General features: G+C 46.8%; 1 long non-coding RNA gene across 3 annotated transcripts; it reads left to right on the plus strand.

Moving 5' to 3' along the window:
• The first annotated feature begins 21,792 nt into the window (after nt 1-21,792).
• Nucleotides 21,793-37,195, plus strand: LOC127493092 (uncharacterized). Of its 3 annotated transcripts, none has more exons than XR_016234797.1 (3): nt 21,793-21,909; nt 35,174-35,284; nt 36,596-37,195. It is a non-coding gene; the product is annotated as an uncharacterized LOC127493092 (long non-coding RNA). The 3 variants fall into 3 exon arrangements; XR_016234799.1 differs by lacking the exon at nt 21,793-21,909 and adding an exon at nt 24,234-24,343; XR_016234798.1 differs by lacking the exon at nt 21,793-21,909 and adding an exon at nt 28,565-28,838.
• The last annotated feature ends 34,371 nt before the right edge of the window (nt 37,196-71,566 follow it).

A 71,566-nucleotide genomic window follows, 5' to 3' on the forward strand; every position in this document is an offset into this window, starting at 1 on the left:
GCGGCTTTATGACTAGTGGGAGGTGCTGACTCAGGCCTTGTGCAGGCACAGGAGGGGACTTCTCAATGCATCATTTGCCCTTCAGGTGACAGTCCGTGCAGACACGAAACAAGCAATTTTCCTGCCAAGACCCCTTCCTGCTCTCACGCTCTCACCAACTTTCAAGTTTGAGTAACTGTTACTAGTGCAAGGGTGGAACCTTGTAACTAGAATAATTTGTCTGCACATAGAAATCCAGTTCATATTTGACTTCCTCAGTCTTGAAGTAAGCTCTATCTTCCAAACTTCTGTACCCATTGTCTCATACTTGTTTTTGAGACTTATTATTCCTGATTGTTTTTGATGATTTGTTTAGCCATTGTGTCGGTTGTTCTTGCTATCTGCATTTTATCTCAAATTCCAAAGATGGTAAGTTTATTGAGTTTAAGTTTAGGTCTGTGTATTATCCTGCCCTGTGTATTTCCCTACCCTCTGTGAGTCTAGCATAGAATAGCATTGGAGAGTGTGGAAATAGATGAAGACCAAGCAGAAAAGAATGAGAAAAAGCTGTTGATTCCGTGCAAGGTGTTAGCTACCATCATCTGTGTCTGGCAGTGACTCCAGGACAGGTAGAGCAGTGGGGAAGCCCACAGTGGAACAAAGGGAGGGCTCAGGCATGCCCTGTCCAGATGCTGTTGGCTGAGGGAAGCTGGCAACAGCTAACTAGAGCTGGGACATCCAATATGATCGGTTAGGGTACATGTCTGGCTTTCTCTGGTTGGTGCTAAGTTGGAAGAAAAAAATGACAAAAGTTAAGGAAGCTTTCAGTTATTGATAAAGTTCTGGCCATTTGGGGACAATCGTTATAGGAGTTGTTACTTGGCTTCCTGGATTGTTGATGAGAGATGGAGGTCTGATTTCCTGCAAGTCTGACTTACAATGACATTATGGCTGTCGACAGTGGTTGATTTCCAGTCCGATTGAAGGTCAGAGTTGAATTTGTTCAGTTTTTATGTGTGGCCTGGTCATTGTCCTTGTGTAGTCTGTCACTACGCATCAATACATATTGATTGATTAATTAATGAATTGCTCTGACTATAGTTTGAAGCATGTACTTTGAATTGGTGCCATTTCTCTTTCCTATTGCTACTTCCTATTTATCCAAAAATATTTCCCACTTCATTGTTTTAAGGTTTACTCATTTTATTTGCAAGGTGATTTAGAGAGAGAACATACGCTTGAATCCACTGGTTCACTCCCCAGATGGCTGTTATGGCTATGGCTGGGCCAGGTGGAAGCCAGGAGCTTCATCCAGGTCTCCCACATGGGAGCAAGGGCCCAAGCACTTGGTCCATCTTCTGCTGCTTTTCCCAGGCACATCAGCAGGGAGCTGGATTAGAAGTGGAGCAGTTGGGACTCAAACTGGTGCCCATGTGGGATACTGGTGCTGCAGGCAGCAGTTTGACCCACTGTGCCGCAGTGCCAGCCCCATTCTCATTTCATTTTATAACAGGAAATTAGGAATAGCATAAGGGAGAAGGAAGCTGATTACATGTTTGCTCTCTTCCTTAATCATCATCTGAAAACATCGGTGATACTGGAGTCCTGGTTACCAAGTTCTAGACTAAGACTAATTTTATAGCTGAAAAGCTGGCACCCTGGAGACTTGCCCAAAGTTCTCTTGGCCAGGGGTAGGCTAGGACTCCAGAGGAAGTCAGCAAGGAAAACAGGCAGTTGGTCTGTCCCCAGCTCTGATCTGTGCAGTCTTTATGCGACATGTCAGAGATGAGAGGGTGGAAGACCAGTGAAGGGCATGTGTGGTTTTTCAAAACTGGTAAAAGGTCAAGTTCCTGTGAGCGGAGGCCTTTGAAGAGCATTATGCTAGAAATCTTGGTGCTAGAGAAGGTATAGGGCATAGCTCTTTGGGTTTACCGCAATGTATGACGTGTGCATTCATTCACTAGAACTGCCTTTACAAAGAACCACAAATGAGGTGGCTTAACGTGACAGATGTTTATTTTCTCATGCTTTTGGAGGCTTGAGGTCTGACACCATGGCATTGGCAGGGCTGTGTGCCTTTTGGAACCTGGAGAAGAGAATGCTTCCTTGTAGCCTCTAGCTTCTAGGGTTTGCTGGTAGTCTTTGGATTATAGATGCATCATTCCAATCTCTCACTCTGTTGTTAGATGTTCGTTGTGCGTTCCTTCTTCTTAGGAGGACACCAGGTGTATTAGACTGAGGGGCCACTCTACTGGGAGGTGACCTCATCCCGACCAATAAGGTCTCATCCTAAGATATTGGGGCTTAAGGCTTCAACTTATCTTTTTGGGAGACGTGGTTCTATAACTCATGCCATGATGCAGAGCTGCATCCTCTCTGTGAACCTCTGCCGCCATGAGCTGTCAGCCTTCCGTCACTGTCTATTCACTGCCAGCACATGACACATGACTAAATAGCACTTCTCCGCCAGAGAGCCCTGGTGACTTGCCTTGCTACAAAAGGCAGTACAGAGGGGGTGATTAGTAAGAGATTGTCATTTAAAAGAAAGCCTCCAAGTTCCTTTGTAAACATGTGTCACAGGGTGTTTAGAGTCATCATACCCAACCCACTGGCGCATGTTGGTGAAACTGTCAGGAAAATTGCATACTCATGTCTTTTTTGGGAAGCCTCTTATTCACGATTCTCCCTGCGCCTTGTTTCCCTGCAGGGGTGTGCTCGCCCACCTTCACTGTGACATTTAACCTTGACTGTTCTACAGTTCGTGCTGTCCTGAAGTTCTCAGCATTAGCTCAGTCACCTCTGTTAGTCATTTCTCTACCAACTTTTTCTCTTGCAGGAAGTAACATTTTTGTTCAGGTGAAAGAACCGTGAAGCGGTCTGCTTGGTGATGATTCATTCCTTTGCTTTTTGCTATTTCTCAGTGCTAGATTGGAAAAAAGCCTTTCGTTAAGGGCTTTCGTGAGTGGCCGTGGTCCTTGGGTGCACAGTAATAAGCCACTTTCGACTCAGAATGGAAGGAATCTGTTTATCCATCTTTCTCATTCTTTAGGAGAGTGATATCATGGTTCTCCCACTTCCTGGAATCAGAAGACTGACTCCCCCAAGGAGAGACCGCTTCCCAGAGACTTGGCTGTCCATTTCACTCTCTTCCTGTTTTGTTGGGAGTGACCCGTTCCCAGATGCATACCATATGAGCATTCCCCACACCACGTCTGTGGATCCAGGCCTCAGGTTTGGAGTGTGTGTGAGCTGAGGTAGATCTGAGCTGACTCAGTTGAATAGTGAGCCCCTCAAGGGTGCGGTGGGCTGAGTTTTGTCCCCACCCCCACCATGAATTTGTATGTTGAAGTCCTAACCCCTAATACTTCAGAATGTGGCCATATTTGGAGATCTGTGAAGAAGAACTGAAGCCTAAATGAGGTCATGAGAGCAGTCCCCAGCCCAGTCTGACCGGTGTCCTTATAAGAGGACGTAAGGACACAGATGCTTGGAGAGGGACGGCCGTGTGTGGACAAGGGGAGAAGGCAGCATCTAAAGCCAAGGAGAGAGTCCTGAAGGGTTGCCAATACCCTGATGCAGGACTTCCGGCCTCCAGAATTGTACTGCTGATGTTCCCCCTCTATGTGGTATCTATTAGGCCAGCCCTAGACACTGAACAAATAGGGAGATAGGTTGAGACATGTAAAGAGAGACTCACAAAGGAATCACAGCGGAGCCCCGGGTCCTGACTCCCAGTTCACGCCTTACTCTGTCTCATTATTGACATTGCCTTTGTTATGGCAAATTCTGTTTCACTTATGAATGCAATGTATTTGGTGTCTCAATGGTGGTATCAACTCTTTTTATGATTTTCTACAACACCAAAGGAGAATCTTCTAAGCCAGTTTTTTTTTAGCAGCAAAGATGACAAATGTTATCAGCGATACCCAACCAGAGTATATTTTCATCCTTTTCCTCCCATCATGATCAGCCAGAAGTATTTGTTGCCAGAAATGGAAAACAGCTTGCTCATCAGCCAGATGATCACAGTGTTCAAAGTTCTACTCGTTTGCCATGTGTGAAAAGTTGAGAATTGAAAACAGGCTTACTCTGCTGAAATTGTGAGCTCTGGAAGGCAAGAGAAAGCGATATTTAGATACCAGGAGAAGAGTTATAGAGCTGGTTTTAATGGCAAAGAGAACAGTGGCTATCCTCAGGTGTGACCCTAGGTTGCTTTGCTAGTAGACGTAGCTACTACTCATCAATGGATGAAAGATGAGCCCAGAGCTACTAACCACTGGAAGCTACCAGTGCACTCTGGTGCCCTACACGAGCTTAGGTCTCGGGACTTCTCTGTTACCTGACACAAAATTAGATTCCCTATTCTTGGTCATCTTAAATGGGCTTTCTGGCCAAATTCTTGGTAGAGGTAGAAGTGCATATTGCATCTGGGCCTTCACTGGAAACTATGAGACTTCAGAAGACAGCTTGAATTATTCCACTGGTTTTCTGCTTCTGTGAGAAAATAAGAGATACTTGTTGCATTTTTGTGGGATTAAGTTACCCACTTGTCATCCCATCATGATGTTAGAGGGTTTGTGTTGGCAGAGTGATCTGCAATCATTTTTCCGAGTCTCTCTTTGTAACTATTTAAGGGACTTTTTGATAATAGGGAGAGCAACTTGAAGAAACAGAAATGCCGGTTTACCAAGGTTAACCCGAGATTGTCCCAAAACAAAACAACATTAAAAAACAGGACAAATGAAGATCCACATTGTGGGCTCTAACTGCCATTCCATAGAATTTTGGAAGCTCACTTAATCACAGTACATTTTATTCCTGTTGTTAGAAATCATTTGCTGTTCAATGCTTGGCTTCCTTTCTGTATCAGGTTGTCAAGGTTCTTAGAAGTTAACTTGAATTCAAGGTTAAGAGAAACAAAAACAAAAACAACAACAAAAATAAAACAAACAAAAACAAAGAAACCAACCTGACCGATTCTTCTTTGTTAATTCCAGCTTTAAACAGAATGAGGTAAGCAAGTTCATGGAGTTCTACTTCCTATTTGTCGTTTCGTCTCATGGGTGGATGCTTTTAGCAGCAGGGAATTCAAGCAGGTTGGAGACAGGTCTATGAAAAGGAAGAGGAGAGAGGAGAGACTAACACGAGGTGCATGCGAAAGGCCCCACTGTCTGTCCACACGCACGTTCCTGAGTTGAGTGGGCGCCATCTTGCCCCACCCACTGCTGGTCTTGGGTGTCAGGTTGTGAGTCAAGGGTGTGCTCAGCGGTTGGCCCGACTCTTCCTCAGATGAAAGAACAAATCAGAAGGTACCTATTACATGTCTGTGAGCAGAGAGACAAAGGCCGGCTGCTGACACACTCCCAGGAACTCGGCTTTTAATGGTAGGTTTAGTTTCCTCCCATTAGCTGAAAGAAAGAGGAGAAGCTCCACACGGGGAGCCAGGGTGTGGGTAGCGGGGGCGGCGGGGCCCCGACAGCTGTTGTATTCATGGTTAATCAGGTGTGTCTGTCTTTGTGTGGCATCTGTCTGCTACTGTTGCCGGGCACATGCGAAAGGGAGCAGAGGGGAAGGGCCATTCATGTTCAAAGCCACTGGCACTGACCTCTGCTTCCTTCTCCTCGGGGTAGGAGAGCTTGTCTGTTTAACTTTCCCTATTATAGGAAGCTGTAATTCTACCCTATTAGCCCACCCTAGCCATTTGGGTCTGACAACCGCAAGCTGCATCCAGAAGGCCATAAATCTGCCCAGAGGAAAAGGCCCTCCTCCCTCCTCCCCAGGCTTTGATTTGTCCAACAAGAAGACTCCCAAGACACACAGAAGAGAGAGACAGACAAAAGAGAGACAGAGAAAGGCAAGCACAGGGCATCTCGCTCTATCTTCTCTCTGAAGCTGACCTGGCCATTGAATGTGGGTTTTCCCAGTTGGAGCTTTGAGGGTGTGTGGCCTCCGCACGCCAAGCCCAGAACACATGCTGTCCCCCAGGATCATTTGTCTTGTGCGTCCCACACACGTGTGGTGTTTGCGTCAGACCTTAGTCATCTGCCTGGCACCAAGTCCTTCTCTCCCCGTCATGCGCTGCCTCTCTCCGCCCATGTACACAGGGAGCGAGGGCGAGGAGGAGGAGGCTTCCGGCCCCTCGGAGAGCCGTGCTGTGCTCGGATGTTGCTGCCCAGGCTTCCGGGACGTTGATGCTCCTCTCTAGCTTGTGTGGACACAGCTGAAATGCAAGCAGCCCCATTCCCCAGGGCACTGGGTTGCATCCAGTTTACGTCTGTCAGTGCCAGGGTCTGCTCCGGCTAGCAGCCCCGCTAGTGGTGGCTTCAAGGGGCTCTGTCTCCCTGCTTTGCTTCCAGCTGTTTCCACAGTGCTGTTCGTCCTTGTGTTCCTTGGAGCAAATGGTGGTCGTTGGTGTTTTCAGGTCCACAGGGCTCTGGCTTCAACTTTGGCTTTCTTAGAGGGAATTAATTAAAATTAACTGTCGACTTGACATGGGGTTCACAAGGCCTTGCCGCCTGCCTATCTACTTTGGTGTGTGCCACCTCTAAAAATAAGCACTAGCCTTCACCCTGTGATATGTGTTCTTCTCAGCGGGAGACTGGTGTTGGGCTTTGGGGTGTGTGCCTGTTTTGAAGGTGTATTTGCTTTTGGAGGATAAGCATGATTTTGGGTGTGCGTGTGTGCAGGTTTTGGGGTGTGTGTGTGCATGTGTGTGCACAGGTACAAAGGTATTTCAAAAAGTTCATTGCAACATCCTCATTTTCCACAAACTTTTTGAAGTGGCCTTATGCATACATATCATTTAAAAATGAAAATGGCTGGGCCGGTGCTGTGGCTCACTTGGTTAATCCTCTGCCTGTGGCACCAACATCCCATATGGGCGCCAGGTTCTAGTCCTGGTTGCTCGTCTTCCAGTCCAGCTCTTTGCTGTGGCCTGGGAGGGCAGTGGAGGATGGCCCAAGTGCTTGGGCCCTGCACCCACATGGGAGACCAGGAGAAGCACCTGGCTCCTGGCTTCGGATCGGTGCAGCGCACCGGCCGCAGCAGCCATTTGGGGAGTGAACCAATGGAAGGAAGACCTTTCTCTCTGTCTCTCTCTCTCTTTCATTGTCTATAACTCTACCTGTCAAATAAAAAAAATGAAAATGGCTATTTGTGCAGGGCACAGGTCATTGCCATCACAGCTGGGCTTGCTCTGCCTGTGAGCCTGGGCCATGGCAGCACCACGGGCCTGAAGCTGGGAGGTCAAGGAGATTTTGTTTCCCTGACATAGAAGGATGTTGGAGAAAAAAAAAACCTACTGTCCAGTGCTCTGCCCTCTTCCTTCTGAGATCCCTGAATCTCCAAATTTCATTGACACTAGACATAGAAGACTAGCTCTGTGAGACATCTGGGTATTTATTCTCTTGGGAGAAGCCAAGGACAGTATGAATAAAGCAACAACAAAGAAGCTGAAAGTGAAGTCTAACTTACAACCAGAAAAGTGTGCAGATCCAAGGGTGCAGCTCAGCGAGTTATTACCAGATGAACACATTTTTGCAGCCATCGTCTGGGTTAAGAAAGAGAACAGGACTGCAGGGGGGAGCTTCTCAACACACCACCTGTGTGGGTACCTGTTTCATCTACAACCATCATTCTGCGGTATGATGGGATGGGGATTTCGTTATTAGGTTTTTCGCTATGGAAGGTCAGGGATGCAGAGGTTCCCATTGCCTGGGAGGAATTTATCCAGGGCAGGATGGGAGTGCAACCTGGGCTGGTGTCCTAAATCGGAATGTAGGGGACCCAGGTGGGTGCTCTTGGTTTCAGAGAAGGACATAGAAGGTTCTGGTGTCCTTTATCTATGTTTTACAGATTGTAGTAAGATGCTCATAGCATGCAATTTACTATCTTAACCCTTTTAATTGTATAGCTCAGTAAGAATATTTAGATTGACCTGCCATCAGTTTCCAGAACTCTTTTCATCTTGTAAACCTGAAACTCTGGACCCATTAAGCAGTACTGCCTACCTTTCCCCCACCCCCAGGCCTCTACCCTTCCACTTTATGTCTCTGTGAATTCGACTACTTCTTGTAGCTCATCTAAGTAAAACCATGCAGCATTTGTCTCTTTGTGACTGGCTTATTTCACTTAGCACAGTGTCCTAGGTTTCGTCCATGTTGTAACACATTCAGAATTTCACTCCTTTTTTAAGCTGGGTAGTATTTCAGTGTGTATGGACCACATTTACTTATTCATTCTCCCAGTGACGGACACTTGGGTTGCTTCCACCTTTTGGTTCCTGTGGGCAATGCCACTATCAGCATGGATGCACAAATATCTCTTTAAGACTGCTTTTAATTCTTTTGGCCATCCACCCAGAAGCAGGGGCATTCATCCGGTAATTCTAGTATTTCTCGAGGAACTGCTGCATCAGTTGCTATGGCAGCTGCACCCTCTCGGCATCCTCTTTACCTGGACGGTTCCATCCTGGCTGGCCTCTTCTGTGGCATTAGAGGGAGCCCAACATGAGGAAGGGGTGGTGGTGATTGTTCAGATCACGCTACCTGCTCTCTGTCTATCTGTCTCAGGCAGGCAAGAGTCAACGAGGGAGGTAAGGTGGAGGCAAGGCAGTCTAAGGTGGATATTTGGGGAGTCCAGCGAATCAGTGGGAGTCATTTATTTTGCACAGGGATAAATGGTTTTCTCCTTAATTTCTGGGAGAATGGAGAGCCAGGGCTTTCTTGATTACTGGGTATTCAGAGGTGTACAGAGAATCACCTCCAGATTTTCTTTGGGGCTTTAGGTGTAAATGTGCCAGACTTAAGAACTGATAATATCAAAAAGAGAGGAAGAAGAGGAGGAGGAAGGGGGGGAGGAAGGTGGAGAGAAAAGGAGAAGGAAAGAGCAGCCAGTGAAACAGTTGTGGCAGGCAGCCTCCTGCCTCTTGCCTGACAAGGTTGCTGAGGATGGGAGTGCTATTTGCATGCGAAGTGGTGGTCCGGGTCTCCTGCTGCTTCTAATGCCACAGCACCATGGTATGGTGTGGTGTGATCAGGGCCTTCATTAAGCATGTGGAAGTGTCTCTGACTTGTAAATCTTGCTGCTTTATTGCTAGGATTGAGCTTGCACCACACCCTTTTGAAGTGAGAATTATGTGGGTCACCAAGGTGAGGACCTATAGGTCTGTAGATTTGGGAGACACATTATTATTGCCCAGAGTGTTCCCTACTTCTTCCAAATCCTGTAGCTTTGGTTGCCTTCCATTTCATCATGGACAACAACCCCAGTGAAATTACCTCCCTTTCATTCATTTTAAAAGAAATGTGCTGGCCAGCATCCCATATGGGATCCAGTTCAAGTCTCAGCTGTTCTACTTCTGATCCAGCTCCCTGCTAACACACCTGGGAATACAGTGGAAAATGGCTCAAGTGATTGGGTCCTTGCACCCATGTGGGAGACCGGAAAGAAGCTCCTGGCTCCTGGCTTTGGATCAGCACAGCTCCAGCCATTGCAGACATTTGGGGAGTGAACCAGTGGATGGAAGACCTCTCTTTCTGACTCCGTCTCTCTCTCTCTCTCTCTCTCTAACTCTGCCTTTCAAATAAATAAATAAATCTTTTTTTAAAAAAGTAATGTGTGGCTACCATCTAAAGTGTATGAAGGAAAAAAAACCCTACCCCAAAGGGTAACCATTATTTAACTGTTTTAGTGTCTAAATCATTCTATGTACACAAAGCCCAGCCACTTATGTACACATACAAATGTTTATATATATATATATATGACTTTATTATATATAAGAGAGAAAGAGAGAGAGAGAGAGAGAGAGAGCGGTCTCCCATTTGCTTTTTCAATTCCCAAATGTCTGCAATAGCCAAAGACTGGGCCAGGCTGAACAAGGAGCAAGACGCTCCATCCAGGTCTCCCATGTGGCTGGCAGGGACCAAAGCACTTGAGCCACCACCTGCCTTCCGGGGTATGTATTACAGGGACCTGGACTCAGAACTGGAACCTGAACTTGAACCCAGGCACTCTAATATGGGACGCAGGCATTCCAGCATCGTCTTAACTGCTGTGCCAAATACAAAGGTGGCAAAATTAGTTTCTATTAATTCCAGGCCAAATATTACTAAATGCACAGATAATTCTTGTGTGTGACCCTTTACCATTATAAACAACTGTTAGTGCTGTTGAACTTCGTAAACATTACGGTAGCTCCTTTTGATGCACAGTTTCACGTTTCAGCGTCAGTTACTCACAGCCACCAGTTGTTTGAAAATATTAAATGGAAAAGTCTAGAAAACAAAATCCTAAAGCTTAAGTGGTGTGCCGTTCTGAGCGTCATGGAGACAGCTCTGCCTGCATCATTCCATCTCGCCCAGGACATGAGTCATCCCTTTGCTCAGCACATCCGCTGTGCACCGTGTGTGTGTGGAGGAAGGAACATGGATGCATACGTAAGGTTCTGTGCTTTCTGTGGTTTCGGGCATCCACTGGGGACCTTAGAACATGTTCCCTGCGGACAAGGGAGGACGACACTATTTCATGTTGGTGTTAGTCTCACTTAACAGAAAATAAAAGGTTGGAGAGACTAAGGTGCTTGTCCAAATTTATATCACAGGTTGGAAGCAGAATTGGGACAAGAATCCAGGTCTTTGAGATAACTTTCAGGCCCTGCAATCTTTCTCTTACACTACAGCATCTACAGTAGACATTGGGGGCCACATATGACCTTGAGGAAAGATTCAAACTCACCGCCTGCATAAAAACCTTCCGTTTTTGATCCATTGTGCCACTCTTTTTTTTAAAAAAATTATTTATTTATTTGAAGTCAGAATTACAGAGAGGAAAGGAGGAAGGGGGAGACAGCATTTTTTAAAAAATATTTTATTTATTTATTTGAGAGAGAGTGAGAGGGAGAGACAAAGATAAAGATCTTCTATCTGCTGGTTCGCTCTCCAAATGGCTACAGTGGCCGGGGCTGAGCTGATCTGAAGCCAGAAGCAAAGCATCTGGGCCATCTTCTACTGTTTTCCCAGGCCACAGCAGAGAGCTGGATCAGAAACAGAGCAGCTGGGACTAGAACTGGTGCCCATATGGGATGCCAGTGCCACAGATGGAGAATTAACCTACTGAGCCACAGCACTGGGCCCAAGAGTTAGTTCTTACTTCTGCTGGTTCACTCCCCAAATGGCTACAAAGGCTAGGGCTGAGCCAGGCAGAAGCCAGGGGTCAGAGCATCTTTGGGGTCTCCCACATGGCTGCAGGAGCCCAAGCACTTAGGCCATCTGCCACTGCTTCCCCAGGCCATCAGCAGGGAGCTGGACGGGTAGTGGAGCAGCCAGGACATGAAACTGGCACCCATATGGTGCTGGCATTGAAGGCAGGTGACAGCTTTACCAGCTAGGCCTCAACACTGGCCCCATCAATTTATCTTATATTTGGATGCACACTCTACTCATTTATGAATAGAGTAAGAATTGGGCTTATTAGAATAAGCATGAATTCAATAGAATCAGAGAGAAGACAGCTGTTAGCCTGGAAAATATTCTTAGTATTCATGGGTGTGTTGGCCCCCATAAAGTTTACTCATGAAATTATCTTGCTAATGGATGTGCCTTGAACTTCTATTCCTGGGGTTTTATAAGAAGTAAACTGGAGTAATCTTTTTGCCCACCCAAGTTGCCAATTCTGTTTTATAGCAATTGGCAATGAAGTGTTTTTTCTTAATTGTTTTTATTTATTTACTTGAAAAACAGAGAGGGAGGGAAGTGGGGGGAGAGGAGAGAGAGAGAGCACCTTAATGTGTAGATTTATGACCCAAATGCCCACAACAGGCAGGGCTGGGCCGATTGAAGCCAGGAGTCAGGAACTCAATCTGAGTTTCCTTTGTGAGTGGCAGGGACCCAAGTACTTGAGTCATCACCTGCTGCCTCCCAGGGTGCACATTAGCAGGAAGCTGGAGTTGGAGTGGAGCTGGGCCTTGAACCCAGACTCTGGTATGGAATGCAGGCGTCCCAAGCGGTGCCTCAACTGCTGTGCTCAGTGCCTGCCCCAGGAAAAGAAGTTTTCATCTTCTTCTTTGAAATAGAGCAATGATTATTTTTCCTTGCTGACTTCATTTTTTCAAGTACCTGAACTAATTAGGAGCAGTTTACCTAAAGACACATTCCTGGGGTGGGCTTCACCCTCACCCCAGATCACCACCCTGCATGTCTGTATCCCATCTCAGAGTGTCAGGGCCAGTCCCAGCTTCTCTATTTCTGTTTTAGCTTCCTGTTGCTGTGCCTGGGAGGCAGCAGGTGATGGTTCCAGTACCCGGGTCCCTGCCACCCACATGGGAGACTTGGGCTGAGTGCTGGGCTCCTGACTTTGGCCTGAACCACTCCTGGCTGTTGCAGGCATTTGGGGAGTGAATCAGTAGATAGAAGGGCATTCTCTCTGTTCTGTTTCTCTGCATAAAATAAAATAAAATAAAATGTTTCCCTTCCTTCTTGAGAACATAGCTTTAGATTTTTGTATAGTGACAGAAATGCTTATGTGATTTTGGAGTTAAATTCTTTTAATCTTTTTCACCTCACAGGAACTGTGAGGGGAGTTGTTCATGATTTGTGCTTTATTGCCTTTTGCTATGAAATTTTCCTTGCCTGCAAAAATGAGCGTGATGAGCCTCATGTCCTTTATTTACCACTCCCTGTGAGAAAGGGTAAAACAGAAGATTCTGTGACGGCCTCACTGGTGGAGGACAATGCTGCTGGTGACTGGTAGATGGGAAGGGGAGGAAAACTTACTGTGGTTCTGTACTGAATAGGATTGCATCCAGCTTTACAGGAGACAGAAATACCTTACAATCATAACATAAAAGAGACAACAATTAATTTCAGAAGAAGTTCAGAGTTGGAACTGGTATGGTTCCTCCATGCTGTTTTTGGCTACTCAGTTTCCCGAGATCATAAGACTATCATTCTAAGGTTGTAGCTTTTGTTTATCATCTTTATGCCCCAGGATGGCTGCTAGAGCTCCAGCCATTTTAACTGTGTTTCTTTTAAAGAGGAGGAACTTCCTAGAAATTCTATATAACTTCTGCTTATGTCTTATTGTTCAGAACTTTGCCCTATGACCACAGTTAGCTGCAAGGTAGGTTGGAATATATCGTATTTATTATTTATGGAAAGAAGCTGGAATAAAAAGTGAATTTATGTTTTTGCAAAGGGGAAAAATGGATATTGAGGGGGAAATAGCATTCTTTGAGAAGGCCCATCCATTTTGCTACCCAAGTACTCGTGTAAACACTTCTTGTACCTTCCTGCTCCGTAAAGTATGATGTTAAGGACTGGAGATTCAGAGCCATCCTGGAGCAAGATGAGAACATAAAAAAAGACACAACAGAACAAGACGAGGCAAATCCCTTGAGCCCCTGGTACCATGGGCAGACCACTCCTGGACCGCTTGTGGGAGAGAAACACACCTCTGTTCATTTGTTCCCATGGTTGCAGCTGAAACTCACATTAATTGACACAAATATAACCTAAACCTAAAGAGGAGCTTTCTTTTTAAGGCTGTATCTTACTGTGCTTCCAGGGCAGGTGGACCGACCACTCACCCATCCATCCGGGTCTTTCAGGGATGCTGGCATTCAAAGGTGACCAAGGTGTAGGTCTTACCCACAGGAGCTCACACTCTAACAAGGAACAGAAAGCCAGTCAAATCAGGGGCCTGCAGGGAGAGCACAGAAACATTTGCAACCTCCTCTACTGCCATTTTTAGACTGGTGCAAAAACAAAGTTTATAAGTAAATTTCAGATATTGATCATAGCATCTTTTTCTTCATCATTAACATTGTCATGTTCATCATCTACAGTTATTGCTTGGGTAAATAAAATTCAGGTGCTATTACTTTTTATATTAGAAGGATGATTGTATTGGATTAAGCGTTTATAATCCCTTGAGAATATTTCACTATAATTGGAGTAGAACATTTTTGCATAAAACAAAAGATAGACTGGCTAGCTGTAATCATAGTCAGGAGGTGGTGAACATTTTAGGTGAAAAATATACTTTTTATGTGAATCCCCAGGTAGGCTGAATCCTTATTTACAATTCTTGTTGGCATGACAACATCCACAGCACTTCTGTGTTCTAAACAGTTCTTATATTGTTTAATTTTTCATAGCAACTTCTCTGTTGCAGATGAGGAACCCAGAGTTCGTAGAGTCAAGGTAACCCACCAAGGTCACATCCGTCAGTGGCCAGTAGTGGAGCCAGGATTTGAACGCATGTCTAAGCCGACTCTTGGATTCCGTTCAAGTGTGAACAGTACCTTTGCCAGGAAGACTTAGCCGTGGAAGCAGAAGCGGGAGGGTGATGGAAGCTGAGGAGGAAGAGGTTCAGCTTTCGTGAGGTTTCCCTGCTCAGAGAGGAGGCCGTGGCTGCAGTTATCAGGTAACTGAAGTGTCACCGCGATGCTGTCAGAAAGGCGGGATGGATTGGTTCCTGTTGGTTCCGGCGTGGCAGCTAAGCAAGTTCGCAAGGTAAGAAGCTCTCCCGCAGTCGTGGGAGTTCCTCTTCAGAAGCGACTCTGCTAACATGCAAAATCAATGTCACTGAAGTTTTGCTTATGTTGCTGCCTCCGATGCTGTTTGATCCTTACATAAAAGAGACATTTGTCATTTGTCGGGGCTGAGACAGGGAAAGGCGCGGGAGGCTTCCCCAGCTGGGTTGCTTTGTGCCTGCAAACTCTGCCTGCCTAGGTTGCCTTGGTAGGCCCCCCTTGCCCTTTGCCATTGATGGATTACTGCCTGCACTCCCGATGACCTTGAAGGACAGCCCTCCATCATCATGCCAATTTTGGCAGTGACAGAAAATGCTAGAGCTCCTTGACTTTGCCTTAATAACTTCCTGCTCCTTTTTTTTCCTTCCAGTCTCTGGATTCCTACCCTTCTTCCTTCAAGTGACTTTTGGCTTCCAGAGAACTCTCCTCCCCCTTTTCTACTCCCCTGCCCCAACCTTGGAGCTCACCCCATCCAGAACCAGAAAGGAGTGACTTACATGGGAGAGCTGCCCAGTGGTCTTGGATAGTCAGCACTTTAACCCTTGATCTCGATTCAGCTGCTGCCTGGATCAATCCCAGAAGTGTTATCAATGACCGAATAGGTTTGGCTGTTGTTTAAGTGGCTGTCTATTTCTGATTCATGTCTTTTGCTTACAGGCACTTAGCTGATAGAAGCCCTGTACAGATCCTAGTGATTATCTCTTGCAGGCCCTCAGGAAAGGGGTATTTTAATTGTTGGTTAAAATGGCTAGGTGTTTTATTATGATACCTACTATAAGTTTCGGTATGAGAGCAATAGTAGTTGATCATTTTTTCCTCTCTGGAAAATTTTTTAAGAATGGCTTCTTTCATTGCCATAGAAATATTCTTGCATAAGTCTTCGAGTGAGTCAATGTGTTCTAGAAAGTCTTCCACTCCTGGCATTGGAAGTTACATTTCCTTACTACTATTTTAAGCAAGATGTCATTAAAAAGACAATGAATGCTCAATTGTAGGGAGCGAGCAGGTATATAAAAGTAACAAGAATAAAAATAGAAGGAATCCATAATAATGATAAAGTCGTCATGCTTCTCCTACTTCCTTTGCTTAGAGAGTGACAGAACCTCATGTAGGTAAGCACACTCTTGTTGTCACGGGACTCTGGGGTTTGAGTAAGTGTGACCTGACAGTGGGGCGACTTGATTCCCTCTAATGTGCTCAGATCCTTTGTGAGTGTTAATGTCAGCAGAGTTCTTCGACTGAGAGGGATCGGAGACAGTAGATCACAGATCCCTCCTGTGCGTGATGTGAGTCTCTCCCCTTGCTCCCCTCTCTAGTGTTTGCTCATTTAGTGGGAGTGGTGTCGAACGCAGGAGAGGGTTAATATGACCCAACCCAGGCGTAGTCCGGTAGGGTGTGGGAAACAGAGGCAGGCTGTATCATGGGAGACAGTAAGTATCCCAAGCTGACCTAAATTGGGTGTCTGTGCTGAGGTCACCTAAATTTCCAAGGCATGGACATCTGTCCTTAACCTGTACATCTCCAGTTAAAGGCAGTGTCTGGGTGTACAGAGGAGGTCAGACCCCCGCAGGCGTAATGCAAATGGGTGTTTGGCCCACACAGCCAGCTGTTGGGGAAAGCCCAGGAGAGCAGAGTGGAAGAGGGTAGGGTGGAACCCCCACAGTGGACAGACAGAGGCAGGAGGCCCCCAGAGCTGCAGGTCTGCAAGGCGGGCATGTGTGGCTGCTGTTGGCCTTGCCAGGGGGGTGACAGGCCTCCTTTAGGGACACTGAGAGGACTGGGGAGGGGCCGACTGGTGGAGGCGATCAGACATCTTAGAAGAATGCTCCCCAAGCTATTTCTCTGCTTTTTTTTCTTTTAGCTCAGCACCTGCACTTGCCTGCTCCCCAGGACCCCTCTGTGAAAGGGAGAGCAGCCCTTGGGAAGCCCTCCGAGACCCCAGCCTTGCTCACGCCGTGGAGGAGTGAGTGACACTGAGCAAGGAGGGGCTGCAGGAAGGTTCGGACCTGGCTTGGTGTGGGTCACCTGCCTCCTCTTGGCAGGAGAAGAATCCCTGGCTGCGGATTGACCTCAGGCGGCGGTTGGTAACAGATGCTTTCAGAGATGAGCCTTAGAAAGAAGGGGGAGAGGGTGGGGAAGGAGTGCAAGGGGACCCTCTGTGGATAACCGTTCAGATGCTGCAGACGAAGTTGATGTAAACTCACAGAATTCCTCTTCATCCAAGGAAACTTCAGATGTCAGAATTTGCCATGTCTGTGTTACAGGTAGGGCAATGGAGGCCCGAGGAAGCAAAGCAGGCTTGCAAGCTCCCAAGTTTATCTTGGCTTCATTTTCTTTCTTTTCTTTTCTTTTCTTTTCTTTTCTTTTCTTTTCTTTTCTTTTCTTTTCTTTTCTTTTCTTTTCTTTTTTTTTTTTTTGACAGGCAGAGTGGACAGTGAGAGAGAGAGAGAGAGAGAGAAAGGTCTTCCTTTGCCATTGGTTCACCCTCCAATGGCCGCCACGGCCGGTGCGCTGCGGCAGGTGCACCGCGCTGATCCGAAGCCAGGAGCCAGGTGCTTCTCCTGGTCTCCCATGGGGTGCAGGGCCCAAGCACTTGGGCCATCCTCCACTGCACTCCCAGGCCACAGCAGAGAGCTGGACTAGAAGAGGAGCAACCGGGACAGAATCCAGTGCCCCGACCAGGACTAGAAACCGGTGTGCCGGCGCCGCAAGGCGGAGGATTATCCTGTTGAACCGTGGCACCGGCGGCTTCATTTTCTAAAGGGCGACAGTTACCAGGTCACCTCAGGAGACTTACTGCGAGCCAACCATCGGCAGAGAAGGCAAGCCCGGTCATTCCCGCAAGATCCATCTGCCCCTTTGGCAGTGGCCATTTGCCCATTCCCAGGACGACGTTGTCGTGGGCAGTGGGGCCATCTGAAGGGCTGAAGGAGGTAGCAGAAGTGACAAACCAAAACTTGCCAAGAGATTCTGAGAGGGGAGCTCTAGGAAGAAGCAAGGCGTTTCTTTGTCTTTTCCTAACGGGCCTTTCGGGGGATTTTCATGTCACACAGTCTCGCATCAGCAGAGTCCTCTTACAGATCCTTGGCTTCAAGGTCATGGGGTGGTGCAGGTTTGGATGGGAATTTGTGGGATGGGCTCTGGGTTCGCCCACGCTGAGCTCTGGGTTGAGGTGACAGATGTTCCCTGTCCTAGTCATCGGTGTCACACAGGGATGGAAGGGGGGAGGGAAGGAGGGAGGAACTTATAGCTTGAAAATGCTCGGGGCCAGCGCTGTGGCGAAGTGGGTTAATGCCCTGGCCTGAAGCGCCGGCATCCCACATGGGCACCGGTTTGAGACCCCGATGCTCCATTTTGGATCCAGCTCTCTGCTATTGCCTAGGAAAGCAGTAAAAGATGGCCCAAGTCCTTGGGCCCCTGCACCCATGTGGGAGACCCGGAAGAAGCTCCTGGCTCCTGGCTTCAGATAGGCACAGCCCTGGCCGTTGTGGCCAATTGGGAAGTGAACCATCAGATGGAAGACCTCTTTTCCTCTCTGCCTCTCCTCTCTCTGTGTAACTCTGACTTTCAAATAAATAAATAAATCTTTTTAAAAAATGCTCATGGAAAATGGCATTAAAAGATAAGTTGGATGCAAACAATTTTTTGAACCTGTATTTTTTTATAGTATGCATTTTTCATGAAACGTTCAGAAGACTACTCCAATGGATGGATTTCAAAATTTTTTTTTGCATCCAAAGAAATTTGTCATTTTTTCAAAAACAAATTATCTGAAAGGCAGAGTGATGGGGTGCAGGGGGTGGGGAGAGATGGAGCGACACAGAGAGATCTACCTGCTGGTTCACTCCCCAAATGGCTGCAAAAGCCAGGGCTGGACTAAGCCCAAGCCAGGTGCCAGAAACTCCATCTAGGTCCCCAGTGTGGGTGGCAGGGATACAAGCACTTGGGCCATTGTCCACTGCCTTCCCAGACACAGTATCAGGAAGCCGAATAGGAAGTGGAGAAACCGAGACTCGAAGCTGCACTCTTGCATGGGACGCTGGCTTTGCAAGCAGCAGCTTAGCGTGCTACACCACACCACAGTCCTGAGACTTGCCTTTTAATGTTGTTTTCTCCATGAACTTTTTGAAGTCCCCCATATGATATATTCTTAGAAAAACAACCTGAAGGGCAAGCAGTGGCTTTAGCTTCCTGGAGGGAATTTATAGTTTAGACCACTGAGTTCCAAAGTGCAGCTGTACAGTCAAAACACTTGAAGAACTTTACAAAAACACTGTGCCTGGGCTCCGTTCCCAGTGGGCCTGGGGTGGAGCCCGAGCAACCACACTTGGAGAATCTCCCCTGGAGACTGCAATGTGCAGCCAGGGTTTGCAGTCATTGTTCTAGGAGGATCCCTGCTAGCATCCAGGAACAGCTGTTCGGAATAGGGGCTTTGGCCAGCGAGGGCTTTTCTCTGTGCGAGTGTTGGGGACTGGTGTGAGAAGCAGAAGGGCAGAGGGCAAACAGGATGACCATGAAAAGGCCCTGCCCACTGACATGGGAGAGGGAGCTTTCATTCCACAATTGGGGTTCAGGCAGTAGAGCCCCAGCTGGGAGCACGCCCGGCTCTTGACTCTCCTGATGTAGTTTCTGAGCTGTGTGATCTGAGGCTTAGTCTCCTGGATTGACCTACCCCGAGGAAGGGAGTGCCTTGTGCAGGCAGCTGGGCTCAGCTCTTGGGCCAGGAATACAGTAGAACCTTACATAACCCTGCCGCTGAGCTGTTGCAGGGGAACGCCTGCCTGCCTGCCTGCCTGCCTGAGCGAAAATGCTTAATGAGAGATGAACAATTAATGGGCTGAGAGTGGAGTCTGGTGCGTAGGGGCCCAGGGGCGTCACAGCAGTGTTCATCCTGACTCATCCACGGCTCATGCAGGACAGGCACACACGGGTGTCCCAATAGTTTATCCGGAGGCGGGGATTCAGCTTCTATCTTGGGCTCGCCCTGTAAACTCGGTTTTAGTGTTTTAAGTGATTTGCTAATATTGTTCTTTGGGAATCCTTTTGTGGATCCGCCTCATCATTTCCTGTTTTCGTTTGGCATCTCTGACCCCCTGGCAGGTGTTCACAGGCCAGAGGGCCTCTGTCTCATCCTGGGCCTCTGTCTCATCACAGAAGGTTCTCCGGCGCCAGTCCCACTTCCTTTGTTCTCAGTTTTCTCATGGAGGAGAACAACCTTGTTACCCCATACCCCAGGCATAAGTCCAGAGAAGTAGCCTAGGCAAAAGCCACTTAGAATTTCAAGTAAACGTGTGAATAGAAGGAAAGCTATGTAGATGCAGAGGCAAGGTTTATAAGTTTATCTCATATATGGTGTCCCTATATTTTCTCTTGCAATGAGTAAGGTATCATTTTAGTACAGCTCCATTCTCTTTGCTTTTGGTCATAGGACTCTGATTTTCTGGGCTTCGTTCTCTTTCACTACTAATAATACAATAATAGCATAGGAATGATCACAGCTTCCATTTAAGAGTTCATACCAGGCCTTGCATTTAATGTGCACCCGAGGTCAATGCCCCTGGGTGATTGTCATCATTCCCAAGCTACAGGTAAGGGATTAAGGCTTAGAGTTGGAGGAGCTGCCCCGGGGAAATCTAGCAGTGGTAGAACCAGGTTTCAAACCTACAACATTCCTTTTTTTTTTTTTTTTTTTTTTTTTGACGGAGTTAGACAGTGAGAGAGAGAGACAGAGAGAAAGGTCTTCCGTTGGTTCACCCCCCAAATGGCCGCTAGGGCCGGTGCTGCGCCGATCCGAAGCCAGGAGCCAGGTGCTTCCTCCTGGTCTCCCATGCGGGTGCAGGGCCCAAGCACTTGGGCCATCCTCCACTGCACTCCCGGGCCACAGCAGAGAGCTGGACTGGAAGAGGAGCAACCGGGACTAGAACCCAGCACCCAAGGTCAACTTCACCATCCCCTTGCTCTACATTCTTTGTCTCATCTCATCAAGAGGGTGCCAGTTATTAAATTAGTACCTCTCAGCTCCTAATCCACTTTTCAAGCCTTGGTTCTATGTGGCTGCCATTGGGTCCCTGGAGACCACATCTCTCCTTGGTCAGCAGGCACCCCTGTTGGGCACAGCCAGTTGGGGGTGCTGGAGAGAGAAGGGTCTTGCTGTCTCCTGTTTGGTTTTCTGTGGGTGCCCCACCTGCCTGTGGCTCTCCAGGCCACTGCTTCACAGTGGCAGTTCCTGTCTGTGGCAGCAGTTAAATCCACTTTGCAGTTTTTGCCACACTCTAGAACCAGCCCGATGCTGGCTCTTGAGGGATTCCAGCACCAGCTGTCATCCCACCTCCAGGTCTGGGCTCCAGCCCCGTGGGACCTCTTCTGAGCTTCTAACTCTTAGTAATCCTGCATTTTCCTCCTATCCCAGAGCTAGAGGGAGGGAGCTTTCCACAGCTGCTGTCTCCAAGACACCTTGGTGTTTGCTTGTTACCCCTTCAGTTACCTGCTTGGCAAACTTAATCCTAGTTAACAATTCTTTTTTTTTTTTTTTTTTTTTTTTTTTTGCCAGGCAGGGTTAGACAGTGAGAGAGAGAGAGACAGACAGAGATAGATAGATAGATAGAGAGTTAATAGACAGTGAGAGATGGACAGAAAGGTCTTCCTTCTGTTGGTTCACTCCCCCAATGGCCACCATGGCCGGTGCTGTGCCAATCCAAAGCCAGGAGCTAGGTGCTTCCTCCTGGTCTCCCACGTGGGTGCAGGGCCCAAGGACTTGGGCCATCTCCATTGCCCTCGCAGGCCACAGCAGAGAGCTGGACTGGAAGAGGAGCAACCAGGACCAGCGCCTGGCACCCCAACCGGGACCAGGACCCGGGGTGCCGGCACTGCAGGCGGAGGACTAGCCAAGTAAGCCACAGCGCCGGCCAATAGTTCTTTATATTAAATGAGCTCTGTTGAAATAGTTGGTGTGGCTTCTGTCTATTGACAGTGCCCTGATGGATATGCTGAGTCAATGCCAAAGACCTTAGAACGGCTTGCCGTGTGGTACGTGATCTGACTTCCCGCTCCTCTCCTGTCCCAGCTCCTTCCACTCCCCACCTTGCCTTTCGCTGTGACTCTTCTGGCCCCTTGCCATCCTACAACCACGCCAACCCTCCCACCAATCCTACTGTTAGAAAAACCCCTGCCCTACTCTCGTGTGTGCCTCCTTCCACCTGTTTCAAGTCTCCCAGAAATGTTAGCTCTTGGGTGGGACCTTCCCTGACCGCCCTACATAACCCCAACACCTGCCCTGGGTAATTCCTACATTGCTTCATCTGCCTTATTTTTCCCATGGTCCTGTTGGCCACCTGAGAGTCTGTTGGTGTATTTGTTAATTGCCCGTTTCCTCCTGAATAGAATGTGAGCTCCAGCGAGTAAGTCTTTCCTGCTTTAATGACTGCTACTTCCCAGACCTCACAACATGTCTGGCACATAGTAAATGCTTGCGGAATAAAGACGTTGAATTTCTGGATTCTCTGGTGCTGTAGGATGCTGGCCACACAGGGAGAGGCAGACGCTGCTCCCTCCACCACCAAGTGAGGGAGAGCAGGATTGGAGGCTCAACACGCCATGACTTTGAACGTGGGGTGCACTTTGGAAGAATGAGTAGTGTTTCCGCTCAGTTGTTATTGCTTTTTTTCTGAAATAACTTGTGATAAAATTTAGAAGCTGGGGCCAGCATTGTGGCGTAGCAGGTTAAGCCTCCACCTGCAATGCCGGCATCCCGTATGGGCACTGGCTGCTTCCACTTCACACCCAGCTCCCTGCTAATGTCTAGGAAAGCAGCAGAAGATGGCCCAAGTGTTTGGGCTCCTGCAGCCCTTTGGGAGTCCTGGAAGAAACTCTGGCTCATGGCTGCAGCCTGGCCCAGCCCCAGCTTTTGTGGCCATTTGGGCATTTGGGGAGTGAAACAGGATGGAAGTTCTCTCTCTCTCCATCTCTCTCCCTCCCTCCCTCCCTCTCTGTGTGTGTGTGTGTGTGTGTGTCTGTCTGTCTGTCTGTCTGTCTATCCTCCTCTCTCTGTAACTCTGTCTTTTGGGGAAAAAATGTAGAAGCTGCCGAGTCTGTGGAATCTCACCCTTACCTTCCGTTTCCACGCTGAATGGCCTTTGGGCTGACAGAGATGGGGTGCTGCCTTGTTCGAGTGAGATCCTGAGAACTTTATGGACCACCCTAAGTGGTTGCCAGCTCCCGTGAGCTTCATTCATAATGAAAGAGCTGGGAGATGTGGGTTGTTGGCCTTTTGTTGCCGTCTAGAGAAAGACTGGGCCTTTGAGAACAGCTCTGTGTGCAGATTGCCACACCTCACTTCTAAGATGGGGCCTAGTGGCTTAATTGGGGAGGAGCGAAGCCTTGGGAGGCCAGGAAGAAGGCAGAGGGGCCTATCTTAACATTAGCAATGACTGGAGACCCAGCTTCAGGGGGTTGAAGGGGGATCAACCCTGATCCAGTGCACTCCAGGTCACTCCCTGCCCTGCAGGGTTGTGGGTGAGCTCCCTGGATGACAGTGGCAGCTGCCGGGTTCTCACTGCTGTGATTCATCTGTTCGGTCTTGTTTGCCTTGGAGTTCAGCCACCTGGGGTTTCAGAAGGTGCTGAGCTGGCCAGTGAGCTTGGCTCCAGAACACAGGTGTGATCGGTGCCAGGTTAAATGCTAGTGGCAATTACGGCTGTTGATTTGAAAGCAAGCTGACTACACTGGCTTTCATCAGGTCGGCTTTGCTTGGCCACGTGCAACTCTCCACTTAGGAAAATGAGGCCTGAAATCTGCACCCAGGCGGGCTCTTTTTAGGTGTTGTGTTTCTGCTCTCAGATAACGAGACAAGACAACCCCGGGAAGCTGGGTGCCGCCTGTGCTGTCACTGAACTGGGTGCCCTCTGAAAGGAGATTGTTAACACAAAACCTTTGCTCTCAGGGTTTAGATGTGCTCCGTTTTGACTCCAGGCTTTGCTTCCTTTAGAGTTAAGATAGTCTTATTTTCTGTGATACGTTTAAAACTAGAAGTCCAAATTCCGTTTTACCTTCTAAAATATAGGCTGCATATAGGTAGCAGGGACTCGAAGAGCTAGCACTGTGCCAGAGAAGCTGTAGACTTGGCAACTGTCCTGGGGAAGCCCCCGCTGTATTTGAGAAAACAGGAAGTACACACACTCACAGACACCTCAGGACAAGAGTGTATTTTAATGCTTGTATAGAGGAGTGTTGCAGAAACTCAGAACGTATCATTGTGGATCTGTGCCTGCAGCAGAAGGTGTCACTGGAATGTAGATGGCTCTGGGACTTATAATGAGGAGGGGGGAGGTCTGTAGGGCCAGGGGCGCCTGAGTGGGGTTTGGTGGCAAGAACAGCATAGCAGACTCGGTGTTACACAAGTGCATGGGCTCTCTCCAAGGGAGTCATCAGAACGCGAGATGAGCAGATGGGAGAGGACAGAGCCTTGGAGGACACCCAATCCGGTTGAGTAGACAGGACATGTGCATATAAAGATAAGCCAGACTGTGGCTTGTGCAATTTATTAAAAGAAGACTCAGAGGAAAAAAAAAAAAGATAAAGGACTACTTGGCAACGGACCTGATCAGCCGAGTGAATGATACCAACAAGAAGTGCTTCACGACCTCAGAGAGGGAGGGAAACATCTAGGACAGTCTTTGGAGAGGAGCAGTGCAGGGGGATAGAACTCAGGGCAGGGAAGAGGTTGGGAGAGGCAGGAGGAAGGGGTGTGTGGTAGGAGAGGAGCCTCAAATGTGAAGGGCTCTGGCTTCGTGGGAGAGCAGGGGCTGGGCACTGGTTCAGGCTTGGGGTCTTCAGGTAAGACCTGCCACTGTATCCTGGGAAAGGAGTCAGGGAGTGGATGAGGCACAAATACCGGGTTGCTAAGCACCTGCCGGGACCAAGCGATGGATGCTTGTGGTGGGCCAGGTCTCCTCGTGTGTTGGGATTCAGGAGGTCGGGACTGGGAGGCAGGTGGGGCTGATTGGAAGGGAGGCCCTGGTTGCTGATGAAGGCAGCATTTACACAGCTGAAAACGAGGTCTGTGGGGCTTAGCGAGGAAGCTGGGGGAATGGAAGGAAGGCCCGCGGGTCAGGCCCAGGTGCAGCCGCGTGCTGATGAGGTGCAGGGGAGACCTTCCTGGCCCACACGGCTAGAGCTGCTGCAAATTAAAGAGAAGGGAGGCTGGAGGGAGATTATTTAAGAAGAAAGCAGAGTGTTCAGGGCTCCCCTTGCTACGTCTCTGCTAAGGGGAGGTGTGGATAGTACAGGAGTGTGCTAGGGAGGGTGACAAACCTAGAGCATATTGGAAGAAACTTCCCCAAGTTTCTTCAGATTTTTTGTTGTTTTCTGTCCAAACTCATTAGGCATCCCTTGGCTAATGCTCTGATTTTTTTTGTAGAGATTGAAAGAGCAAGCGTTAGACCATTTGGAAACCTTGCTCTAGCATTTCCTGGTTGTGAGATCCTGAGATCCTAGACAGTTTACCTACCCTTTGGCCCTTGGTTTGCTCATCTGTAAAATGGAAACTATAGCACGTTTCCTCTGAGGCTGTTGTGAGAAAAGGATGGGGGGAATGAGAATTTCGGAGGAGTCTGAGTTTCGGTGTCCCCCTCCCTCTGTCCTTTCTTCTTCACATCCCTCACTCCCTTAGTAAACAGATCCGTGTCGCTTTGCGATTGGCAGGATGCAGGGCTGAGCCCTCGCAACAGGAACTGGACTGGTATTTTCAACAAGCCGTTAAGTGTGCCACCCTCACGCACAAGAGAAAAAGGAATTAACCCCATGAGCCGGGGCCCCTTCGCAAGTGCCCGCAGCCTTCCGAAGCCAGTTGGGACCTTTTGCTCCCAGGTTCTCACTGGCTCTGACGACAGCAGACTGTTCCCCCACCTCTGAGCCCGGGGGGCTGAGTGCTGAGTTAACGGGGCACTTGGCTGGGTGGGAAGTGGGGAGCACTTGTCAGGGTTGTTAACCATGGGAGACAGCGGTGCAGGGTGAAACCACAGGGGTGCTCCTGAGCTCATCGTGTGGGCCAAGACCATGTGGCCCTTGAGTGGTGTGGCCAGACACTACGCACATCTGTGAGATGGATCAAGGAATGTGGGTCCAAGTAGGAAACGCATGCACGTGTATTCAGAAGAGATTTTTTTTTCTAAAAAGAAAACAAATTTTCTCCACAAGTCTCCATCTCACCTTGTATTTTTTTATGTTCAACATTTTGCTTCTCTGGTTACATCCTGTCTTGAGGTATAGCAGCAACACTGCTCATTTGACAGCTGTGGTATTTCCTCTTCAGTATTGCAAGTAGGGTGAAGTTCAAGTTGCTAGGTCCTTGACAAGTTCCTTGGCATAGGGATTTGGCCAGCATTTTGTTTCCTTGGATTTAATTTGTCTAAAACGTAAGTGAAGAGTTCGTGGGCTGAGGCCAAGAAGTCATGCTTCATGTTTGCCTCACACGTTTTGTCGACAGATCTCAGAGCCTTACCTCACTGACTGAGAGAATGCAGGTTTACATAAAGATGTATCCCAGGTTAAGCATTTCTGCTGAGTACATTTGACAAAGCAGCCTGCCGAATCTGTGTTGTCCCCAGTTTCTTTGCTTGTCTCAAAAACACGGAGTCTTCTTTGCTTTCTTTTCTGGTTAATTTTTGTTTGCTCGTTTTATTTGAAAAAGATGTAGGGAGAGAGGGAGCGAGATCTCCCATTTGCTGGTTCACTCCCTAAATGTCTACACTCAGGAACTCATTCTGGGTCTCCCACATGGGTGGCAGGGATCCAACTACTTGAGCCAGTACTTGCTGCCTCCCAAGGTGTGCGGTAGCAGGAAGCTGGAATGGAGGGTGGAGCTGAGACTCCAACCCGCGCACTGCAATATGGGATGCACACATCCCACCCTGTGGCTTGACTGCTGTACCAAACACCCACCTGCAGACCTCCTCACTTTAAGAAACAAATAGGGAACATTGTCTTCTAAAAACAGAGTAATACAAAACTGACCCAGATGCAGACCCTGTGAAACTGCCCATCGGTGTATACTCTGGCTACTTCCACATGAGCAGGGCAGGGAAACATTGGTTATCAGTGGTTCATCATGGTGTCTCTCTCTTTTTTTTTAAATTTTATTATTTGTCAGATAGAGTTAGACAGTGAGAGAGAGCGACAGAAAGGTCTTCCTTCTGTTGGTTCACCGCCAAAATGGCCGCTACAGCTGGCGCTGCGAAGCCAGGAGCCAGGTGCTTCCTCCTGGTCTCCCATGCGGATGCAGGTGCCCAAGCACTTGGGCCATCCTCCACTGCACTCCTGAGTCACAGCAGAGAGCTGGACTGGAAGAGGACTAGAACCCGGCGCCCATAGGGGATGCCGGTGCCACAGGCGGAGGACCAACCAAGTGAGCCATGGCGCCAGCCCACCATGGTGTCTCTTGCTATTTGATGTCTCAGAATTTTCTCCTCAGAACTCAGGAGCCAAATTGGTTCATATAAATCCATCACTCTGTACAATCTCCTTTGGTTTTTGAAACTCAGGAGCCAAATAGATTTCTTCTCCTCCAAACCCCTGTCCAAACATTATTAGAACTTAGGAATCAAATGCATTTAGATATTGAGGGATACTTTCCCCTTCTTGCTGCTTATTAGAAACTACTTATTATAGAAAGTTAGGACCGGCGCTGCGGCTCAATAGGCTAATCCTCTGCCTTGTGGCGCTGGCACACTGGGTTCTAGTCCTGGTCGGGGCACCGGATTCTGTCCTGCTTACCCCTCTTCCAGTCCAGCTCTCTGCTGTGGCCAGGGAGTGCAGTGGAGGATGGCCCAAGTCCTTGGGTCCTGCACCCCATGGGAGACCAGGATCAGCACCTGGCTCCGGGCTTCAGATCAGTGCGGTGCACCGGCTGCAGCAGCCATTGGAGGGTGAACCAACGGCAAAGGAAGACCTTTCTCTTTGTCTCTCTCTCTCACTGTCCACTCTGCCTGTCAAAAAAAAAAGTTAGGAAAGGACAGAAGAGAATGGAGATGACAAAAATGACTCATTGTCAGAGGTGTCCTCTTGAATGCTCATTCGCTAGTCATGGTTTATATCAGAATTCAAGGAATATTCTTCCTTTGTCTCCTCCTTTTCAACTCTTTGTCCTCCTCCACTCAGAAGCATTCAAATCCATGGAATTAAAAAAAAAAAAAAAGAACAGTTGGTTACCAGTTCTGAATGTTGGCTTGGAAGCCTGTGTGTGTCTGGCCAGTGCACGCTGTGTGCCCTGAGGTTTTCTCGCTGCCAGCCTTCTCACTTGGATCTGGAGTAGGTCACTGAGCCTCGTCTTGGTGGCCAGCTTCCTGTTGATCTTCCCGGGCACTGGAGGACACTGTGCAAGCGTGGTTTTTCAGGGTGACATTTGTAGCCACAGGATCCAGGAAAGCGTGTGATCAATCATTGAGAGTAACTCGTCTCCCTACTGATAGATAAGGATGCAAGTGCCTCGTTGAAATTCAGCCTGAAATCCAAGCATAAAGACAGTCAGCAATGAAAATGATGCAGAACTGATGGCACACATTGACTTAAAAAATACATTTTTCCCCAAGTGCTCAAAAAATAACCACCACTGCTGTCTGCTATCCAACTGAGTGTGTGAGCAAAACAAAGCCAGATGCAGGCGATTAACTCCAGGGCTTCCTTCTGCAACATTGCCATGGCCAGTTTTCCTACTGCACTTATTTTCTGTAAATGAGCTTCCTCGGTTTCATCTATGCTGCTTCTTGGGGATGCAGCCACAAGTGATGGAACAGGAAATGGAGAATCTGGTCAAATATTAGGTAATGTAATTGTGGGGCAGAGGCACAGCTCAATCCAATACGTCTGTCGGTTCCCAGTCTTCTGACCACAAATGTTCATCCAGCCGATGGCTCCCTCCAAACCAACTCCATTTGCAAATGCTTCCCTCATCTGGTTTTCTGCAAAATGGCATCAACTCTCATCATTGCTCCGTGGCTGGCTGGGGCTCGGATCACGATTGGGTATCTAAAGGGAATCAGAATAAGGCTTCCTGTCTGAGGCAAGAAGGCAGATAGCACCCACGTGTGAGGCAGCAGCTTCCTCCAACTGGATACACCCTTCTCACTGCAGAAGCAGGGCTTGCATTTAGCTCTGACTCGTGCCTGTTTGCACTAAACACGTGGTAGCCCAGTTAGGGTAGCTCAGCACTTGTCTAACTAATTTCTCATTGCGCGTAAGTAGGTACCTGTCTTGCCTGGAGCACTGTTCCTATGTGCTCCAGGTAGAGTGTTGCCTTCATTGACAGGCAAACAGAAACCCATTGAAGGAGCAGGTAAGGATGCAGCCCTACTGAGCCCAGAACCCTGATCTTTTAACCGGTTCCATAAATCCTCCAGTAGGAATCAGTGAAGATTTAATTTTGTTCTTAAGTCTTGGCAGACTGGACGCTGAGTGTTTGTGTAGACTTGCACCATTTAAAAGGTTCTTGGAGTTTAGATCTTGCATGTAATTTGCTACATTAGCTTTGGGCAAAAATATTTGCTTTTTGGTTCTTTGTGGTTTAGGTTGCTTCTCAGCACTGGCCTCGCATGTTAGAGAGAGCGGTGCTGTGGAGGGCAGCAGGGAGTGGAGGAATCGGGGGGGGAGCGCTTGCAGAAAGTGCGTTACTGATGGCAGCTTTGCAGACTGCAGGAGCTGGGATGAGATCTCCCTGGGTGGTTTATGTATTTTGGATATTACACGGCTGAGATTAGCAAGTTGAGGCAGATCAGATGAAGCCTTTTAGATCTGGATTGAAGTTGGGAAAAATTTTCTCCTGGGCCAGTGGATTAAGTAAGAGTATTTCTATAGTGTTTGATGATGATGTTGTTCAAAGTGGCATTCGCATTATTGTAATTGTCCTTAGTCTGAGGAGAGCAAACCCAAGATGAGTTCTGCTAACCAAGAATTTGCTACCTTCTTGGATTCTGTAGGAGGTTAAACACTTAAGCTTTGGAGAATGGATTGCCTAATAATTGGATATAGTGCCCATATATTCTTTCTTAACAATAAGCAAGAAGCAGATATTATGTGCTAATTAATTAATTTTTTGAATTAGTCATACATTTATTAACAGCAGATAATGTGAGATGGTGGAAACAGTGCCATCCCTGTTTTAAGAGGGGGATAGCTAAGACACGGACAGGAAGTCCAACAGCCCCCTCCTTTCCCACGACTTTACTTCCTGCAGTCTCTGTTACCCACAAATATTAAATGGAAAATACCAGGAATAAGCAATCCATGTGTTTAAATTTATGTTTTGAGCAGCACGGTTAAATGGCACAACGTCCTACTCTGTCCTGCCCAGGGCAGGTCCATGTCCACCCTGTGTGCACCACCCACCTGTTAGTGACTTAGTAGCTTTTGTGGTTAGCAGAGTGACTGTTGCAATACCACAGGGTCTGTGTGCAATTAACCCTTACTTCCCTCAGTCACGGCCCCGAGTTCAAGGGTAGGGATGCTGGCAACACGGAGATGCCCAAGAGAAGCTGTAAGTGCTTCCTTTATGTGAAGAGGTGAAAGTACTAGATATTTGAGAGACAGAGAGAGAGAGAGAGAGAGAGAGGCAGGCTACGGAAGAGATAGATCATATTCATATTACTATTGGTAAAGTATACTGTTATGTCCTGTTTCTTTTTTAAAGATTTATTTATTTATTTATTTATTTGAAATGCAGAGTTACAGAGAGACAGAATGAGAGTGAGAGAGAGAGAGAGAGAGAGGTCTTCTATCCACTTGTTCACTCCCCAGATGGCTGCAAAGGCCAGAGCTGCACTGATCTGAAGCCAGGAGCCAGGAGCCAGGAACTTCTTCCAGGTCTTCCATGCAGGTGCGGAGGCCCAAGCACTTGGGCCATCCTCTACTGCCTTCCCAGGCGACAGCAGAGAGCTGAATCAGAAGTGGAGTAGCCGGGTCCCGAACTGGCAACCATTTGGGATGCAGGCACTGTAAGCAACAGCTTTACCCTCTATGCCATAGCACTGGGCCCTGTCCTGTTTCATTATCGGTTACTCAGTTATTGTTGTTAAGCCCTGCCTGTGCCTAACTGATAAATTAACTTTATCAAAGGGATGTGTGTATAGGAAAAACACACAGTAGATATAGGGTTCAATGCTATCTGCAAATTCAGGCATCCATTGAGGGGCTTGGCATGTATCTCTTGGGGATGAGAGAGACTGTTATTACTGGGTGAGTTGTGTGGTGAATCTTAGAGCCGTAGCTAGTCATTTTGGGGCTAACCCATGAGGACAAATCCTGAAGCTGTACTGCTTTTTAGCACCTCTCCCCTACCCCTCATTTTGGTAGAGTGTAAAACTTTTTATTTCTCTGATAATGTGCCATTGCCAACCTCTCAGTTGAATTGTCACTCTCATTGTGTATACACCAGAATGACGCTATGCAAGAAGAATAGGTTCTGAAGTAGCATTAAAGGTGAGAATCTATTACAGATTGTCTTTAAAAATTTACTCTGAAGTCTTAATTTGCCCATTTCATACAGCATACATAGTTTACAGCATTGGCATATAAGAATGTGTATATAGCTAAGACTGAGTGAGCAGCATTTAAGTTTCCAATGCTGTATCTTTAAATATTAGCATCTCAGAAACAGGATTTAGGAGATAAGAGGGAATGAAGATGGATTCAGGGCAGAGTAGATCACATCTCCTGTCTCCTACTTACTCTGAGCAACACTTGTTTGTTGAGTGAAATGATTGGCAGAATTGCCACATAACTGGAAAACTTCCTCTCTCTCCTCCTCTCTCTTTACCCCTACCCTTCATCTTTCTCTCCTACTCTTCTCCTCTCGGTGGGTATCACTGAATTTGTATGAGTTACATTCACGTGTGCTATCATTTTACCAATGTTTCCTAAAATGCCAGCTTAAATCAATGACTGTCATTGTGAAATACAGTCACGTGTTACCAAGAGGAACTGTCCTGAGAGATGCCTCATTAGGCAATCGGCAGCAATTGCAAACACAAGCTCACTTACACACCTAGATGATACCAGTCCACTTCTCGACCTGGCTGATAGAGACCCAGTAAGCAGGAACGGTATGTGGTTGCAGCCAGCATCCCATGCACACTGCTTTTAGAGTGAACTTTGTGTTAAAGAACTCAAAACCAGTACACTCTAAAATAATGGTAAAATGTATAATACAGTAATACCTAAGTGTGAGGTGCTGTACACCATGGTGTATGCTATCCTGCTATATAATGGACTGCAGTAGGTATGTTTACACCAGTATCACACACACATGTGAGCACACAGTGTACTGTGCTAGGACATCATGATGGCCAAGACATCACTAGATGATAGGAAGTTTTCAGATTCACCAGAATCTTATGGGATGACCCTTGTCTATTCAGTCCATGGTTGACCAAGATGTTGTTAATTGGCCGGCGTCGCAGCTCAATAGGCTAATCCTCCACCTGTGGCGCTGGCACCCCGGGTTCTAGTCCCGGTCGGGGTGCTGGATTCTGTTCTGGTTGCCCCTCTTCCAGTCCAGCTCTCTGCTGTGGCCCAGGAGTGCAGTGGAGGATGGCCCAAGTGCTTGGGCCATGCACCTGCATGGGAGACCAGGAGAAGCACCTGGCTCCTGGCTTCGGATCAGTGCGCCTGCCGTAGCGCGCTGGCCGCAGTGGCCATTGGAGGGTGAACCAACGGCAAAGGAAGACTTTTCTCTCTGTCTCTCTCTCTCACTTCCACTCTGCCTGTCAAAAAAAAAAAAAAAAAAAAAAGAAAGAAAAAAGAAAAGAAAAAAAGATGTTAATTGGTAGATTACTGTATGAGAGGACTTCAAAAAGTTCACAGAAATTGGAATTAAAAGATAAGCAAAATATTTTGAAATCTGTACATACTTTTTTTTAAAGATTTGTTTACATACTTTTTTTTAAAGATTTGTTTTATTTATTTGAAAGAGTTACAGAGAGAGGTAGAGCCAGAAAGAAAGACAGGTCTTCCATTCACTGGTTCACTCCCCAGATGGGCGCAACAGCCAGAGCTGAGCGGATCTGAAGCCAGGAGCCAGGAGCCAGGAGCTTCTTCCAGTCTCCCATGTGGGTGCAGGGCCCACGGACTTGGGCCATCTTCCACTGCTATCCCAGGCCACAGCAGAGAGCTGGATGGGAAGTGGATCAGCCGGGACTTGAAACAGCACCTGTATCACCTATATGGGATGCTGGCACTGCAGGCTGGGGCTTTAGCACACTGTGCCCCAGTGCTGGCCCCCTACATACATTTTTACAACAGAGTTTCTCATGAACTTTTCTTTTTTTTTTTTTTGACAGGCAGAGTTAGCAGTGAGAGAGATACAGAGAGAAAGGTCTTTTTCCGTTGGTTCACCCCACAATGGCCGCTGCAGCTGACGCACCACGCTGATCCGAAGCCAGGAGCCAGGTGCTTCCTCCTGGTCTCCCATGGGGTGCAGGGCCCAGGGACTTGGGCCATCCTCCACTGCCCTCCTGGGCCAGAGCAGAGAGCTGGCCTGGAAGAGGAGCAACCGGGACAGAATCCGGTGCCCCAACTGGGACTAGAACCAGGACTAGAACCTGGGGTGCCAGCGCCACAGGCGGAGGATTAGCCTAGTGAGCCACAGCGCCGGCCCTCTCATGAGCTTTTTGAAGACTCCTTACATAAGAAAAGGAAAAGGGAAGATGACCACTTTTTTGGTGCTCATTATCAGGAAACACATGGATGGACTTCACGTTTCTGTTGGAAGAACCAACCTGTCATAGAAGATGGGTTGATTATTAACGCCAAATTAGTAATTGACATGGGGATACCAATTTGTTTTGCCAATGTTTTACCTATTTACCTTTTGGGGAAAAGGGCAGGTGTTCTAGTCAGGGAGGCACTGCTCAAGAAAAGCTCTAACTATGAGCAGGTGGAACACTTGTTAACAAACATCTAGTGGGGGCCACTGCTGTGGCATGGCCAATTAAGCCACATGCAGCCTGCAACACTGGCATCCCATACTGAGTGCCAGTTTGAGTTGTGGATGCCCCACTTCCAACCCAGCTCCCTGCTAGTGCACCTGGGAAGGCAGCACAAGATGGCCCAGTGCTTGGGCCCCTGCCACCCAGGTAGGAGACCAGGATAGGATTCCAAGCTTCTGGTTTTGGCCTGGCCTGGATGCTGCTGTGGCCATTTGGAGAGTGAAGCAGCGGGTGGAAGATCTCTTTCTTTTCTGTCTCTCCCTCTCTTTCTGTCATTCTGCCTTTCAAATAAATAAATAAAAAAGTCTTCAAAAGAAAAAGCTTCTAGGGAAGGTTCTGGAACTTATACAATTGAGTATTATGTAATGGGGTCTGTTTCACCAGATCACCTGTCAGCGGCTGCCTCCTAGTTACCCCAAAGCCTCAGTCCTGTATGGCAAGGTGTGATGGCAGCAGCCAGGGCAGGGAACTTCAAGTAAGTCAAGGACCAGGAGAAATCCCGTTCTGGAAAAATCGTCTCTGAAGCTAACTAACGTCCATGGGGGCTGAGTAGCTATTTAGTTGCTCCCAGATCCATTTCTCATGTTCTGCTGCCCTGAATTTTATTGCATGGAGCTGACCTCATAGGCTGTATTCCCAGTGTGTCTTGCCAAGTGTTTTACAGCCCGGATTAGCCACGGAGAGTGATCAGAAGGCAGAAGAAAGAGAGAAACCAACCAGAGTGTTTCTCTCCCTCATTTGCTGCTTAGGATAACAGATCTGAGGGTAGCTGAGTCTCCTCTGTGGTTCGAGCTCTTGCTGGGCAGTCCCTCCTGCTAGACCACCCCAGCCCTGGGCGCTGGAGATACCACCTCACCCATAGCAGGGCAAGTGGCTGCCTGCCAATGCTAACCTTTGTGTCACATTTAAAACACATTCATGTATGTGTTTCTTAAATTTTTATAATTAAAAAAAAAAACTTAAGACACAAAATTTGTATGTATTGATAGTATACAGCATGCATGATATTTTGATACATTTATAAATCATGGAATGACTATATCAAGCTAATTAACATGTACTACCTCAAATACTTAACATTTTTTAGCTCTTCTAACATCTTTACAGCAAGATTCCATATTCTTTCTATTAAAAGTGCATTTTATTTTAAAAGGCAGAGAGAGAGAAAGAGAAAGGGAGAGGGAGCTCTTTCATCCTCTGGTTCACTCCCAACCACCTACAACAGTCAAAGCTGGGCCAGGCCTAAGTCAGGAACCTGGAACTCCATCTGGGTCTTCCACATGAGGTATAAGGCCTCAAGTACTTGAGCTACTGCCTACTGCTTCCCAGGCACACCAACCAGAAGTCATATTGGAAGTGAAGTAGCTGGAACTTGAACCAGGCACTCAGGTATGGGATGTGAGCCACCCAAAGTGGTCGGCTTAACCAGCTGCACCACAATGCCTGCCCCAAATTTTCTCTGCTACCTGATGAGAATTGTGTTTTGCGGTTGTTAGTTGCTTTAAATAGATTTTGACTAATGCCTGCGCAAGTTCCAGCTTCCATTGTGAATCTCGTCCTCTGGGTTTAAGCAAACCTGTGCTCTTCGTGTACATCTTTCTGTTGTTTTCTGGTCCCCGTTGGGTCCCAATGTCCCAATCATTCTGCAGTGGCTTCGATGCGCCCTCCCCTCACATCTTCATCTTTGCAGGTGCAGGACATCGTTTGGAGTGTGAGATACTGGATCATACAACCAGAAGAGTTCTTTAATGCTTGACCCAACTTCCTGCGTTCACCAGTGAGGACCCTGACTCCTGGAATGGTAAAGACTTCTACAAGGTCACTAAGTTAATGGCAGGGAGTGGGGAAGGAAGGGAGTTTCCATATTCATGTGGTGGTATCACTTTATTTGCTCTAACATGTGACAGGGACTGGAGATGTAAAGACTGAAATATTGATTAACTGGTGACCTTCCTCAATGCCTGGCCTTTGCCATCATGGAGATACACTGAGTGGACAGAAATATTAATTTATCAATTCAACTCATATTTATTGATTGTCATGAAGGACAAGGCTTAATGCTGAAGTCTTTGGGAAGGACACATATAAATAGGAAATGACCCGTGTTCTTGAGAGGCTCTCTAGGAGGGAGTATGGCATGTTTAGCAACGATCCACATGTATACCGTCTGTTACATACAAGAGAGAAAAATATAACTTCACAAGAAAGGTGCAAATAAAGTGTTATTTGCATATGCAGGAGAAAGTTGCTTCCTGCAGTATTACATAATTCCAGGACCCAGTGAAGCAAAAAGCACACACAATATTTGACCACAAAGAGGTATTGGGAAAGGCATTCATGAGGCAAGATCAAAAGAAGGTCAAGAGTGGGCAGTTCCAAAGCGGACTGCCTGAGGGTGGATAGCAGTAACAGTGGTAACCGTCAGAGCTCACGTCTCCCGGACTCCTACTACACACCCAGTGCTGTGCTGAGAGTGTTACGTGCGTTGTCGTTTCTTTCTGGTAGGTGGAGAAGGTTCAGAGAGATTATACGACTTTCCAAAGACACCCAAATAGCAAATGGTGGAGAGAGGATCCCCTGTGAGTCTGGTGATTCCAGGTAGAGTTCTTAGTCACTGAGCCAAAGGGAAGCTCCCAAGAGAGGCAAGGGAGCCACATTTAGGTGTCAGGGTGTGAATAACACCTGCGGGACTGAGATCTCAGAGAAGTCGTTGGGAAAAATGAAAAAGACCTAGAAAAAATAAATTAGGCCCTGAAAGAATAAATTAGTGTCACCTCACTAGAACAGAGATCCTAAGATGTTTTTGATCCAATATCTCTGTAGTTTTAAAAAAGTCATATTCTTTCAATACACTAGATAAAGATAAAATAAAAATAATTTAGAAGTGTAAGGTTTGTTTATTAACAACCCAAAAGGTCATTTTTTACTTTCACTGAAAAAGAGCTTTTGAATATTTATCATTAAGCTTAATATAGATTTTTAAATTCTGACTTGGTCACCAGATGAGTTTAAGCACAGAAACTTTGGAGATGTTTGCTTTCAAGTTCTGTATGTTTTTCTTATTTTTAGGATTACTAATTGATATATATATATGTATATTTATTTTTTGCAGCTCAAAAACGGAACCACTGCAGAGCATAACCTGCTTCCACGTCTTCCTTGCTGTAGGACCACGTCCCTAACAGGCCTGTGTGTGTGGTGGCTCCCAGATCTTCAGGAAGCCGCTCCAGCACTCACGTAGGCCCACACCCTGTGCACGGCTGCAAACTCTCTTGCTCTTCTTTTATCTTGATGTCTTATTAATCATGATTTCATTCCATCACTAACTATTATCTCAAGTCAGAGTAGATACATTTTTTAAATATTTATTTGAAAGAGAGAGAGAAATCTTCCATCTGCTGGTTCACTCCCCAAATGGCTACAACAGCTAGGGCTGGGCTAGGAGAAGCCAGGAGCCCGGAACCCCATCTGGGTCTCCCCCATTGGTGACAGGTGCCCAAGCACTTAGGCCGTCTTCCACTGCTTTCCCAGGGAGCACTAGCAGCATTAGCAGGGAGCTGGACAGGAAGTGGAGCAGCCGGGATTCCAGCTTAACTCGCTGTGCCATAGTGCCAGCCCCCAGTGTTTGTCACTAGTGACATGCATAGAAGTCCTTTTTTTTTTTTAAAGGAAATAACCTTGAGAGCTTTTATTAAAATTGGCTTTTTGAAAGTGAAATCTTCAGTTTTTTTTTTTTTTTTCCCACTTTGTAGGGTGAGTGATGAGGAGCTTGTCCATGGAGAGAGCAGTTTCAGTCCTGCCACATTCCTACTGTGTCCTCGGGTTGCAGTATTTCCAGCCTGTGGTTTCTTTCTGTGAATCTTTTATCATTTTTTCAATGATTGGAGAGCCAATTTAGTTAAGGTTACATATTGTAGTGCCCCAGTCCACTTAACTAGGCACAAGCAAACAAAATCCTCTAAAATGCTGGAAGCAAACTGTGGGGAGCAACTCGGACTAGACTAAGTTACTGGAATTAAGACTTATTCTATGCATCTGCTCTCCCACAATATGGCGCTGAGAAGGGAGAAACAGCTTCTACACAGCTGCCTCCAGTTCAACCAATAAACTGTAGGACCTGCTCCTGATTGGAGGAGAGCAGCGTACTCGGCGTGTGGGTAGCAGAGTTGGGATTGGTGGAAGAGGACTATAAAGGAGGAGAGAGACAACATGCACCAGGAACATCTAAGGGGAACACCTGAGGAACACCTGTGCAGCCCCTGAGAGAGCCGGCCAGCGGTGTGCCGCTCCCCCGCGGAAGTGGGGAATGTGGCAGGGGGAACCGCCCTTCCACGGAGGTGGAAGGGACGGTAGCCAACCCGGGAAGAACCAGCAGCAAACCCGGGGAGGGCCGAGCAGACAAAAGAACAGCGCAGGGTCCTGTGTCGTTCCTCCACGAAGAGGGGGAGCGACAGCAAACCAAGGGCTGAGGACAGATACAATCCTCAACCTTGCTGGGTGCTGGGACATTTTTGTTTTGCTCAGAAAGCCTCACCTATCTTCAGTTTTGCAGTTTGCGTGAAAACTCTAGGTTAGTCTAGATATAAAACATTTGTCAAGATGAATTAATTTATTTTAAAAATAAAAACATGTAGTGCTGGCCCTATGGTTGAATAATTGAAAAATCCTGTAGGCTTCTTGTATGTTGAATAATCTCAACTATATTCCTTGCCCACTTCTTCATGTGATTTAGGCTTCTATAGAAAACTATGGAAGGAGGAGTAGACAAAAGTATTCAGATAATGTCATTTCCCTAGCAAAGTCTGAGGAGTGACTCATTATCCCTGTAAAAATTCTCCCGGAGTTCCTTTGGGTGTGACGGACTAAATGGTGCTCTAGGAGGAAGATGGCGTTTCACATGTATAAATATTCATCATTTCTATATATTAGGGTTGGAGAACTCAAACATTTACAGGAAATTAAATTCTATTTTCATTAGAACTCCCCTGTTCAGAATCCTTAACTTGGATAGCCCTGACATTTAAATTGGAATCTTCCCCTGTCTTCATTCTGTTGAACAAAGTAATACTGGGAAAGTACAGGAATCATCTGTTTACCAGAGTGATACCTATCCATATCCAACTATGCTAAATCAACCTCCAAAGCCTAGTGGTTGAGATTCCTACCTCCCATAATAAGGCCACCAGGTTCAATTCCTGCTGGCATGGTCGTTTTTTCAATTAAATTTCCATTAACTTTTCGCCTCTGTGTCATTAGACACTAATTCTTAAGCGCTGCAAAGATGAAAGAGTAAGAGGGGTCTTCTGATTCATGCACCACGTTGCTGTCAAGTGAAATGTGACGATGACAACTTTTTAATGTGAGAGACAGGGAAGCCAGCAAGGGGACAGGTCTTTTAGACCTGACACTGACCATGGTAGCTGCAATATGGGGAAGGTGATTTGAAAGATAGTGGTCATACAGGGAAGGCATTCAGGATTCGAAACACTGATCCTCAGGCAAGGAGCTGAGACCCTGGAGGAGGAGGGACCTGACTGGCTTGTTGTGTGGAGAGGAGACGGAGGAGTGTTGGGTGTTCGGAGCTAGCTGTTGGGAATGGAGGAAGACAGGTGCTTCCACTAAAGGCAAGAACAGATGGGGAGCTTAGAGTGACCCACTTGACCAACGTGCATATTCTTAGATGCCCTAAGGCTCAAGCAGCAGGATATGAAAGAGCAAGTGCCAGAGACCAGTTGTTGTGCTTAAGCACAGAAGTGGTAAGATGTATAGATCATGAGAAATGGGTAGAGCCTACAATTTTACAAGTAGGCAAGTAAGGAAAGGATAGAAAGGCAAAAGCCAATCAAACACAACACCAAAATGTGTGTGTGAATCGGAGGTGTGCAGAAATGCTAATAGTTGATAGACAGGAAGGCCAGCTCAAGACGAGTTTTATAGAAGAGACCATGTTCTTTCATGTTTTTGTGAAAGTGAGTAAGTCGTTTTTTAAAGTTTTGCTACATAAATATTAGCCAAAAGAGCCAAGAGAGACAGAGAAAAAGGTCTTCCTTCCATTGGTTCACCCCCCAAATGGCCGCTATGACTGGAGCTACACCGATCTGAAGCCAGGAGCCAGGTGCTTCCTCCTGGTCTCCCATATAGGTGCAGGCGCCCAAGCACATGGGCCATCCTCCACTGCCTTCCCGGGCCACAGCAGAGAGCTGGACTGGAAGAGGAGCAGCCGGGTCTAGAACTGGTGCCCATATGGGATGTTGGAGCCGCAGGTGGAGGATTAACCAAGTGAGCCACAGCGCCATCCCCATACTTTCTTTCTTTCTTTTTTTTTTTTTTTAAGATTTATTTATTTATTTGAAAGGCAGAGTGACAGAAACAGAGATCTTCTACCTGCTGGTTCACTCCCCAAATGGTTGCAATGGCCAGGACTTAGCCAGATCAATGCTGGGAGCCCAGAACTCCATCTGGGTCTCCCACGTGAGTGGCAGGGGTCCAAGTACCTGGACCACCTTTCACTTCTTTCCCAGATACATTAGCAGGGAGGTGGATCACAAGTGGAGTAGCTGGGACTTGAACCAACCCTCAGATATGGGATGCTGGCATTGCAGGTAGTGTCTTAGCCCACTGCGTCACAACACTGGCCCCTAGAATCAGCTTTTAAATATCTATAACAATGCCTAATATTTATTGGGAGCTACTGTTCCATGCACTATTTAAAATATTGTCCATTTACTGTTGTAAACACTGTGTATCTCAGTTATTCATCACAGTTACTGTATTAGGGAGTTCTCTGTGTCTTCCCAATTCACGGATGAAAATACTAAGGCACAGTAGTTCAAGTTCAGGTTCATAGGGCTGGCATGTGGTAGAGCTAGCAATGAGAACTCTCTGTTTGTAACTAGCACTCCATGGAATGACATTTAGTATTATTTCAAAAAATTTACATCTGGAGTAAGTTTGGCTTTCATATTTTAATGCAGCTTTGCCTGATGCTCTGATAATGTTCACTTCAAAATAAAATAGCAGAATCTAAAACAAACTGCACTAAAGAGGCCGAGCTGGTTCTGGAGGAACTATTCTTTCTTTTTTTTTTTTTTTATAGAAAGCTTTTAGGCTGGCACTGTGGCTCAACAGGCTAATCCTCCGACTGCTGAGCCAGCACACCAGGTTCTAATCCCCGTCGGGGCGCCGGATTCTGTCCCGGTTGCCCCTCTTCCAGGCAAACTCTCTGCTATGGCCTGGAAGTGCAGTGGAGGATGGCCCAAGTGCTTGGGCCCTGCACCCCATGGGAGACCAGGAGAAGCACCTGGCTCCTGCTTTCAGATCAGCGCAGTGTGCAGGCCGCAGCACGCTGGCTGTGGCGGCCATTGGAGGGTGAACCAATGGCAAAGGAAGACCTTTCTCTCTGTCTCTCTCTCTCACTGTCCACTCTGCCTGTCCAAAATAAAAAATAAAAATAAAAAAGAAAGCTTTTATTTAATAAATATAAATTTCATAGGTATGACTTTTGGATTATAGCAGTTCTTACCCTCATACATGTCTTCCCACCCCCAAACCATCCCACCTCCTACTCCCTCTCCCATCTCATTCTTCATTAAGATTCATTTTTAATTATCTTTATATATATAGAAGATCATCTCTATACTAAGTAAAGGTTTCAACAGTTTGGACCCCCCCCCCCACAACATAAAGTACTGTTTGAGACTAGTTTTACCATTAATTCTAATAGTATAACTCATTAAGGACAGAGGTCCTACATGGGGAGCAAGTGCACAGTGACTCCTGTTGTTGATTTAACAATTGACACTCTTATTTACGATGTCAGTAATCACCCGAGGCTCTTGTCATGAGCTGCCAAGGCTATGGAAGCCTCTTGAGTTCACAAACTCCAACCTTATTTAGACAAGGCCATAGTCAAAGTAGGAAGTTCTCTCCTTCCTTCAGAGAAAAGTACCTCCTTCTTTGACGGCCCCTTCTTTCCACTGGGATCCCGCTCACAGAGATCTTTCATTTAGGTCATTTTTTGCCACAGTGTCTTGGCTTTCCATGCCTAAAATGCTCTCATGGGCTTTCTTAGCCAGATCTGAATGTGTTAAGGGCTGATTCTGAGGCCTGAGTGCTGTTTAGGGCCTTTGTCAATGAGTCTGCTGTGTGGCCTGCTTCCCATGTTGAATGGTTCCCTCCTTTTTAATTCTATCAGTTATTATTAGCAGACACTTGGTCTTATTTATGTGATCCCTTTGACACTTAATCTTATCTTTATGATTAATTATGAACTTAAACTGATCACTTTAACTAGTAAGATGGCATTGGTACCTGCCAACTTAATGGGATTTGGAGTCCCATGGCAAGTTTTTAGCTTTAGCCTTAGGGGTAAGTGTGAAGGAATGTGTGCTGAACTGTACATCTCCTCCCTCTCTTATTCCCACTCTTATTTTTAACAGGGATCAATTTTCAATTGGATTTAAACACATAAGACTATTCTTTATTTTATTGCTGTAAAACAACCACATCACTTCTTTGAAGGATGCAAAACATAAATTTAAAAGAAGTAGGGTTATCTCAGCAAGGTTTCTTTTTAAAGACTTATTTATTTGAAAGGCATAATGAGAGAGGAAAGGGGAAGGGGAGGGATGGGGAGAGGGAAAGGGGTGAGAGGGAGAGAGAGATCTTCATCTTATGGTTCACTGCCTAAATGCAACAGCCAGGGCTGAGCAGGGCAAACCCAGGAGCTTGTAACTGCATCCAGGTCTCCCACATGCAGGGTGCCCAGCAGTTGGGTTGCTTGCCCAGGCGCATTAGCAGGGAGCTGGATTGGAAGCCGAGCAGATGGGACTCAAACCAGCACCTGTATATGGGATTCTGGCATCGCAAGAAGCGGCTTAATCTGCTGTGCTGCAAGGCCATCCACTTGGCAACATTTCTGTTCAATTCTTGATCTCAGTTAATGCCCAACCCCTTGCAGTGAGGGTATTCACGGAGTGCTGGAATCTACTTTGGGCCAAGCCTCATTACTTCGATCTATGCATGTTTGAAGGTGTCTGTACCCGGTTTCACGTTAGCCTCTCCTGTGTGGATTCTGGCATTGCACAGAAACTTTGTCCCACTAAGCTGCTGTGTTGATTTGAAATGCACTTGGTTCCAGCAACAGAAAATGCAGCTCACGGTAGCTGCAACAAATGAGGATTTCTCTTCCTCCCATGGTGAGAGGTCTGGAGGGAGGCAGCTGTATTGGTTTAGCCGCTGGCGCGATCAGAGCTGGAGGCTTCATTGTGCTTTTGGCCTTGCCCTCCTGCTTTCGGTATGGCAGCTGCAGCTCCCAACACTCGGGCAGGCAATGTGGGAACAGTCAGCCCCAGCCAAGTCTGCTTTATTGTGAAAGCAAATCTTGAAAGGCCCAGTGCCCTTCTTCCCCGAGGGACTTGGCTAGGACGAGGTCACCCCTGGCTGCAAAGCAGGCTGGGAATGATTTGGGTTGCAGGGACAGGGAAGTTGGATGGGGGTGTGGTCTAGCTAACTCACAGAATTTGTCCAGCACCTTGACAGAGCTTCTAATTGAAGGAATAGTCTGAATTGCAGAATCGCATAATAATCAAGTAAATTTCAAGCACACGCCATAAATCAAATGGGGCTATCACGTGTTTTCCTTTTGTATACTTTTATGATGTTGGGTTTAATCACTTAAACATTTGGCCCTAAAATCTTACTTAAAATATTTCATTGCCATGAAGAAGTGACTTTTTTTTAAAAGATTTATTTATTTATTTGAAAGAGTTACACAGAGAGAGGAGAGGCAGAGAGAGAGAGAGAGACTCTTCCATCCAATGGTTCACTCCCCAATTGTCCGCAATGGCCAGAGCTGTGCCAATCTGAAGCCAGGAGCCAGGAGCTTCTTCCAAGTCTCCCACATGGGTGCAGGGGCCTAAGGACTTGGGCCATCTTCTACTGCTTTCCCAGCCCATAGCAGAGAGCAGGATTGGAAGTGGAGCAGCCGGGTCTCAAACCGGCACCCATATGGGATGCTGGCGCTTCAGGCAGGGCATTAATCCACTGCACCACAGTGCTGGCCCCATGACTTCTTAAAAAACAATAAAAGGATTTATTTTATTTATTTGAAAGGCAGAGTTATAGAGTTAGAGAGAGAGAGAGGTCTTTCACCTGCTGGTTCACTCCTCAAGTGACCACAATAGCCGGGGCTGGGCCAGGCTGAAGTAAGGAGCCAGGAGTTTCATCTGGGTCTCCCACGTAGGTGCAGGGACCCAGGCATTTAGGTCATCTTTTGTTGCCTTACCAGGTGTATTAACAGGGAGATGGATCGGAAATGGAGCAGCCAGGACATGAACTGGCGCCATATGGAATACCAGCATTGCAGGCGGCAGCTTTACCTGCCAGCACCAAGAAATGACTCCTTAAGCAAGGGAAAACTTCCGTTCAGACCATGCCCAAATAATCTCAAATTCCAAAATGTTGATTCCAAACTGGCGAGCATTTACCATATTACAGGTGCTTCAGTAATGTTTGGTTCTGCATCTGTGCCCACTTGCATGAGGCTGACAGAGCAAAACTAAGATAAAATGACCTTTCCATGGGACTTTGAAAGTTCAAGTTCTTTGTTTCTAGTTAGCATCAACTGTTATTATGTTTCACGTTTACCCACCATCATGCATTCTTGCAAATGCAAAATATACTGAAAATGAAATTATGCAGTTCAATTTCAAACAGGAAAATTAATACATATGAGCATTACATTTTTGTAAAAATCCAGTCTGTAAAATAAGAGGAAAAGTTAAAATAAATAGTGGAAAACAAAAGGAGAGCAGTAGTGGAGAACAGGGAACTGGGGACTATGCGCTCAATAGCTAACAGTGGGTTTTCTTTGGGGGGTGATTATGAGATAGTTTGAGAGCAAAAAAGTACTATTAATAATTATCCCAGGATGAGAGACATAAACTGGCACAAATACAGGCAAAGCAGGATGGGTAGTCACCCTAGTTGGACTTGTATTTGCATCCAGGCTCAAAAATTATAGACTCGAAATTATGGGAAAGTTTCATCATTTATTTTCTAAAACATTTGGTTTTGTGCAAGGTTACTTCAAAAAGGTCACAGAAAGCAGAATTAGAAGATCAGTCGGTTTTTATGGAAACGACTTAGAAATCTGTGATCAGTGTTCTTCATCCTATGCATTTCCCCCGGACTTTTTGAAGACGCCACTTACAGTTTTCTATTATGTGTGTAACTTTCAAAGAGTCAATAACAATTTTTAAAAGTATGGGCAATGTGAAACTTGCATTTAAAAATATTCAGAAACCAAAACCGATTTTGGTTTCCCCAGTTTCACATAGCAGATTGCCAGCTGAGGGCACTTTTGTGCCCTGTATATTGTAGCTATTTTTAGTCATTCATTCAATTCCAGAAACACTTATTAAAATTATAGTATAGATCAGGTATTATATTACTTAATATAATATTTAATGTTTAATCCTAATAATGACCCTGCAAAGTAAGTCTTCTCAGTCCAACTTCTCAAAAATAATTTACCTCTGGGAGAATAAATGACTCGCCCCGAATCTCATGCTGGATGAACAGTGGAGTTCTCTTCCTTCTTGTGTTGCTATTTGGAATGTTATTATTTAACAAAGGTCATCTTTACTTTTTGAAATATGTGCTTCAAATATGTGATGCCTGGCTCAATGTGTTTTTAAATTACATTTCAGGGCCAAATATATTTCCATAGGAATGTGCCTCTAATTTTATAATGGCATCGATGGGGAAGTAAAAGGGCTATGTGGAATTTTGCTTTACTGCCAACTTCGTGGGAGAGGTGTAAGAATTACAAGCCTAGGATTTGAAGGTGGAAAAAAGTCAGCAATGCCAGAGCTCTGCTGTTATCAATGTACAGTACTTAAAGGTAGAAAGCACCTTTATTTCTAACAGGGTCTCCGAGACCTTGAACTTGGTCACAGTCGGTTCACTGTCAGGAAGTGATGGAAGACGGGCTGCCGCAGGCCTAAAGAGGAGTTTAATTCTCTACTCAAGGCTCAGAGATGTTGCCATAAAGTGATCTAACTTATAAGACAGTCTAACGCGAAACTTGATTGTAAGAATCCTGTGGCACTTTTTACACATTTAGATGTGAAATGATCAGAAAAAAATTCCAGGTCGGTTTATCGAGTACTGAAACTCAGCTGCCCAGAATTGAGTAGCAGCTGCTTAGCCACGTATCACAACATTGCACACCAGCTCGGGACAGGAGGCAAAGACGAATGACGTCGACAGGCCATGCAGTAGCAGCGCCGTTTGTGTCTTTTTCTTTTTGCCATCCGTCTTGAGTTCCCTGTTGCCTACTCCTTTTAAAAGATTCCACTGAAAATGCAAAAGAGCTCAACCCATTCATTCTCTTTATGTTCACTTAAAATAAAACACCAGAACCGGAATTTGCTACCCGTATTTCATCACTCATGACAATCGAGGCGCCGAGTTACGGTTGGTGAAATCGCTAAGTCTCTGCTTGGCTGTTGTCGTAGGAAGAAGGGCCATTTTGGCAATGGGAGAATGTGTTGATCACGAGCGATTCATAGCATCACAGATTCCATACAGAAATGGAGTCCCAGTGGAGATGCATTTTAATCTTCTTGTGGTTCTCAGTTTCCTATGCCTATGATGAAGATTATTGACCTAGATTTGCACAAGAGTGGCTTAATCCATCCAGTTGAATGAAGGCCACGGGAGTTAGATAAAAAGGACATTCTTCCTTTAGGGGTGGCTCTCATTCCAGCTTAAAAAAAACAGCTGGTGTTGGTGCCTTCGGCAGTAGTTGTCCAGCAGTCAGAACAACATGACTTTTTATTTTTAAAGATATATTTATTTATTTGAAAGGCAGAATTATAGAGGGAGGGAGAGAGGGGGAGAGAGAAAGAGAGAAATAGAGAGGGAGAGAGAGAGAGATATCTTCCATCCACTTGTTCACTCTCTCAAATGGTCACAATGGCCAGAGCCGGGCTGATCTGAAGCCAGGAGCCAGGAGCTTCTTCCAGGTCTCCTACGTGGGTGCAGGGGCCCAAGCACTTGATCCATCCTCCTCTGCTTTCCCAGGCACATTAGCAGGGAGCTGGATTGGAAGTGGAGCAGCTGGGACTCAAACTGGTGCCGACGTGGGATGCTGGCACTGCAGATAATGGCTTTACCCAGTATGCCACAATGACTCTTGACACGTGACTAATCTATGACAGAATTGAGCAACACCAAGAACCTATTCTTTTATTTGGAAGAAACAGTAGTATTTATGAGCCAAAGTATTTTACCTAACATTTCAAAATGTGTAATATATTTCATTTCATTTCCCAAACTCTTCAAGAGATACGTATTTTTATCTCAACATCACAGTGGAGGAAGCCACACCCCAGAAAGCAGAAAGTCGCTGGTGATGTCTGTCGTCTGACTAAAAATAGCTGACCTAAGTGTGACTTCAAGACACTGGCCTCCATGTTCACTGTCATCTTCTTTAGACCACCATACAACTCCTTAGTGGCTGGGTTCACACAAGAAATTCTCAGGTGGGGGTGATCAGCTGAAAGGCACGCAGGAGACATGAGCCTAGGTTAGCAGGCATGAAGAAGTGCAGGGCCGATGACCCTTGGATCCATAAGTAGTTGCGTCTCATTCCAGAATTTCTGTAAAAAGCACGAGCCCTTGGGGGCGACTTGTCTAAACTGTTTCTTTCCAGGGATTTATCTGGCCTTTTCCAGTTGTCTCTCAGTTCAGCAGTGCACCAGGCCCTTTTGCCCCCGTTACAGTGTGGAAGCTTCGCAGAGCATTTGTTTCAGACCTAACCTGGCTGTGTAGACACACATGAGCTAGCCTGGCTCAAAGTCTCCCTCGTAGATCAGCTCTGCTTTCCCCTTTCTCTTCCTTCTGTGAGGCCAAGTCTTATATGCCGACATGCAAAATAGAATGATGTTTTGGTCAATGACTGTATTAGTTCATTTTTCATTGCCATAACAAAATACCCACACCTGGGCACTTTACAAAAAATAGATTTACTTGGCTTAAAGTTGGAGAGGCTTGAAAGACAAATAGCCTGGTTCTGGCTTTGGCAAAGACCCTCCTGGTGGCATCTCATCACGGTGCACAGAATCATGGGAGAGATCACACAGCAAGACAGGAATCCAGAGACTGCGGAGGGGCCAGCTTGCTCTGTTATAGCCCACCCACTCTCAAGGGAACTGACTGGCTCCTTCTGAAGGCAGCAACCCCAATTACCTCCAATTAAGCCCCACCTCCTACAGATTCCACCACCTCTCAGCATCACCGCACTGGGGACCAAGCGTCCAACATACAAATGCTTGAGGGACAAACCATATCCAAACCACACCAATGATGGGCCACACGTAAGACACTGGTCCTGTAAGATTGGACCCCCTTTGTGATATTGCGTCCACTGCTCAGAATGTGTCCCTGTCGTTAAGCAACTGTGACTATGTAGTCACATTTATGAAACCAGTGGGAACCTGAGCATTGCCTGACGCAGGGGTCCTTGCTGTCACAACATCACATTCTCTTCTCTCATCTTTGTCCCTCATTAACTGAGTGGCTTTGGGAGCTCCCTTTACCTCTCCGAGCCTTCGTGAAAAATTGCTAGCCTTATAGGTGTCATGTGAGAATGAATTAGAATGGTGCAGAGGAAAGCAATTTGCTAATTACAAAATGCTCTACACACTTTAAACACTAGGTATTGGCTCCCTCCTGCCTTCGGGCCAGTTACCCTGTGGATACTTGCTTCCCACTGAATTGCTTAAAAAAGAAGGAGATGGAATGACATTTGAATCTGAAATTATCTGAAGGATTCTAATTCCAGTGAGTGTAAAATCTTGCCTTGGCAGGATTGGGACTCTCTTATAGGTTCCCATGGTATCTTGTATCTTCCTTCCCTGTAGAACTTATTTCCAGAGAATGGAGAATAGCTGTTTATGTCTGATTTCCCTCTTCAAGAACAAGGAGCCAATCTGAGCCATCTTCGTATCCACGGTGCTTGACATACAGCCTGGCACACAATAGGTACTCATCAGTGTGTATTCATGATGGATAATGTGGCCTGAGTTACTCTCTGCTACTGTATTGAGTGGCCTATGTGTATTAATTCATTCAATTTTCACAGAAGTAAAATTATCCTCATTTTATGGATGAGGGAACTGAGATTAAGGGGGTATTAAGAGCCTGCCCAGGCCAGCTCTCTGCTGTGGCCTGGGAAGGCAGTGGAGGATGGCCCAAGTGCTTGGGCCCTGCACCCCATGGGAGACCAGGAGAAGCACCTGGCTCCTGCCATCGGATCAGCGCGGGGCGCTGGCCACAGCGGCCATTGGAGGGTGAACCAACGGCAAAAGGAAGACCTTTCTCTCTGTCTCTCTCTCACTGTCCACTCTGCCTGTCAAAAAAAAAAAAAAAAAAAGAGCCTGCCCAAGGTCGTGTAACTCACAAGCAGTTGCTCTGGGGTGTCTGGGGTATGAACTTGGGGCTTCTTCACTGCTCTTAACCAGTGCACTCGCCTGGCTCTAAGACATTAACACAACTGCAGAGAACTTGGACGAAAAGGAAAACACGGCTAAGAGAAAAATACTATTTCCTTTATTATCTTGCACATAAATATAATCTTACCACCCAGAGATAACTATACTTAGCATTTTCCTTCTGTCTGTGGGTGGTATTTTGTACAGTCGTATTTATACTATAAAAGAATTTATAGCTATTTTTTACTTTTAGCATATCATAATCATTTTTAATGACAAAAATATCCTTACATGAATAGGTGGATTATTGTTTACCCAAACAGTCTCCCATAATTGGACACTGTATTTTTTCCTTCCAGCTTTAAATGATTCTGTAATTAACATTTTCATGCAGACATCTTTTGCATGTATTATATTTTTGTGTGGTTCACAGAAGAGGCTATTACTGGTATTTTTGATACACACTGCCAAGTTGCTTTCTACAAAGATGGTACTAACTTCTACCTCCACCAGCTGGGTCTAAGCAGCCCGTTGACGTTGGAGAGAGGGTTTCAAAGGAGGTGAGTGCTGAGACCTGAAGATTCTGTGTAAGGAGGAGATAGCACCAGCAGGCAGGAAATCAGCATCCCTGGTCTTTGGCACTTCTGCTCCTGACTGGCATAGAAGAAACGGAATTCTCTCATCTTAGATTGCACTTCCATTTTGCTCTAAGTGTCAGAATCACTCCAGTCTTTTTTTTTTTTTTTAGATTTATTTATTTGAAAAGCAGAGTTACAGAGAGAGAATGAGAGAGAGAGAGAGAGAAAGAGATTTTTCATTGGCTGGTTTGCTCAAAAAATGGCCACAATGCCCAGGACTGAGCCAGGTCAAAGTCAGGATCCTGGAACTTTATCTGGGTGTCCCACGTGGGTGTAGGGGCCCAAGCACTTGGGCCATCATCTGCTGCTTTCCTGGGCACATTAGTAGGGAGCTGAATCAGAAGTGGAGCAGCCGGAACCTGAACTGGTGCTCTTATGGGATGCTGGTGTTGCAGGCATCAGCCTAACCCACTGCGCCACAGCACAGGCCCCACATGCAGTCTTGCACCCATCAGCAGGATGATGGTATAGTTTTAAATTTGAAGAATAATGAGTACCTTTCAAAAGCAAAGCAACCCATCAAGAAAATATTCCAGGGCCGGGCGCCGCAGCTGAATAGGTTAATCTTCCACCTGCAGCACCGGCACCCCAGGTTCTAGTCCCAGTCAGGGCGCCGGATTCTGTCCCGGTTGCCCCTCTTCCAGGCCAGCTCTCTGCTGTGGCCCGGGAGCGCAGTGGAGGATGGCCCAAGTGCTTGGGCCCTGCACCCCATGGGAGACCAGGAGAAGCACCTGGCTCCTGGCTTCAGATCAGCGCGGTGTGCTGGCCGCAGTGCACTGGCTGCAGCGGCCATTGGAGGGTGAACCAACGGCAAAGGAAGACCTTTCTCTCTGTCTCTCTCTCTCACTGTCCACTCTGCCTGTCAAAAAAAAAAATATTCCAGAATTGTCCATCCTTCTGTGTGTGTGTGTGTGTGTGTACATATGCATATGTGTGTGCCCATGAGATGGTGGTGGTAGTGATGGTGGGGGTGGAGGGCACTGTTGATTTGAGAACAGTTGTCCTTAAAAAGAAATCAGCTGATCAAAGGAGCTGACTGCATTTTCCCTGGTATGCTGAGCTGATTTTGTTAGGTTTGGCACACTGCAGTGAATTTAGGGCACCATGCTGTGGTCTTTTCATTAATCTCTGGGAGGCTATCTCTAGCCTATGGCGCTTTGGTAGAGGAATTAGAAATATACAATTTACCAGGTGTCTAACTTCATATCCTGTAAGATCCCAGTTTTAATTATCCAAGAGAAGCACTTACTTTCCTCTGCCTTTATCTTAAGCTTTGAGTTGATTTTTGGCTGTCTTCAGTCTCCCCAACCTCCTTTCTCTTCTCTGTATCTCTCTAGCAATTATGTCTTGACTTCAGGGCACTCATATTTCCCTTCCAATACATTCAGGGGCTCTGTTTTTTATTGTTTGTCTTTGCAATAACGATATCACCTGTTTGTATTTCTTGACTTTAAAAAACAAAAAGAAACAAAAAGCAAAGTATACTCTCTTACCCTGGTTAGCAAAAAGAAAATGGCCTCTGTTGGTTCCAGAGCAGCCAGCAATGGAAGCTACAAATTGGTTACAGTAACAAAATTGTACCATTTGACCAAAAGAGCAAGAGTCCACTGGGGAGCTTTGATATCATTCTCTTTGGCATGTGAAAACTTCCATTCTGGCAGGTAGCATTGTCATTAACACTGCAGGCTTCGGAATCAGATACACCTAAATCAGAGGATTGACTCCACTTAATAGCATATGAACCTGGCAGTGTTTTCTGAGTCTCACTTTACCTGTGAAATGGAGATAATGACATTTACCCTATAGGATGGCTAGAGGATTCAGCGAGAGAAATCACACAGAGCACTCAGTGCGAGGTCTGGCCTGTGTGTCCCATACACACTGGCTGCAATTATTTTAATCATCTTTTTTTAAAATCATCATTATTATTTGTTGACTCATAGATTTTCTCACTTGGCCTGTCCTGTCATAAAGGTTCTTTTTTTTCTTCCAAATGTAGTCTATATTTTTCTGATAATCTTAACAGATGAAAGTGAGAGAAAGTCCTTTCCCAGACACCTGCTAATACTGTGATAAGAATTGTGCACTTGATGTTCTTATCCTACTTTTGCTGTTGTATGGGAAAATGTGTCTGTTTCCATGGCTTTCCCAGTAGTAGCTGAGTATAGGGTTAGCTGATTCCTAAGCAGAAAAGGAAGAACCTGGAAACTCGAGAGCAAATATTCATAAAAAACACATCTTCAGCATAAATATATATCTAGCTTGTAATAGAATTTTTCCAACCAAAGCTGCCACCTGCATACATAGGTGAGAACTTGCTGATGCTGTTTCACTCCCACATATTCTCTCCTACAGTGCCTACCATAAAACAGTAAAATATTAAAAATAAAAGAGCCTTCCTGAAGAGGCAGAATGTTCCAATAAGTTGTAGGGCACTCACAGCCATCCTGTGAGTTGTGATTTGAGGGATATATTTTCAAAAAAGCCTGCCCCAAATCTATGGTATGCTTGATTCAAGTTGGCTGCTGTGGTCTGACGTGTCTCCCTGAATTTTTCCTGCCATTGCTCGAGTTCCATGGCACAGCTTCACCCCTTCCTTTCCTCCCGTGATCGATTTCCCTCTGGCACAAAGCATCACCTCTCTCTAAGGCTGGCTTCTCAATACTTAGCAAAGCGTTCCATCATTCTGCTCGGTAATTCTGAACAGTGGAGCGAAAAGCAAGGAGGCTTTCAAGTCACAAAGGGATTTTTCTGTGGTTTCTTTTATCCTCTAGAATGAAGGCCTTGATTCTTAGTCCTTCTGGGTCTTGAACTGTTTTAATAGGTTGAAAACCCACCCACTTGGGCTTTTTCCTCATGTAACAGAACAAGTAGAGGACAATAACCACTTGGTTGGAACCTAGTGTCTTGGGTTAGGGGTCTGAATTTCATGTGGGCAACTGGCAATTCTGGCTTTGCCAACTCAGCCTAGAGAAATGCCAGCCAGGGCTGGAGAGGGGAGTGTGAGTGAGCCACATAGAGTCATCCCTCTCCACCTTCCCCCGCAAAAGACGCCTGAGAGTGCTTGTCCTTTGGTGGCAGTGGAATGGGTTCATTTTTATATGCAGGGATGGGATGGAAATAATAGCGATGTGTAGGGAATTTGGCCCATGCTAGTTTTAGAATAACTGGTGCTGGCTGGCACCATGGCTCAATAGGCTAATCTTCTGCCTGTGGTGCTGGCACACTGGGTTCTAGTCCCGGTCAGGGCTCCGGATTCTGTCCTGGTTGCTCCTCTTCCAGGCCAGCTCTCTGCTGTGGCCAGGGAGTGCAGTGGAGGATGGCCCAAGTGCTTGGGCCCTGCACCCCATGGGAGACCAGGAGAAGCACCTGGCTCCTGGCTTCGTATCAGCACGGTGTGCTGGCCGTAGCGCGCCAGCCACGGCGGCCACTGGGGGGTGAACCAACGGAAAAAGGGAGACCTTTCTCTCTGTCTCTCTCACTGTCCACTCTGTCTGTCCAAATAACTGGTGCCAGGGGCTGAGGCATGGGTAGGGGATATAGTTTACCTTGTGGGTAGGAAACTCATGGAAAAATGACTTGATGGGACAGTTGATGTAAAAGAGGAAGACATCTGGGACCATGCCTGCACATGGCTTGGTCTGGCAGAAGAGAACTCAAATACTCTGCCTTGGAAGAAAACCGGTTTGGGTGAATTAGTTACTGCTCATTATTTGACAGCTGGAGGTAGGAAGTTTGGAGAGAGTCTTGAAAATAGTAAAATCATCTAACCTTGACTGAGTGGCTCCCGAGACTCATGGACTGTTGTAAGTTCCTCATTGGATGCCCACAACACTACACCATGGTAGGTGTTAATATATATGTGTGAGGTGAAATTTACATAAAATTAACCATTAATTTTTTTAATTTAAGAGGCAGAGAGATGGAGAGACAGAAAGAGTGAACAAGCAAGAGAGAACACCCCCATCCATTGGTTCACTCCCCAAATGCCTGTAACAGCTGGGCAAAAGCTGGAGCCAGAGCTAGGAATGCAATCCAAGTCTCCCAAGTGGGTGGTAGGAACCCAGCTACTTAAGCCGTCACCACTGCCTCCCAGGGTCTACAGTGGCAGGGAGCTGGACTCAGGAGCTGAAATTTGGAATCAAACCCAGGTATTTCTATGTGGGACACTGGTGCCTTAACTGGTAGGCTGAACACTCACTCCCAAGTGAACCATTGTAAGAGGAACATTTCAGTGACATTCAGCACATTCAGAACATTGTAGAGGCCCGTCTAGATCTCATTTCAGAGTGTTTTCATCCCTTCCTAAAGGAAACCCCATCTCCATTCTCTGAATTTATGAGGACTACCATAACAAAGTACGGTGGGCTGGTGGCCTGAAACCCCAGACATTGTCTCACAGATCAAGGGGTCTGCCTCTATGTGCTCCCTCTGAGTGTGAGTGCACTCTTGCCTTGCCTCTTCCTAGATTCCAGTGTGGCCACCAGTTCTTGGTGACCTTTGGCCCCCAGCTATGTCAGTCCAACCTCTGCCTCTACTTTTAAATGCCCTTTTTCCTGGGTTTCTGCACATCATCTTCCCTCTGTCCATCTCTGTGTCTAAATTTCCTCTTCTGATGAGAACACCAGTGGTTGGATTAAGACCCACCCTAATGACATAATTTTAATTTGATTTTGCCTATTAAACTCTATTTTCCAATATGGCCATGTTCTGAGGTCCTTTGGGCTAAGACTTTGACATTACCTTTTCTGAGGGGCACACAGTTCAACCCATAACAGCATTAAGAAGTCACGCCTTGTTCTTCTCTCTCTCAGTGCCTGGTAACCAGCAATCTGCTTCCTGTTTCTATGTGTTTGCCTATGGTGGGCATTTCATGTAAGTGAAAGCTGCCATCTCCATTCTTCACACACCTTCAGAAAATGCTTCCTCGCTTCACTGCTTTTGGTGAAATATGCTTTGAGGAATTTGGGGTCAAAGGAGACCTGGAGGGGTGGGTGTTGTGGCACAGTGGGTTAAGCCCCTTGCTTGGGACACTGCATCCCTTATCAGAGTGCCTAGTTTAATGCCAGCTACTTTGCTTCTGACCCAGCTCCCTGATAATGCACAGGTTGTGAATAAAGTACTTGGGTCCAGCCACCCATGTGGGAGACTCAGACGGAATTCCTGGCTCCTGGCTTCAGCCTGGCCTACCCTGGCTAGTGTGGCCTTTGGGGGAGTGAACCAGCAGGTGGAAGATCGCTGTCTCTGTTTCTGTCTCTGTCTCTCTGCTTTTCAAATATATAAAATATATATAGATTTAATTATAATATTATATAATATATCCTAAAATATATAATTTATAATATAATATATAAGATGTTATATATTATAATGTAAATATATATGTATTTATGTCCTGGAAAATGTGAGCCCCTGAGCATCTCATGACATCATGGACACCATGGATGTCTGATTAAGCTATTTTTTTTCAATCATTAAGGGAAAATAGGGTTTCTGGGGCTGTAGGCATGGGGAGTTGGCCCACCTAGTGTGGTGTGATCAGCTTGAGGTCGCCAGAGGCTTTGCAATCCTATTGTCACATAGAGACACTTGCAGAAGAGGGCACTGAAGTGCTTTGGGACACAAGAGGACGGTACTGAAATTATTCCCGTGTCAGGTCATTCCAGAATAGTCTAACAGTTTTGTTTTTTAAATGGCATGAGCTGCCGTGCCAGGCCAGACATAGCTGGGTCTCTACAGGGCTTCTGCGGACTGAATGTGAGGGGGACTTCCAAGAGCCCCTTGGAGGAGCTAAGGCAGTCCCCTGGTTCCCTGGGGCTGCCATAACATGGACGTGGGATCGGCTGCTGAAGATAACAGAACCATGTTCTCTCCCCGTGCTGGCAGCCAGGCAAGGTTCCTGCGGGAGGCCAAGCAGGGAGAGTCGGTTTCACTCAGACACGAGTGGCCACGGACATTGAACTCCTTCTGGTCTAAGTTACTGATGGGAGAAGTCTTCAGTGCCGCCGCCCCTGTCGGCAACTTGGGATAGGAGCCAAGCTGTGCTTGGCCTGTGCCTCGGCCTCTCTGACATCAGAGCCACCAGGCCCCGGAGTGGTGGCTCTCAGAGGGAAACCTGGTTTGGTGCAGGTGAGACGTGTGTGGGAAATACAGCCCTGTGTGGAGGGTGGACCCAAGGGCTGGATATCCTTGGAGTGGCTACCTCTGTGGTCTGGCGTCATCTGTGGTACTGTATGCACCTGTGGTCCACATATACTCTGTGTATAATATTTACTTTGTGTTAAATATTATAAGGAATCTAGCGGTCAGATCTCAAATGCATGGGAAGATATTCATGGTTCAATGCAAATACTATGCCATTTTAAATAAGGGAGGAGCATCCATGGATTTGGATATCTGAGGTGTCCTGGAGTTCCATGGTCGTGTTTTTCTTGCATGATAATATTGTTTTTTTTTTTTTCTTGTTTTGCTTTCTGAAAACAAAAACCAAGACCCTTTCTGCAGCATAGAGCTAGAAGCAAGTGCATGGTTAGTGCAAATGTGGGTATTAAATACTTTTTCTTAAGAGTGCCAGTCATGAATGTGAAGCTGGCACAAACGCTTGCCATTACACAGTGGGGCTGCAGTGACGTCACTGACGGCAGGTGAACCCGGAAGACAGAATCTCCTGAAACAGCTATTTCAAAACTGAGAGCTATTTTAAGAAGCTTGTGCCTGGCCCTGGTTTAACATGTGCGATGGTGTTTCTACATCACTCTGGGGTACTTTAGGGAAGATGATTATTCTCCTAAGTTAATTTTTGCTTAATTTAGATTTCATTTTTTTTTCTGGTGTGCATAAGAAATAAAGAGATCGCTATTATGGAGATGGCTCCATTAGCAAAAGAACTTCACAAGTCCTTAAATGATGTAGTTTTCCAGCAGTTTTTTCCCAGAGAAAAACCAGTTAATTTAAATAACAGTTTTATTTGTTTCACCCAATCCATGAACTCAAAGCAAAGCTTTTGGAAATTCATTCTGTCAAAGATATATAGCACCTAGCATAATTGTAATTTATAACTTCACTTAAAAACAATTCAGCAATGAGGATAGCGGAAACACTGCAGTTATAGGTTTTAGGGAAGCATAGCAAAATGGGGAAAATAGTGCTACTAAATCCAGAAATCTATGGAACAGACACGGTTTTGGAATTAGATGTCATGCATTCATATTTCATAATTACATCCAAATAAGCTGTGTGATAGTCTACCAACAAAATAGAAGCATAGTTGACAGACATTGTAAATATTTCTATTTATACACAGAAAAATCGAATTACAAAATATTTGTGATGGAGACGATGTTGAATTTTTAAAAAGTGCTACAGCTTGACAAAATGGGCTTTTTTTTTTCTTTTTTGTATGTTCTTAGGTTTTAGAAATGTTTGAACCTTTTAAAAATAAATGTGTAGTTTTTTATTTGAAAGGGAAAAAGAGAGACAGAGAGAGAGAGAGCGATCTCATGTCTATTGGTTTACTCCCTCCCTAATGCCTACAGCAGCTGGGTCTCTGCCAGGCTGAAGCCAGGATCCAGAAACTCAATCTGGGTCTCTCATAGCGGTGGCAGGGACCCAGCTACCGCTGCCTCAAAGGGTTTCTATTAGGAGGAACCTGAGACTGGGAGTGGAGCTGCGATTCAAACCCAGGCGCTCAGATGTGGGCTGCAGGCATCCCAAGCAGTGTTCAACACTTTGCCACATTCCCTTTGAAGGGCTACTTTGTGCATCAACCCAAGTATACTACGATCTACATAGTGACCTTTTACTTTTCAGATTTATTATTATTGTTTTGTTTTTGTTGCTTTTTGTTTTTTTTTTTAACTTTTATTTAATGAATATAACTTTCCAAAGTACAGCTTATGGATTACAATGGCTTTTTCCCCCCATAACTTCCCTCCCCCCACACACCCCTCCCATCTCCCGCTCCCTTTCCCCTTCCATTCACATCAAGATTCATTTTCAATTATCTTTATATACAGAAGATCAGTTTAGCATATATTAAGTAAAGCTTTCAACAGTTTGCACCCACACAGAAACATAATTCAATCCTATTATTATTGTTATTATTATGTGAAAGGCAGAGAGAGAGAAAGAGAGATAGAAACAGACTGGGAGAGATTTTTCCAAATGCCCACAATAGCCAGGCCAAAATCGAGCTGGAAACTCGATCCGGGTCTCTCCCATGGCTGGCAGGGACCCAAGAACTTGAGCCATCACCCTCTGCCTCCTGGGTGCCCGTTAGCAGGACGCTGGGAGAAGGTACCCTGACATGGGATGTGGGCATCCCAAGCAGCTGCTTAACCTTTAGGTTAAGCTCCATCCCCCTTTTAAAAACAAATGAGTCCTTTAAATTTTGCTTGTATTTTTTTTTTAATATTTATTTTTACTTACTTGAAAGAGAGTTACAGAGAGAGGTAGAGACACAGAGAGAAGTCTTCCATCTACTGGTTCACTCCCCAGATGGCTGCCACAGGTGGAGATGAGCTCATCCGAAGCCAGGAGCTTCCTCTAGGTCTCCCACATGGGTGCAGGGGCCCAAGCTCTTGGGCCATCCTCCAGTGCTTTCCAGGGCATAGCAGAGAGCTGGATCAGACTGGGACTTTAACCCTCTGTGCTCCAGCACCAGCCTCGCTTGTATTTTGTTCAAAATAAATTCAAGTATTCAAGAAATGGTTAGTCAAAAGACTTCAGCTCATAAAACTTTTAGGAAGATGTTATTGTTGTAAATAAAACTTCTGGGGCTGGTGCTGTGGCCTAGCAGGTGAAGCTGCTGCCTGCCGAGCCGGCATCCCATAGGGGTGCCAGTTAGAGTCCCAGCTGCTCCACTTCTGATCCAGCTCTCTGCTATGGCCTGAGAAAGCAGTGGAAGATGGCCCAAGTCCTTGGGCCCCTGCACCCACGTGGGAAGACCTGGAGAAAGCTCCTGGCTCCTGGCTTTGGATCGGCGCAGCTCCGGCCATTGCAGTCATCTGGGTAGTGAGCCAGTGGATGGAAGACCTCTCTCCCTCTCTCTCTCTGCCTCTCCTTCTCTCTCTGTGTAACTCTGACTTTCATATAAGTAAATAAATCTTAAAAGAAAAGAAAACTGCCTACAAAACCAAAGACGGGATTGAACAAATTAGATGATTTAAATTTGAGATCAAATAATTATGTTCTGAAATATGTTGATTTCTGAGCAGACTATTTTAATTGAGATTTCACATTTAATTGGATGAATTTATAAAGTTGAGAAGCCCTGTGACTTTTTAGCATGTCAATTTGGCAAAACATTTTAAAAACTCATAAATAGATAGAACTTATTTAGTGAGTTTTGTAAAAATATTTGTCAAAGAAAGTTTGACAAAAGAATGACATATCTGGGAAGACTTGTACTGAAATGTTAGCGTATTTCTATAAAAAAAAAAAGTTTGAGTTGAGAATCTCTTCCATTTCTCAAAATTGGTTCTTCACTTTTGAGGCCCTGTGACACCAGTAGAATGAGTAATTCCTTTATGACAAAGGCTATGGTTGGCTGAGAAAGTCAGAATCAGTTGAAGGTATCAATGATTTCAACTATAAAATTCATCTTGAAAAACGATTGCAGGCAATTTAATAAAATAATAAAAAGTATTAAAAAATATTCTTTAGAAATATTAAAATATATTAAATATTAAAATATAAAGTATTAAAATATATTCTTTAGAAAACAGTTAAATGCTACCAGATACAGATATAACTCAAGAACTAATGATGATAATATGATTATTAGTTAAAATAATTATCTAGTTATAGTCTTTTTAAATATTCAGATAAGTCAACCCAAATAATTTTTAAATTTCTGAATTTTTTTTTTTAGCTTTTAGAAATGATTTTGCGGGGCCGATGCTGTGGTGCAGTGGGTTAATGCCCTGGCCTGAAGCGCTGGCATCCCATATGGGTGCTGGTTCAAAACCTAGCTGTTCCACTTCTGATCTAGCTCTCTGCTATGGCCTGGGAAAGCAGTAGAAGATGGCTCAAGTCCTTGGGCCCCTGCACCCGCGTGGGAGACCCAGAAGAAGCTCCTGGCTTCTGATTGGCACAGCTCCGGCCGTTGTGGTCATTTGGGGAGTGAACCAGCGGATGAAAGACCTCTCTCTCTCTCTGCTTTTCCTCTCTCCGTGTACTCTGACTTTCAAATAAATAAATCTTAAAAAAATGATTTTGTCCTGGAAGGTAGTTTTAGACTATGACTACGTAATAGACCCATCATTATGTAAAACCAATTTTGTCGATCTATAAATGCATACCAAAAATTGTATGGTTTTATCTACTTTTTTTTGTCTTAAAATTATCCCAATGTGGACAATAAATTGGATTAGCTACATAGTTAAAGCAGATGTTTATTTAAAAATTTTTTTCTTGGGGCTGGTGCTATGGAGTGATGGGTGGAGCCACTGCCTACAGTGTCAGCATCCCATATGGGCGCTGGTTTAAGTCCTGGCTGCTCCATTTCTGATCCAGCTCTCTGCTATGGCCTGGGAAAGCAGTGGAAGATGGCCCAAGTCCTTGGGCCTCTGCAGCCATGTGGGAGACCTGGAAGAAGCTCCTGGCTTCAGATGGACGCAGCTCCAGCTGTTGCAGCCAGTTGGGGAGTGAACCAGTGGATGGAAGACCCCCCTCTCTCTCTGCTTCTCCTTCTCTCTGTGTGTAACTCTGACTTTCAAATAAATAATAAAATAAATCTTAAATTTTTTTTTTCTTAAACCCCATTATAGCTTTTGACAGTAACTCGGTCACCCATCTACTTCCAGAATCCTGAATGCCAAGAACTGAAGATGCCTACTCATGTGCTGGAAATTCCTCAATTTGGGATGACTGTATCTGGGATTTTTTTTTAAAGATTTGTTTATTTAGTTGAAAGGCAGAGTTACAGAGAGAGATAGAGAGGGAGAGACAGAGAGATCTTCCATTCACTAGTCCACTCCCCAAATGGCTGCAAAGGCCAGGACTGGGCTAAGCCACAGCCAGGAGTCAGGAACTACGTTTGGGTCTCCCACATGTGTGCAGGGGCCCAAACCCTTGGGCTGTCTTCTGCTGCTTTGCCAGGTGCATTAGCAGGGAGGTGAATCGGAAGTGGAGCAGCCGGAACTTGAAAGGGCGCTCCTGTGGGAAGCGGACATCACAGGCATCAGCTCATCTTGCTGCACCTCAACACCTGCCTCTGTGTTTGGGGGACTGACGATTCCCTTCCCCCCTCCCCTGCTCACTCTGTCTTCTCTACCCACAGTCATGGCAGTGACACAGGTGACTCTCTATTTGGCAAACAATTGCTTAAAGCAGGTTTATTTTATTTTGAGAATTATATTTGCAGCCATTATGTATCTTTAGCAAATAATTTTATTGTTTATTTACATTGCAGTATTTGATTCCTTTCCATGTGGAATGAATACGTAATTTTTAAATTCACCAGTGAGCAGGAAAGACAAAGTCTTGATCCTTAAGCGCTTACCTTTGCTAGGAGAAACACATTAAAATAAACACGTAGTATAAAATGTGTCAGAGGAGATGCAGACAGATTGCAGAGGTACTATTTGATTTAGTCAGAGAAGGTCTTTTTGGTAAAGTGCAAAGACCTGGATGAAGTGAGAAGCGGAGTGGTAGGAACAGCAAGCAAGCAAGGATTGAGACAGGAAGGGGCCTGGTGTGCTGGGCGCACTGAGCCGTGGGGAGAGGAGAGGGCCCGAGAGGCGGGCAGTGGGGGAGCTCTCCAAGGACCTTGTAGAGCAGAGTAAGGACTTGGGATTGTCAGTGCTGAGTGGGATGGGAAGGCACGAAGTTTTCAGCAGAGGAGTGAGACGAGAGGAGTCCCTGCAAAGGGTCAATCTGGCCACTGCATAGAGAGAATACTCCCTGTGGGCGAGTGTGTGCGTGGGGAGCCGGGAGAAGGGAAGGAATCGGCCTGGGGGATCAGTAAGAAGCCTCCTGCAGTGGTGCAGGCGACATGTGGTGGAGGCTTAGACAGGGGGTTCAGGCTGGGTGGCGGTGAGAAATGGTAGGCTCTGGACATGTTCTGAGGGCAGAGCTGCATGACCTGTGGTGAACTGGAGGCAGGAGAAGCTTGAAAGAAAGCTTTCTGCCCGGCTGTTAGGGAGTGGAATGGCCACTGGCCGCGCCCAAGCAGACCGGTGTGGTAGAGTTGGATTGGGTGGGTTGGGGGAGTCAGAATTCACTATCAGACCTGTGAGGTTGGCAATGCCTCCAAGACCCCAGGTGGAAACGCTGTGGCGGGTTACTCACCTCTCTGTGCCACGGCCTCCTCCCCACCTGGTCCGACTGTTAGGGACACCTGGTGGTTGGGAAGATGACAAGTCACTAGTCAGATGGTCCTGCCAGAGATCATGGTTACCACTCCTGTGTTCCTGATGTGAGTGTCTCTGATTCGTTCACATTTCCCGAGAAAGTGCCCACGAAAAGAAAATAACCACTTATGTGAGTACAAGGAGACACACAGCACTGAGAGCCCGAGTGATAGTCCACTGCTGCCTGTCAAGCCCTCATTTTATAGATGAGAAGACCAAGGACAGCCAGGGCACTCCTGACCCATGTAGAACCCAGGGCTGCTTCTCTAACACCCTTATTCTCCCCATTTCATAGGACTTCCTGCACAAGCTACCTCTTCTCGCTCCAATTTTGATGAGCGTTTGCTAAAAACGTAAGACAATTTAATGCTTCACAAGGCTTCTTAGACAGTTGATCTTCAGAAAACAGGAGCAGGCAACCAAAGGCCAGAGACAAAGCCCTTGGAGTGAATGTTGCCTGCACTCCTGGTTTAGAAGGCAGGTTGTGATTAATACTGTACAGCCTGCGGCTGCCCAGGGTTCAGGGGTGTCAGGCACGCTTGCTTGGTGGGTGCTCTCACTGTGTCGAGGTTCTTTCCTTTTGTAAGAATGTCATCAGTGGGGCTGGTGCTGTGGAGCTCAGGTTAAGCCACCGCCCGCAGCACTGGTGCTGCCCTCCCATGTGGGTGCCGGTTCAAGTCCCAGCTGCTCCACTTCACATCCAACTCACTGTTGATGCACCTGGGAAAGCAGCGGAAAATGGCCCAAGTGCTTGGGCCTCCGCACCTTCCTGGGTTCCTAGCTTTGACCTGGCCCAGCCCTGGTTGTTGAGGCCATTTGGGGAATAAACCAGTGGATAGAAGATACCTCTCCCTCTCCCTCCCTCCCTACCCCTCCCTCCCTCCCTCTCTCCCTCTCTGTTTCTCTCTCTCTCTCTCTCTGCCTCTCCCTCTCTGTTTGTAATTCTGCCTTTCAAATAAATAAATCTTAACAAAACAACAACAACAAAGAAAGGATGTCACAGGCCTGAGCTTCTTCATTCTCGTGAGCCTGTCCCACCAGCGGGGCTGTACCTGCTATAATGCTCAGGACCCTGTGAACTTGGCTGTTCCTGGTGCCCTCTGGCTGGTCCCTGCAGAAGCAAGTTGTGGGAAGCCTGGAAATCGGCGTATTGGTTCCTTGTCCGTGAAGCTGCACACACTGTGAGTGCTCTCGAGAGTCGACAGCCTGGCCTGTTCCCAGGACTTTCCAACTCTTCCCAAGGGGAGACCATTCTATTTTTTTTTTTTGGAAGATTTATTTATTTTTTAAAAGACAAAGTGACAGAGATGGAGAAACAGAGAGAAAGAGGTCTTCCATCTGCTGGATCACTGCCCAAATGGCCAGAGCCTGGCCAGGCCAAAGCCAGGGGCCCATAGCTCCATCTCCCACGTGGCTGCAGGAGCCCAGGTCGTTCAGACATCTTCTGCTTTCCCAGGTGCATCAGCAGGGAGCTGGATCAGAAGCAGAGCAGCCGAGTCCAGACCAAGCTCCAGCGCGGGATGTCAGCATTGCAGGTGGCTGCTTAGCTTTGCTGAGCCTCAACGCTGGTCCCCAAGAGGAGACTTTTTCACGAGCTGTGGAAAAGCTAAGGAAACAGCCCATTACCGCCTCTCCAAGGAAATGCATGCTCAGTGCACACACTGGTGGCAAGAGAAGGTATCCAGTGCTGGTGCTGTGGCCTGGAGGGTGGGGCCACTGCCTGCAGTGCCGGCATCCCATATGGGAGCTGGTTCCCGTCCCGGCTGCTCCACTTCCAATGCAGCTCTCTGCTATGGCCTGGGAAAGCAATAGAAAATGGCCCAGTCCTTGGGTCCCTGCACCTGCGTGGGAGACCCAGAAGAAGGTTCCTGGCTCAGATTGGCACAGCTCTGGCCATTGCAGCCATTTGGGGAGTGAACCAGTGGATGAAAGATCTCGCTCTTTCTCTGCATCTGCCTTTCTGTTAAATCTTTTAGAGAGAGAGAGAGAGTGTGTGTCCTGCAAGCACCATGGTGTGGTTAGCCCAGCAGGAGAGGGTGGCTGGGCAGTGGTGCCTGGCCAGCACAGGCTGAGTGTGAGAGGCCTGCGGGGCTGGATTCTGGCTGGAGGCCCATGGGGCTGGATTCTGGCTAGAGGCAAGGAAAAAGCACCGGGCTCTGCAGGATGCCCTCCTGGCTCCCTCTCCTTTTCCCAGTCTCTTTGGTTCAAATGCTACTTTCATGGGCCACAGGAATGCTACAAATTCTCAAGGAGCCAAGGAGATGAAAGAGAAGCTGCCACTGATATCTGAAGGTGTCGCCCCCTGAAACTTTGTGCCTTGAGAAGTCCATCCCCAGATTCATATGCTTGCAGTATTTGGAGCCTTAGGTCTTTGCAGGATAATTAAGAGTGGATGAGGGCCGGCACCGCAGCTCACTGGGCTAATCCTCCGCCTGCCGCACCGGCACACTAGGTTCTAGTCCTGGTTGGGGCGCCGGATTCTGTCCCGGTTACCCCTCTTCCAGTCTAGCTCTCTGCTGTGGCCTGGGAGTGCAGTGGAGGATGGCCCAAGTGCTTGGGCCCTGCACCCCATGGGAGACCAGGAGAAGCACCTGGCTCCTGGCTTTGGATCAGCGCGGTGTGCCGGCCGCAGCGGCCATTGGAGGGTGAACCAACGGCAAAGGAAGACCTTTCTCTCTGTCTCTCTCTCACTGTCCACTCTGCCTGTCATAAAAAAAAAAAAAAAGTGGATGAGGTCATGTGGGTGAGGCCCCTGGGTGCCATTGGTGCCTTCATAAGCGGAGGAAAAGCCACCTAAGCTGGCAGTCTGCTCTGAACACAGAGTGGCTTCCACATGTCATGACGCAGCAAGAAGGCCCTTCCCAGTTAGCAAGCAGAACCAGCCTCCAGCACAGGGAGAGTCAGATGGACCACTGAGCTTCATAAATTACCTGGTCTTATGTGTTTGGTTTTAGCAACAGAAAATGGACTAGGACATCCACTGAATAGGACTCCTGGAAAAAGTTAGTGTTTTCCTGACAAAAAGGGACAGGATGTGACGTAGGAATTTGATCATGAAAATGAAGGTCCTCCAGTAAGGGTGGCAGAGCAGAGAGACACAAGGAGCCTGGGTCTCAGGGGCTGTTGCTGGGGTGCTGTTGCAGCTCTTCCCTAGGACCTGTCATTAGGCAAGAAAAAAATTAGCCAGTGACTTAACTGCCATATCAGATTTTGTCACATACAGGTGACAACAGCTCTTACTGATGTTGCAGGCTTGGCTCTGCCACTTTGCTGTGTTGTAGACTTAGGAACAGCATGTAAACTCTCCAAACTTCAAATTTCCCATTTTGAAAGTGAGGGCAAAACTACCTTCCCTGCAGGGGTCCTGAAAGAACTGCATGGAACCCTGTAGGGTTGAACAGATCGTGGAATCACTACCTTGGTGTGGATGCTTTGGGGAAGGAATAACAATATGGTTTGAAGATGGGTAAGGAAAGAGGAAAGGTGGTGGGGGGCACAGTTAGCTCTCAGAGGCAAAGACTGAGTGAAGAGGTAGAAAGTCCAAGAGGACCAATTATCCAAGACTAGTCACCAGGAGGCAGAACCCCAGTGTGTGAACTTGCCTGAGGCAAAGACAGGCTCAGTTCTCCTTAGGTGCTTCTTGCCAAGGCCAAGCCCAAGACTGGAAACTGGGGTCTGGGTGTGGCTGGGCTGGGTTTGCAGGTGCAAACTCTTGAGTCATTGCAGATGGTGAGGAATGAGAGTCCTGGGGCTGCAGGTGGTTCCTCACACATCCCAAGGACGAATGAATTAATGTGTGTGTGTCCACAAGTGCCATGGGGCTGTGGTGGCTCCGAGAATGATGGCTTAAAAACAGAAATCTGATTTCGTTACCCTTACTGCTCCTATTTGTATCCCCAAGAATAGGATTGGGGACTGCAACATTATTTTGAGGGGAGAGGGGATAATGAACAACAAATTTCCAGAATTCGGGCCAGCACCCATGTGGGAAGCTGGCACCACAGGCAGAGGCTTGACCTACTGCACCACAGCGCTGGCCCCTCCAGCACTAATTTATTGAAAGCTTATCTTTTCTCCACTGTGTTGGCTTTGCTCCTCTGTTAAAGATCAACTGATGTTATTTATGTGGGTCTATTTCTATTATATTCCATGGAATTATCCATCTCTGCTTTCTCACCACACTGCCTTGATTACTGTAGCTTTATGGTAAGTCTTGAAATTGGTTAGTGTTGGGGTGATATGGTATAGTGGGTGAGGCCACAGCCTGCGGTGCCGGTATCCCATGTGGGTGGCAATTCAATTCCTGGCTGCTCTGCTCCTGATCCAGCTCTCTGCTATGGCCTGGGAAAGCAGTAGAGGATGGCCCTGAGGGCTTGGGCCCCTGCACCTGCATGGGAGACCTGGAAGAAGCTCCTTGCTCCTGGCTTCAGATCAGCATAGCTCTTGCCATTGCGGCCAGTGGATGGAAGATTCTCTCTCTCTCTCTCTCTCTCTCTCTCTCTCTCTTTCTCTCCCTCTCTCCCTCCCTCCCTCCCTCTCTGCGACTCTGCCTTTCAAATAAATTAATTAAAAAGAAAGAAAGAAAGAAAGAAAGAAAGAAAGAAAGAAAGAAAGAAAGAAAGAAAGAAAGAAAAGAAAAGTTTCCCGAATTGATTTGGAGGACTGCTCTACAAGCCATTGAATTGTACATTTTCCATGGGTAAATAGTATGCTATTTGAGTTAGATGTCAATTAAATAGTAGAGAAATGCTGTGTTGTTGGTTCCTTACTACCAACAGGGTGAGCAGCCTCAGGTGATTTCCACCGGCTCCTCTCCGACTGATCTGCTGTGTCTGCTCACCCATGTGCATCTTTCCCTCCAGCCATCGTGGTCTCCTGGCTGCAGCAGGTGCTGCCCTCTGGGCTGTTGCTCCCTATTCCTTCCAGCAGAATCTTCCTTCTGGTCCTGCAGAGCTAAGCTCCACCACTATTCCTTCAGCACAGCCGCACACTGTTCATTTATTTAGTGGTCATTCTCCCCTGCATGGCTACAGGCAACTTGAGGCAGGGACCATGTAGTCTGTGACTTTGTCAGTGGCATCCCAAGGGCATCGGGAGTTGGTGGAGGAATGATTCTGGTGGGGAGGAGTCTCCATGGCTGGCATTGTCTAGGACTGTCTTCGTGGGGTGACGAAAGCAGACCGACATTTAGTTCCATCATTGCTTTTACGTTTTCTACAATGCACTTTGTTGCTTTGCTCGTAGGCCGACCACACTCACCTCCTTGTGCCTTAGTGCTCAGTGCAGTGCTTTGCACACAGTGGGAACTTTATCAATGAGTCACAGTGGCTGGACCCCAGGGCCAGACAAGGCTGGGAAGGAAGTCCTCTTCTAGGGGAAGGAAACAGCCAGGGACAAAGGGCCATTTAGGCCACAGCAGACAGCAAGCACAGGACCTGTAGAGGAGCTGGGGACTTGAGGGAGCTGATGGAGTGGATGGCGATTTGACAAGGTCTGGGAGGAAGTCAGACAAAAAGGTGTATGGTGACGCCTTAGTGGAATGAGCTGCCGTACCAAGTTTTCATAGATCGAGTGCCTTAGGCAGCAGACATTGGTTTCTCAGTTTTGGTGGCTGAGAGTCCAAGACTGAGGCACTGGTAGGTTTGGTGTCTGGTGAGAGCCACTTGCTGGTTTGCAGATGGCCTCGTTGTGTCCTCCCTGGGTGGAGAGCAGAGGTTGCAGGCAAGTTCTCATCTCTTCTTGGAAGCCCATGCGTCCCATTCAGGGGGACCCTAAGGACCTAATCACCCCAAAGGCCCCACCTCCATTGGTGGTTAGACATGCAGACCACAGCGCATGACTGTTGCTATTTTTAAATTTTTTTTTATTTTTTAAAGATTTATTTATTTGAAAGAGCTACACACAGAGAGAAGGAGAGGCAGAGAGACAGGGAGAGAGGTCTTCATCCACTGGTTCACTACCCAGTTGGCCATAATGGCTGGAGTTGTGCCAATCCAAAGCCAGGAGCCAGGAGCTTCTTCCAGGTCTCCCACGTGGGTGCAGGGGCCCAAGGAGTTGGGCCATCTTCTACTGCTTTCCCAGGCCATAGCAGAGAGCTGGATCAGAAGTGGAGCAGCTGGGACTCGAACTGGTGCCCATATGGGATGCAGGCACTACAGGCAGCAGCTTTACCGGCTACGCCACAGCGCTGGCCCCAACTGTTGCTATTTAAACATTTCCCCGTGCTCCTTTTTCTGCTGCTGCATTTCCTGTAGGTTTGTCCTGTATTTCCATTGGTTCTCCATTCCAGGAGCTTCTTTCCTCTTGTTAGAGACAAAGGCTCCTGTTGGCCCAGACTGTATCTCTAGGACCTCTGAGAAAAGCAACTAGCTTCACTTCTCATAGCCCTCGGTTACTGAACACTATGTCTCGGTGCACTACTGGGCACCTCATCTGCCAGGTATGGAACTAGGCACTCCGTATGTATTCTTTCACTCTATGTGTTAATGGAATGATGTGTTAGAGACAGGGACATTAGCTACTATGACAGCTCCTAAATCTCAGTGGGTTCTCACAGTAAGATTAGTTTTTGTTGATGTCATAGTCCGATGTAGTTCATAAATGCCTTGTGCATGTGTGTTGGGTTGGGAGCTCGGCTCTTTGTAGTCTGTTGGGGACCCAGAACCATCCCACCTAGTGTCTCTGCTCTGTAGGGCCTATGAGTCCTCTACTGGGTTTGTCCATCTAACTGGCCAATGAGGAAGAGACAGTGCATGGGAGAGTGTAGAAAGGTTTCAGAGGCCAGGTCTGGAGGTGGCATTCCACAATTCTGTCTCTATCCCATTAGCCAGAGCTCATTCACCTGGGCCCTGCAGGGCTTGCTAGGAAGTGTTGTTTAGCTGAGTGCCAGAGAGAGGAACAGGCTTGGTGAACACAAAGCATTGTGTCTGCCACCAAGATATATCTGTGATAGTCGTGATTCTACAGATTGGGTAGCTTACACTGTCTTCTAGCCAAACAATGAGCTACTCCCCCAAAGGGAGCTTGTCTTCTGCTGTCTTAAATCCTTCACCATGCTCAGGTTCTGACACACTGGGAGGAGATACTCAATACGTTGCTCTTGGCTTGGGTTGGACTGCAGAAGCTAAACCCTGTGGCAGAGTGGCCAGTGATCTTTAAATGCACTCTCCTGTCTCTAAGACTTCCTGGTTTTCCACTTTGGCTGGCAGCTCTCCTTTCCGACTTGGAAGGTTGGTGCCTGTCATCTCTGGCTCCTGTCCGAGGCTGATGTTGTGTAGTGAGACTCTTCCTTGCCCAGTAATCATTGAGATGCTCCCTGTCTGTAGTTTCTCCAGTGTGGAATAAGACAAGCCCAATAATGCAGAGATACAAGGGAAGTGGGGTGGAGGAGGAAGATGAGGAGAAGGTAATTTCATCTTTCTCATTAAGGAGAAATGATGCGTGCACAATCCCCAGAAGATTGTCTGCTTCAGTTGAGCTCATGGCTTTAGGGGGACATTTCTCTTCCTACTTACACCAGACAAACCCACATCCAAGTTCAAGTGTTGGCCTTGGAGGACATTCCACCACGAGGGCACCCTCACGTCCTGTCTGCTCCATGCTGGCTGTTAGGGTCCTTGAGAGTGTGTCATCCTCACGGGCCCTTTCCCTGGAGAAGAGAGCTCATAAAATTTCACATTGTTCCAGGTCTAGACGTCCCACCTGTAAGAATTTTTCTCAATTCCTCAATGGCTTCCTTTTGGCATCCCCTCCCTCCATGCCCTCATTTGTGGTTATCAGTTGTGGCTATCTGAGAAGAGTGGATAGAGACTGGTGAAGGCTGACAGAGGGCGGGAAAGGCCTCAGAGAGTGGAAGTCATTGCAAACAAAGAACTGGGGATGCGGCTCTCAGAGCTTCATCATTGCTAATTTAGGAGGCTTAAAGAGGGCTGGCAACAAGAAAAGGGCAGGAAACAAACAAACAAACAAACCCGATGGTAAGTCTGCCAATGCTGGGAACCTTGTTTTATCCTCCGAAATCCAGGATGATGGCAGGTGCTGTTCGCCTTGGTTCTTCCTTCAGGTCCAGTGGGAGAGCAGGCCTCAGGAGGCAGGTGGCAGGGTGTAGCCCGAAGCACAGTGGACTGTCCCCATGGGCAGCTGGTGCAGTTCTGAGAAGGCTCAGTGGTGCATCTGATCAAATATGGAAACTCACAATGGGCCTGGCCCTGATTGATGGGAACAGGGGCTGCCCACCGTGTAGGGTGCTGGCGGGTTCTACCATGCCTACCCTTGCCCACAAGGACGATGGCTGAATGATGAAGGTCATCTCGGTCTATAGGGGAGGGGTGGGGCAGCCGAGGCAGCGGGCTGGAGAAGGGCTTGGGGAGTGAGTGTGGTTGTCAATTAATATTTGGTGCCAGCTGAACTTTGACCTTGGAGCATCATGTCTGTAGCTTACATTGCTGAGTGATGGAATCAGGGAACAGAGCTGGGTGTGCTTGGTGACAACCTTCGTCAGTTCTGCTGGAGAAAGTGACTCAGGCATTGGAGCTGACAGTTCTCACAAGGGCACATTTCAAGGAACTGCCAGGCTAGTCACCCTTGACCTCTGTGATTTTCTTAAATGCGATTTTCCTTAGGGGGGTGCTTCCCTCTTGCCACAGAGCCCTGTGTGGTCCCTTTGCCCACTGGAGCTCTGGTTCTCCCGTCAGTGCTCACGTTAGCATCTTGCATTTGAATCGAAGGCAGGAGAAGGCAGCTCAGGGGTTGTCATGAGGATGATAGGATGTGAAATGACCACTGTATTGTTTTCATCTCCCCAGACAGCAGCCTGGTGTTCTGCATTGCCAGCTCATTAGGGGATGCCGCTGAGAAATGCAAAAGAGCCCAATTCCAGCCCTATCAATTCTGTCCAATTCCCTCAGCGCCGAGCATCAGAGGGGGACGTGCTAATCTGATTTCATCTCTGGGGCCATGGAGGTTTTCATTGAGCTCACTTGGAGGTAGCTGCAGGACTTTAAAAGAAATCCCAGGCCATTTTGTCAGGCGAGGGAGTGAGTGTTGCAGATAGCAGGTGCGTTTCTACAATCCAAAAAACATCCTGCCTTATTCTAAAAGGCTGTTCTCAAGCTGACATGCTTGGGCTAAGTAGCTCCAATATATTGAAACCTTTAAGAAAAGAGAAATGAGGGATAATAATTCCTTATGCAAGAGAACTCTGGACTTTGAGCAAATTATGTGTCTTTTGATCCTTTAATATAAATTCATGCACCCAAATTTAAAACAAAGGGAGAGACTCCCTTCACTGGAGCAGACTCCCTTCATTGGGCCTGGAATTGTCCCACACTGTCTCTCACAGGTTTCCCCCAAACTCCCTGATAACACAGGACCAAGACTCTACTTCTAAGGGCTCTACGATAGGTTCAAAGGGGCCTGCAGCAAAACTGAAGCTTCTTCAATGTCACATCTTTCAAATTTCAATGGTGACTCTTGCAGGTTCTTCCATCATTCATTTTCTTTTTGCTATAAAATGATGTACCTGATTTTTGATATCAGAGAAGATTCTTTTCACTTCCCTACATTTTTGGTGAAGTTGACACTCCTGATGGGT

This window comes from Oryctolagus cuniculus, chromosome 5, assembly GCF_051225735.1.
Source record: "Oryctolagus cuniculus isolate XC-2025 breed Fujian yellow rabbit chromosome 5, ASM5122573v1, whole genome shotgun sequence".
Lineage (NCBI taxonomy): Eukaryota > Metazoa > Chordata > Mammalia > Lagomorpha > Leporidae > Oryctolagus > Oryctolagus cuniculus.